Source organism: Heterocephalus glaber, unplaced genomic scaffold, assembly GCF_053883595.1.
Source record: "Heterocephalus glaber isolate CG9 unplaced genomic scaffold, H.glaber_assembly_v1.0 deba00001613, whole genome shotgun sequence".
Classification (NCBI taxonomy): Eukaryota; Metazoa; Chordata; class Mammalia; order Rodentia; family Bathyergidae; genus Heterocephalus; species Heterocephalus glaber.
In genome coordinates this window covers 688,971-761,059 of record NW_028258384.1, presented here as the reverse complement: position 1 = coordinate 761,059, position 72,089 = coordinate 688,971, and the positions used below count along the sequence as shown (strand labels likewise).

Sequence of the window (72,089 nt, the reverse complement as noted above, 5' to 3'; positions counted from 1 at the left end):
ATCTCTGTTATCTAGAATTGCTTTTACTATTCTAGGTCTCTTCTTGTTCCAAATGAATTTTTGGATTGTTTTCTCAAGGTCCGTGAAATATGCTGCTGGGATTTCAATTGGGATTGCATTGAATCTATACAGCAGTTTTGGAAGTATGGCCATTTTCACTAGGTTGACCCTTCTTACCCAGGAGCAAGGGATGTCTTTCCATCTTCTGATATCATCTTCAATCTCTCTTTTCAGAGTGCTATAGTTTTCAGAGAAGAAGTCTTTGATTTCTTTTCTTAGGTTGATTTCTAGGTATTTCAGTTTTTTGGATGCTATTGCGAAAATAATTGTTTGCCCTATTTCTCTCTCAGTGAGTCTGTCATTCATGTAGAGGAAAGCTATTGATTTTTGTGTGTTGACCTTGTATCCACCTACGTTCATGAATTTGGTCATTAAGTCTAGAAGACTTTTGGTAGCATTCATCAAGTCTTCTATATAGATTATCATGTCATCTGCAAATAATGACAATTTAACTTCTTTGTATCCTGTCTTTATTATTTTATTTCTTTCTCTTGCCTAATTGCTGTGGCTAATGTTTCCAAAGGTATTTTGAAAAGAAGTGGTGATAGTGGACATCCTTGTCTTGTTCCTGATTTTAGTGTAAAGGATTTCAGTTTTTGACCATTTAGTATGATATTGGCTGTTTTTCATAGATAGCTTTTATCAGATTGAGGTAGAGGTCGTGTATGGCAATTTTTTGTAGGGTTTTTATCATAAATGCTTGTTGGATTTTGCTATTCTGGGTCTCTTCTTGTTCCAAATGAATTTTTGGATTATTTTCTCCAGGTCCGTGAAGTATACTGCTGGGATTTCAATTGGGATTGCATTGAATTTATATAGCAGTTTTGGAAGTATGGCCATTTTCACTGTGTTGATCCTTCCTGCCCAGGAACAGGGGATTTCTTTCCGTTTTCTGATACCATCTTCAATCTCTCCTTTCAGAGTGCTATAGTTTTCTGAGAAGAGGTCTTTGATTTCTTTCCTTAGGTTGATTCCTAGGTATTTCAGTTTTTTGGATGCTATTGTGAAAGGAATTATTTGCCCTATTTCTCTCTCAGTGAGTCTGTCATTGGTGTAGAGGAAAGCTATTGATTTTTTGTGCTGACGTATCTAGCTACTTTACTGTATTTGGTGATTAAATCTAGAAGACTTTTGGTGGAGTTCTTGGGGTCTTCTATATAAACTATCATGTCATCTGCAAATAATGACAATTTAACTTCTTTGTATCCTATCTTTATTCTTTTATTTCTTTCTCTTGTCTAATTGCTGTGGCTAATGTTTCCAAAGGTATTTTGAAAAGAAGTGGTGATAGTGGACATCCTTGTCTTGTTCCTGATTTTAGTGTGAAGGATTTCAGTTTTTGACCATTTAGCATGATATTGGTTGTTGGTTTTCATAGGTGGCTTTTATCAGATTGAGGTAGAGACCATCTATTCCAATTTGTTGCTGGGTTCTTATCATAAATGCATGTTGGATTTTGTAAAATGCTTTTTCTGCATCTATTGAGATGACCATGTGGTTTTTTCCTTGGCTCTATTGATATAGTGTATTACATTGATTGATTTGCGTGTGTTGAACCATCCCTGCATCCCTGGGAGGAATTCTACTGGGTCAGGGTGTATGATCTTCTTGATGATCTTCTGCATTCTATTTGCCAGTATCTTATTAAGGATTTGTGCATCTATGTTTATTAGTGAGATTGACCTATAGTTCTCTTTTTGGTTGGGTCTTTATCTGCTTTGGGGATCAAGGTGATGCTTGCTTCCAGGAATGAATTTGGGAGTATTGCTTCCCTTTCAATTTCATTGAAGATTTTAAACAGTAGTGGCAGTAGTTCCTCTCTAAATGTCCTGTAGAATTCAGAAGTGAAACCATCAGGAGGTTTTAATTATGTTTTCAATTTCATTTATTGATATAGAGTTGTTTAGAATTTTTAGGTCTTCTTCATTCAACTTTGGTAATTCATACATATCTAGGAATCAGCCCATTTCTTTTGTGTTTTCCATCTTACTCGCATATAGGTTCTTGAATTAGGTATTGATGATCCTCTGGATTTCTGCTGGGTCTGTTGTAATTTCACCCTTTTCATTCCCAATTGCATGGATTTGGGCCTCTTTCCTTTTTCTGATTAGGTTGGCTAAGGGTTTGTCAATTTTGTTGATTCTTTCAAAGAACCACCTCTTGGCTTCATTGATTTTTTGTATCATTCTCTTAGTCTACATTGCATTGATTTCTGCCCTGATCTTTACAATTTCCTCCCTTGTAAGAGCTTTGAGTTTGTCTGCTCTTCTTTTTCTAGAAGCTTGAGGTTCAGCATCAGGTTGTTTAATTGGGCTCGCTCTGTTTTCATGAGTATTCCCTGCTATGAATTTCCCTCATAAGATTGCTTTTATTGTATTCCATAGATTCCAATATGTTGTATCATCATTGTCATTTAATTGAAGGAACTGTCTGATGTCTTCTTTAATTTCCTCTGTGACCCGTTGGTTATTCAGAAGTGTGTTGTTCAATTTCCACATGTTTACGAAATTTTTGTGGTTATTTTTGCTATTGATCTCCAATTTTATCACACTATGGTCTAATAATATACAGGGGATAACTTCAATTCCTTTGCACTTAAACATGTTCTATGAATGAGTTTGTGGTCTATTTTAGAGAATTATCCATGTGCAGCTGAAAAGAATGTGTATTCTGATTTTGTGGGGTGGAACACTCTATAAACATCTGTTAAGTACATTTGTTCAAGAGTTTGATTGAGTTCTAGTATTTCATTGGGGTTTTTTTTCTAGTTGATATATCTCTTTGTGACAGTGGGATATTCTGGTTCTCTACTATTATTGTAGTAGTGAATATATGACTTTTCATGTCTGTTAGTATTTGTTTTATATAGTTGGGCGCACTAGCATTTGGTGCATATATATTTATGATTGTCATCTCTTCCTGTTGGATTGTTCTCTTTACAAGGATGTAGTGCCCTTCTTTGTCTCTCATAATCAGTGTTAGTTTGAAATCCTCTTGATCTGCAAAGAGGATAGCTACTCCTGCTTTTTGCCCAGTTCCTGTCTCATGGAGTATTGTTTTCCACCCTTCAAAGTTCAGTCTATGAGTTTCTTTTTGAATTGTGTTTCTTGTATGCTGAATATTGTTGGACATGGCTTCTTGACCCATTCTGCCAGTCTGTTTCTTTTGATTGGTGAATTGAGACCATTAACGTTGATGGTTAGAACTGATATATATTGACTTATTATTGTCATGACTTTTTTTTTTGGATTCTCCCCCTTTTCATTTAATTTCTTGTTGTGCCCAATGGATTCATTCTGCTGGGCTTCCTGGGGTTGTGATCCTCTTTGTCTTTTCCTAGGATATTGTCTACAAATTTTTGGAGTGCTAGTTTGGTATTCATGAATTTCCTAAGGTGCTCTTTTTCATGAAAGTATCTTATTTCTCCATCAAATTTGAAAGATAGTTCCAGTACATCAATCTGGGTGGGAGGCTGTTTTTCTTTGGGGCCTGGAATTCATAACTCCAAGCTCTTCTTGCCTTAAGGGTTTGCATTGAGAAGTCTGCTGTGATTCTGATGGGCTTTCCTTTGTATGTGATTTGTTTCTTTTCTCTAACTGCTTGTAGAAATTTTTTCTTCTGTTGGGTTCCTGGAATCGTAACAATTATATGCCTTTGTGCCTTAACAATTATAGGCCTATATTATATGCCTTTTATCAAGGCTAGCTGGAGTCCTATATGCCTCACTTATCTGTATGTCAACCTCTTTTCCCCTACTTGGGACATTTTCTGCCAGCACTTCTGTGAACAGGTTTTTTTTTTTTGTCATCTGCACTCTCTTCTGTTTCTTCCTTGACTCTAATCACTCTGATGTTATTCTTCTTTGCATCATCTAGCAGCTGCTGGATTGATTTCTCATGGTCCCTTATAATTTTAAAGCAATTTTTCTTTTCCTGGTCACTAATTGCAATCTTATCTTCTATATTTGAAATTCTGTCCTCACATTGGCTCATTCTGCTGTGTAGACTTTCAGTGGAGTTTTTCATGTCCTGGAAATCTATTTGTGTCTGTTTTATGGATTCCATTTGTTTCCTATGCTGGGATTCCATCATGTTCCTGAGCTCCTCTCTAGGTTTATGAATCATGTCTTGCACTAGGGGCACAATTTCTCCTGTTATCTGAGAAATTATTTCTGATTTCATTTTTTCCAGATCCTCTTTTGTTGCCAGTTCAGGGCATCCAGGTATTTGAGTGTCAGAGTGTTCCATCTTGTTTCCCTTTGGGGTTGCTGTAGGTGATCTGGAAGTCTGATTTTGAGACTTGTTTACATGTCTTCTCATTTTGATGGTGGGGGGTGATATTAGAACCCACACGGCTTACCTCCTCTGCACTGGGAGTGGTTTTACGGTGGCTGAAAAGCCTTCTCTTCTGTGCTGGGAGTGGTGCTACAGTGGCCCACATCAAATTCTGGCAAGCACAAGGTCCTGAATTTGATTTCTGGTACTTGCCCCACGTGGCAGGAAGTTTCACCAAGAAAGACTCATTTAAACATTCTCATCTCTTCTGGCGCTACTCCTGCATGCTGAGAAGCACAATGCCACAAATGGCACAAGTGCTCTCAATGCACCCACCCTGCCTCTCTGCAGTGCTGTGAGTGGCCACAGACCCCATTGCTGTTCCTGGAGGGCAGTGTCTGCTCTGGCCACCGTCACCACCTCAGCTTCAGTCAGGCTCATTGCTGCTGCCACTGCCCACTAGCCCAAGCAGCACAGCTGCCCTGCTTCTGCCTATTACTACAAATATTAAGCTTTATTAACTTTTAGATATTTAGTTGGCACTATACTATTATTGTTGAATCCCTTTCTATTGTTAAAGGTGGTATAGTTGTACTTAGTATTTACTTTATGTAAATAATTGCTTTGTCTCTGGGTGACTATTATTATTTATTTTTCCTTAGATTTTTTATTGATACATTTTAGGTATACAATACATTTACATTTATCATTGGGTACTTGTACCTTTACATGATATATCTTGGTTCTTATTTTTTCCTGATTTCCTGTCTTCTCTTCGCCCCTCCACCCTTCCCTATTTACAAAGACTTCATTTCCATTTTTTCCTTTTCTCATAATTTTTCTTTCCCTTCCTTCCTTTCCCCTACCCTTCCCAATTCCCCTACCCTTTTTGACCATTTCCTCCTATTTAACATTATCAATTATGCATTTTAACATTATTTATGCTTTCAGTTTCTCACAACAGAGAAAATATTCAGTATTTACACTTGTGTGTGCTATTTATTTCACTTAAGTGTATATCCTTAATATGCATCCATTTAGCTATAAATGTCTCTAGTTTCTCATGCTTTATGACTGAGTAGTACTCCATTGTATTAAAAAACCCACATCTTCTTTATCCACTTTCCAGTTAATGGACATGTGGGCTGTTTCCAAGCTTTCACTATAACAAACTGTGCCACTATAAATATGGGTGTACATATATCACTGTGGTTTGATTCTTTTAGTTCTTTGGGGAAGATAACCAGCAGGGAAATAGCTGGGTCAAATGGGACTTCTAGTTATAGTTCTTTGAGGTATCTCCATACTGATTTCCACAGTGGTTGCATCAGTCTGCACACCCACCAACAATGGAGAAGGGTTCCTTTCTGCCTACAACACCGCCAACATTTGTTATTGGTTTCTTTCTTGATAGTAGCCATTCTTTGTGGGATGAGATGGATCTCTGTTGTTTTCATCTGCATCACTCCAATGACCAGTGATGTTGAACATTTTTTCATATGTTTATTTGCTGCTTTTTCTTCTTTGTCTGAGAAGAGTCTGTTCATTTCAGATGCCCATTTTTGAATTGGGTCTTTAAATTTGGGTGTTTGATTTCCTTAAGTTCTTTATATATTCTAGATAATAGTCCTTTGTCTGAGGTACAGCTGTTAAAATTTTTTTCCCACATTGTAGGTTGTCTCTTAGCTCTGTTGGTGGTTTCTCTTGCACTACAGAAGCTTTTTAATAAGATGAGATCCCAGTTCTTGATTTTTCCTGCTAGTTCCTGAGCTACTTAGGTTTTGTTTATAAAGTCTTTCCCTATGCCAATGTCTTCAAGAGTTCTACCTAACTTATCTTCCAGCAAGTTTAGTGTTTCTATCTTAATATTTAGATCTTTAATCCACTTTGATCTTAGTTTAGTGCATGGTGATAGATATGGGTCTAGTTTTAATCTTTGGCAGGTTGAAATCCAAATTTTCCAACACCATTTATTAAATAGGCTATCTTTCCTCCAGTGAGGATGATTGGCTCCTTTGTCAAAGATGAGGTGGCTGAGTATGTCTGGAGTTGTTTCTGCATCTTCTAATGTATTCCATTGATTCTTGTGTCTGTTTCTTTGCCAGTACCATATAGCTTTTATCACAGTGGCTTTGTAATATAGTTTCAAGTTGGGGATTTTGATACTCCCAGCCATGTCTCTGTTGCCTAGAATTGCTTTTGTCATTCTAGGTTTCTTCTGGTTCCAAATGAACTTTTGGATTGTTTTCTCTACTTCTGTGAAATATATTGGAATTTCATCAACATTGCATTAAATCTATATAGCAGTTTTGGAAGTATGGCCATTTTCACTATATTGGTTCTTACTATCCAGGAACAAGGGATGTCTTTCCACTTTTTATATCCTCTTTGATCTCTTTTTTTCAGAGTACTTTAGTTTGCAGTGTAGAGGTCTTTTACTTCCTTTGTTAGATTGATGCCTAGATATTTCATTTCATTGGATGCTATTGTGAAAGGAATTGTTTACCGAATTTCTCTCTCAGTGAGTCTGTTTTTTGTGTACAAGAAGGCTATTGATTTTTCAGTGTTGATCTTGTACCCAGTTACTCCACTGAATCTGTCAATTAAATCTAGAAGTCTTTGGGCAGAGTTTTTTGGGTCTTCTATGTAGAGTATCATATGCTCAGCAAATGGTGACAGTTTAATTTCTTCATTTCCTATCTTTATTCCTTTTATTTCTTTCTCTTGTCTAATTGCTGTGGCTAATATTTCCAATACTATATTGAACAGGAGTGGTGATAGTGGACATCCTTGTCTTTTTCCTGATTTTAGTGTGAGAGATTTCAGTTTTTGACCATTTTCTATGATGTTGGTTGTTGGTTTTTCATAGATAGACTTAATCAGATTGAGATAAAGATCTTCTATTCCAATTTTCTGTAGGGTTTTTATCATGAATGGGTGTTGGATTTTGTTGAATGCCTTTTCTGCATCTATTGAGATGATCGTATGTTTTTTGTCCTTGACTCTGTTAATATAGTGTATTACATTTATTGATTTAAGTATGTTGAGCCATCCTTGCATCCCTGGGATATATCCGAAGTGGTCAGGGTGTATGATCTTCTTGATGACCCTCTGTATTCTGTTTGCCAGTATCTTGTTGAGGATGTTTGCATCTATGTTCATTAGGGAGATTGGTCTGTAGTTCTCTTTTTTGGTTCGTTCTTTCCCTGGTTTTGGAATCAAAGTACCACTTGCTTCCAGGCATGAATTTGGATGTATTGCTTCCTGTTCAATTTCTTTGATGAGTTTAAAGAGTAATGGTGATACTTCTTCTTTAAATGGCTTGTAGAATTCAGCAGTGAACCCATCAGGACCTGGGCTTTTCTTTGTTGGTAAATTTTTTATTACATTTTGAATCACTCTTTGTAATTGGGGTGTTTAGAATTTCTACATCTTCTTCATTTCACTATGGCAATTCATATGTACCTAGGAATCTTTCCATTTCTTCTGTGTTTTCCATTTTATTAGAGTATAGTTCCTTGAAGTAGGTGTTGATGATCCTCTGGATTTCTGCTGGGTGTTTTGTGACTTCACCTTTTTCATTCTTAATTGCATGGATTTGAGCCTTTTCTTTCCTTTTTTTGATAAGATTGGCTAAGGGTTTATTGATTTTATTTATTCTTTCAAAAACCAACTCTTTGATTCATTGAGTTTTTTCTGTCATTCTCTTACTCTCCATTGCATTGATTTCTGCTCTGATCTTTATAATTTCCTCTCTTGTATGAGCTTTGGATTTATCATGCTCTTCTCTTTGTCAGTGCTTGAGGTTCAGCATTAGGTTATTTATTTGAGCTCTCTCTGTTTTCCTAATATGGGCATTTACTACTATGAATTTCCCTCATATAAATGCTTTCACTGTGTCCCACAGATTTCTGTATATTGAACTGGTATTATCATTTACTTGTAGAAACTGTCTAATTTCTTCTTTAATTACCTCTGTGACCCATTGGTTGTTCAGGAGAGTGTTATTCAATTTCCATATGTTTGTGGGGGTTTTTGCAGTTTCTTATGTTATTGATCTCCAATTTTATTGCACTGTGGTCTGGAAATATACAGGGTGTAACTTCAATGATTTTGTATTTGCTTATACATGCCCTATGAGCTCGCATGTGGTTAATTTTGGAGAATGACCCATGTGCAGCCTAAAAGAATGTATATTCTGATTTTGTGGGGTGGAAGACTCTCTAGCTATCTATTAAGTCCTTTTGTCCAAAAGCTTGGTTCAGTTGTAGAATTGAATTGTTGACTTTTTGTCTAGATGATCTGTCTGTTTGTGACACCGGGGTATTGAATTCCCCCACTACAATTCTATTAGTGCTTATTTGGGTTTTCACATCCAATAATATTTGTTTTGTATACTTGTGGGCATTTGTATTTGGTGCATATATAAGATTGTCATCTCTTCCTCTTGGATTGTTCCTTTCACAATGATGTAGTGACCATCTTTATCTCTCTTAATTAGTTTTGTTTTGAAATGTAGTTTGTCTGCAAATAATATTACTATCCCTGCTTTTTTTCCGGGTTCATATCATGTGGAAAACTGTATTCCATCTTTTTACTTTAAGTCTATGAATGTCTATTGAATTAGGTGTGTTTGTTGTATACAGCATATTGTTGGATTTTGCTTCTTAATCCATTCGGCTAGTCTATTTCTTTTGATTGGTGAATTGAGGCCATTAACATTGATGGTTACAATTGATAAATATTGACTCATCCTTGTCATGATGTTTTAGTATTGCTGGCTCTTTTATTTTTTTATTTTCCCTCTTTTCCTTTAGTGTCTTACCTTGCCTGATAGCTTTGCTCTGTTCAGCCTTAGGGAGTTGTGACCTTCATTGTCTTTTTCTAGGATATTTTTTAGTATTGTTTGGAGTGCTGGTTTGGTGTTCATGAAATTTCTCAGGTGTTGTTTGTCATGGAATTATCTAATTTCCCCATTGATTTTGAAAGATAATTTTGCAGGATACAACAGTCTAGCTTGGAAGTTATTTTCTTTTAGGGCTTAAAATACTTCACTCCAGGCTCTCCTTAACTTGACTGTTTGTGTTGAGACATCTGCTGTGATTCTGATGGGCTTTCCTTTGTAGGTGATTTGTTTCTGTTCTCTAACTGCTTGTAAAATTTTGTTCTTCTGTTGGGTTTCTGGGATCTTGACTATCATATATCTAGGTGTAGATTTTTTGATCATGGCTAGTTGGAGTTCTATATGCATCACTTATCTGCATGTCCAATTCTCTACCTCTGTCTGGGAAGTTTTCTACTTTTTCTTCTGTGGTTTCCATTTCTTTCTTATGCTGTATATTCATGGCTTCCAGCATGGTTCTGAGCTAATCTAGTTTTTTTATCTGCTTCTATTCTAGAGCCTCTAATCATGTCTTTTACTCTGCTCACTATCTCTGTAGTTATCTGGGAAATTATTTCTGTTTTGAATTTTTCTAGAGCCTCATTCATCTGTTTTTTTACTTCCTGTGCTATCAGTTCAGCTGTCCAGGTGGTTAATTATCATATTTTTCCACCTCATTTCCCCCAGAATTTGCCTTTTGTGCGGTGGAAGCCTGAGTTTGTGCCTTGCTTAAATGTCTTCTCATTTTTGTTTTGGTACTGTCCTTGGTTTAATTCCTCTATTGATACTTTATTGAAAATATCTTTGGTGCTTGTGTTTAGAACCCTTGTGGAATGATTGTTTCTCAGATGTGTCTTCCAGATATAGCTGGTCTTGAGGTTTTGAGTCTCTAATGACTCTGAGGCTATCTCATTTTCATTATACCAAGAAGGCAATCACAGCATCTTAGCCCAAATGATATAATCAGCAACAACAGCATCAAGCACATCTTAGAAAATGACAATTTGTGGTAGTTATTAGTCTATCACCTTTCACTGTGTGAATTATATCAAAAATGGAGGACCAGCCCAACATATGTTTATAGTGAATAAACTCTTCAATATAGCAAGTTTACCCTTTGGTTTGGGGAGTTAGAAGGACTTGGGGAGGGATGGATATATACATAGAAGGATCAGGAAAAGTTAGCAGTGAAGCTAGAAGACACAGGAAGATCACACAAACTCTAAGAAATTGTTGAAGACACGAGGAAAATGCAGAATGAAAGAACAAAGATGTGAACCGAACAACCTAATAATAGGGAGGCTAGATACTGTATTTACTTTTCTTTAAAACTAATGATAATTGAGAGAAGGAAAAAGAGAGGAAAGAAAAAATAAAGAATAAATCCGAATTAGGTTCAGAACAGGAACAAAAAGGGAGATGAAGAACAATGTGGGACAGTGAGAGAATAAGCAAGAGAAAGAAAAGAGAAAAGAAAGAAAAAAAGAAGAGAAAAATAAAAATTTGAAAAGAGTAGAAAAAAATAAAAATTAAAAATAAGAGAAAAATTTTTTTTGCAAATAACAAAAAATAAAATTGAATGGCCTCCTTCAGGGTGTGTCTTTGCTGTCACAATAGACAATGTGGGCAGCCGTATGCAGATATTAGTCAATGAGTCTCAGGAAGCCAGTAGCAGACCTGTGAGATTCAGGCAGATTTCTGGCTGCTAGTCCCAAGTTGAGCTCCCTCTCCTCCTGCAGGGTTGAACTCTGCAAGGTTCTACTGCAGGTTCCAGTTGCCCTTCCCCTGAAGATAGTCTAGGTTCTTATGGGAGGTTAGGATCCCTCCAACTTATGAAGTATGGTGGTCTGGTGTGCCTTTATTGCAGAGATTCTCTTCAGTTTTCCAGTGGGCTTCAGTTTTCATTGAGGAGCCTGAGAGTGGCCCTCTTTCTGTTGCTCACTTCTGCTCTATCTTGTGGAGCACAGGACAATGGCCTTTATGACCCCGTGTGCCTCTGTAGTTTGGAACCAAGTAGCAGCACAGCCAGGAGGCCAGAGGAGGGGGGTGGCCAGGCCATGCAGGCACTTTCATGACTAAGCTGGTGGCAGTGGGTGGAGCATGGGTTCAGAGCAGGGGCGCCATGTCGCTGGGGTCCTCACTATGCAGTGGCTGGTCACATTGTGCAGAGTACGGGGAAGGAGCAGGGGCTCCAACTCATGACGGGGTCCACACCATGCACCTACTGGTCACAGCAGTGATTTCTAAATCTTTAAAGCAACATATATATTGATGAACAGATGAATTGATAAAGAAAATGTATTTATGCACAATAGAGTATTACTCTACCATAAAGGCAGATAAACTTGAGGCATTCATAGGCTAATAGATGCAATTTGAGATCATAATGTTAAATAAGTCAGACAAACAAGCTTAAATACAGCATGGTCTCTCTTATATGAGAATATCTCTCTATGTAAACATGTATATTTAGACATATATATTTACAAATGAACAAAATAGAAGATAGATAAATAGGATGTAGGGAAAAGTTCAAGTAATTCCCCAAATTACCTATTCTGTTGTTTCAAATATTTTAATATATAGGCTAATTTGTCTCATTTATACTACTAGTTTCTCTTAGTTCATTGAAAATAATGTTTTGTGCTATTATTTGTTTGTTTCTTCTTTATGAGTCTTTTTGTGTGTGACTTGTTCTCTATGTAACATTATAGTCATTCTTTTAAGATTTTGAGGGGCCGGGTATTTAGCTCAGTGGTTCCAGCGCCTGCCGCACAAGGTCCCAAGTTCAATCCCTGGTACCAAAAAAAAAAGATTTTGATGCATATTGTATTAAGTATCATTATTCTCTAATTATTTTGTTATGAAATTTAGTTTTATTTAAAAAATAAAATATGTAACATAATGTATGTATATAAAAAACCTTACTTTCAAAACAAAACAAAACCAACCCAAGGGTACAAGGCATCAGAACTAGAAAAAAAACCCAATTGCATACCAACCTTAAACCCAGAGGAGAAATCCACAGTTATAGTGTAAATACTATGGCAATGTAGGTATTGACTTGCAGCTGATATGTAGCAAGTGTGATAGCTTTATCTCCACCAAAGGTAGAAAAACAATCAGTAGTTTTATAGAGTTAGCTATCTAAAGATTAATAAAGCTTAATTCTTCTACTATTAAAGATATAGGGAATTGGAAATGGAGGCATGCAGGTAGACAGATTTGAACTGTTATTCTGTAGAATATGTGGAGGAGAGGGAAGTGGGACAAAGGATACTATAGGCAATAGAAGGATGCTTATAAAATTAGTTTAAGGTAACAGAAAACACTGATGAGAAATGCAAAATAAAAGGAGAAAAGGGAGAAAAATATATGTAGTATTGAGTGAGAAAAGATTAAAGTGAGAAAAATTAAAAGGAAAAGGAAAGAAAGAAAGAAAGAGAAAGAAAGCAGGCCAAAGGAAAATTCTCCAAACCCTAATAAACTAGTGAAGAGGAAAGAGGATAATAATGACATAAAATGCAAAGAAAAATCACTAAATAAAAAAGAGAGAGGAATTTCTCTGTCATTTTGAATGCATGGTTTTCTCCAGGAACTATAATTTTGTGGTCTAGCAATTCCTGTTTTTTTCTGAGTCCCATCTGCTTTTCCAAGGCTATGGCAATGCCCAAGTCAAGATGTGGCCTTTCTTATGCAACTTTTGCTTTTAGAAATTCTTCCCTGTGAGCAGAATCCCTCTTTGTCCTTGCAGATCACAGCAATTGCTGGTGTGTTTTAAGGCTGCGTTTCTCCCTGGGGCCCCCTGGAGTCCAAAGTATTCACTATGTCCCTTGAGGTAAGATCTCCCTTTCCCATGAGTTGATGGTTGCTTTTAAATCTTTTTCATATAATTCTAACCTTTCTGTTATCTTATTGTGAAGTATCTTCATTGCCTTTTATGATTCAGTTTGAGATATTTCTGGTTCTTGAATTATTTTCAAATTAAATTTGGATAATCTTGTATTAGAATATGAACTTATAGATGTTATTTAAATCTTCTGTTTTAATTTGATTTTGCTAATACTGTTTCCTCAGGGAAGTAAAGTTGCTACCTTTTCCTGCCAGTTGGAAGTGAAGCCAGTTTCCAAATGGGTATCATTGACACTCAAATGGTGCTGGATGAAGTAGGAATTTTGACTGCACATGTTATTTTCACCGATCCTGCAGATAAGAGTGCTTTGTAACTGATGGGTGGAGAAGAAAAGTCCTGACTCTCTATTTGACCTTATTTTACACCATTTCTTTACAAATTCAAGAGTATGGAAAGCTAGGCTGCCAACTTTTTTTTGCTGGTGTGGATGGGGATAGGACTTCAGTTTTTCTTTGTTGTGTTTGTTTTTAATATACAAGTTAATGACTAAAAGTTATCAATTTAGCTATGCTGTCTTTTTTTTGGACTTTGGCTAGAAATCACAAGCATTAGGCTTAACTTTGCATATCTGCACCAATTAGTGTTTCTGATATTCTGGCTTCTTTAGTCTGTGGGATATATAAAAGAAAAAGAAATCCCATAGAACACACCATCATGTTATACCTTAGGTCTGAAGCTCCCAAAATCTTTGGCCTTCTTTCCATATTTCAGCCTTCTAATGATTGATTTGTATATAATATTCCAGGGCTTGTAACAAGAGGATTAAGGAAAACTATATTTTCATCATTTTTCCTAAATTGGTAGTCCTTGACTGAATTTTGAGACATTATATCCCATAAAATTATCTACTGTAAAGTGTATGAGTGGGCTGGGAATGTAGTTTAGTGACCGAGTGCATGCCTAGCCTGCACAAAGCCCTGGGTTCTATCCCCAGTAGTGGAAAAAAACTATAAAATAAAGTGTACAATTCAGTGGGTTTTTGTATCTTCATAAGATTGTGAAATCATCACACTATCTAATTCCAGAACATTTATCACCATCTTATTAGTAGCCACTCCCAATTCATCTCTCCATCTAGTCACTGGCAACAAATAGTCTACATTGTGTTTCTATGGATTTATGTACTCTAGACATTTCATAAATATAAAATAACAAAACTTGAGGTTTTTATGTTTGATTCTTCCTATGTATAATGTTTCCAACATAAAAATATATCACATTAATTGCCACTTTGTTCTTTTTTATGGTTGAATAATATTTGATTTATATATAATCCACATTTTATTTCTCATTCATCAGTTGATGTATACTTAGGTTGTTTCCAATTTTTCTTATTATTAGTATAAATAAAATCATGAATAATGCTGCTCTAAACCTTCTATACAAGTATTTTATGAATATGTATTTTAATTCTCCTAAGGATTGTACTCAGAAATAGATATGTTGGGTCAAATGGAAAAATCTATGTTCAACTCTTTGAAGAACAACCAAAATTTTCTTTTCATTAAACTTTTAATAGGTCACAAAATTCTGTGACAAATTTTTGGTCAAGTTGTTTTCATTAAAAAGTATTGATTAAAAAGAGTAGGGCCAATGCTGGTGGCATAAGGCGCAGAGGACCCAGAGCGGGAGCGGTGGAGCAGCAAGCCTGGCCCTCCCGCCAAATATGTCAAGGCCGGCCCTGGTGGCAAAGGATCCAGAGCAGGGACTGGAGCAGGTGCCAGAGCCCAAGCCAGGGCAGAAGCACACATGTGGCCTGGAGCAGGGGACGCCACGCTGTTGAGGCCGGCCATCATCACCCACGGGCCCCAGGCAGAGCACAGCTGGGTGCCGTGAGATTTGAGGTGGTGGAATCCATCCGCAGAATGTCTCCTCTCCCAGCGAGCAATGCCCAGGCCACCAAGATGCGCACCACCACCAGGCCCACGAAAGTACACATGACCCACTAGCTGGAGCCTGGGTGCCATGGGACCACGATGGTGTGCTAGGCAGTGGCAAGCTTGGCTTCCACACACTTGGGACCTGCAGGGACAGAGCCACCATGGAGAGGCCAGGGTATCACAAACTGATGGATTTTGACAAGAAAGGAGGGAAAGGGGAGCTGGAAGAGGGCCGGAGAATGTCCAAGACTGGCAGGGGCCACAGCAGCCATGGCATTCGGAGCTTGGAGACTAGATCGGGGGTCCGGATGGTGAGCCCCAACTTCCAAGTCAGCAAGAAGATAGGCCGCAGCAACTTTGGGGAGCTCTGGCTAGGAAAGAACCTCCATACAAATGAGTATGTGGCTATCAAGCTGGAGCCCATCAAGTCCCGGGCCCTGCAGCTGCACCTGGAGTACTGATACTACAATCAGCTCAGCACCACAGAGGGTGTCCCTCAGGTCTACTACTTCAGCCCTTGCAGGAAAGTACAATGCCATGGTGCTGGAGCTGTTGGGGCCCAGCCTGGAGGACCTGTTTGACCTGTGCAACCGAACCTTCACACTGAAGATGGTGCTCATGATCGCCATCCAGCTGATCACATGCATGGAGTACGTGCACACCAAGAGCCTCATCTATTGAGATGTGAAGCCAGAGAACTTCCTGGTGGGGCATCCGGGGACCAAGCAGCAGCATGCCATCCACATCATTGACTTCGGCCTGGCCAAGGAGTACATCGACCCTGAGACCAAGAAGCACATCCCATACTGTGAGCACAAGAGCCTCATGGGCACGGCAGGCTACATGAGCATCAACACACACCTGGGCAAGGAGCAGAGCTGCCACAATGACCTGGAGGCACTGGGCCACATTTTCATGTACTTCCATTGAGGCAGCCTGCCCTGGCAAGGGCTCAATGCTGACATGCTCAAGGAGCAGTACCAGAAGATTGGGGCACCAAGTGTGCCATGCTCATCGAGGTGCTGTGTGAGAGCTTCCCAGAGGAGATGGCCATGTACCTGTGTTATGTGCAGCACCTGGACTTCTTCAAGAAGCCAGACTATGATTACCTATGGAAGCTCTTCACTGACCTCTTCGACCGCAGCAGTTTTGTGTTCGAATATGAATATGACTGAGCCAGAAAAACCCTGCCCACACTCATCAGCACTGTGCTCTCCGACCTGCCCTCCCAGCCCCCACACCAGGACAAATTCCAGCCCCACAGCAAAAACCAGGCACTGAACTCCACCAATGGAGACCTGAATATGGATAACCCCACTGCAGGGCATTCCCGTGCCCCCAGCATGGCCCTGGCAGAGGTCGAGGTGGCTGAAGATACTAAGTGTTGCTGTTTTTTCGAGAGGAGGAAGAGAAAATCACTGCAGAGGCTCAAGTGACCCAGGCGCTCTTGGCATGTGACTGTCCTCAATGTTGCCCTTGGGCCAGCTTGTGCCTGAGGCCATGGGCCAACCACAGGCCAGACAGCAACTTGCTGCAGCCCAAGTCAGACTGTAGGGCCGCCCGGCCCAGATGTGGGTCCCTTCCTTCACATAAGACTTTGGCCAAAATTTCTGCACCTACATCTAGTCCTCCCCTCTGAGAGCATTAACAATTTAAACAAGAAACAAAGGAACCCAGAGTCCTGCTGCCCTCCCTGTCTGCTGAGTGAGTAGTGAGACAAGGCTGGGTGCTGCACCACCCATTAGCCTCATAAAGTCCAGTTTGTCTCACTTGAAAAAAAAAGAGGCTGGGTTTCCTGCGGTCTACCCCTGGTATTTTGTTTGACTCCAGCCTTATTTTACTTCTTACATTATTCTCCTATTGAGAGTGTCTTCAAAACTTACGGGCTCCCCATCTGTAGTCAATGCAAGCAAGGGGCTAGCAGAACTTTTATGCTATACCTACCTTGATTTCTGAAGCTTTTCCTTGGTACTGACTCTTGAAGAAAGAAGACATATTCCTCTCTGCCTTCATAAGTCTCTTCAACCTGCCTGGACTGGATCCCAGAGAGAAGCCAGTGTAGACCAGAGTGGCACAGCTGCAGGCAGGTCATGCCAGGGCCTCACCCTGATCCCAGACAATTTGGGCCACAGGCCCAAGCCAAAAGCCCACCTGGAAAAGAGCTACACAGGCACACAAGCAACAGCCAGAGGCCTGCCCCAATATGATCCATAAGTGCATGCAGACCCTAGCCAGAAGTCTGCTCACGCACCAGGAACTGGGTTGCATAGCCTGAAGCCAAAGGTCATCCCAGACAACAGCTATGTAGGGGGGCAGACCATAGCCAGAAGCACACCTAGATACCATCCCAAGTGTGCACAGGCCCCAGCCAGAATCCTACCCAGAAAACAGGTCAGCTAAGGGACCCAGAAGGCCACCATTCTGGACCCAGGTATTGCTGCAGTGGTGAGCAACAGAGGAAAGGCCACTTGGTGGCTTGGTGAGCATTAAAGACCACTGGGTGAGCAAAAAGTTGCAACAAAGGTACAGCAGGCTGCATCTGTTAAATAAGAAGACACTTAATCAAGTCTCAAAGGCAGACTTTCACATTACCTAAGGCAATGCCAAAGGGCAACAAGATGGAACAATCTGATACTCAACCACCTGTACTCCCTGAACTGGCAACGAAAGGGGACCTGTAAAAAATGAAATCAGAAATATTTTCTCAGATAACACCAGAGATTGTGCCCATAGTACAAGACATGATTGATAAATCTAAAGTGGACACAGATTAAAAAAAAAGAGAGAGAAGCTGAGGAACATGATGGAATGCCAACATAGGAAAAAAGTAGAATGCATAAAACAGATGCAAACAGATTTCCAGGAGATTAAAAACTCCACTGAAAGTTTACACAGCAGAATGCACCACTGTGAGGACAGAGTTTCAGATATAGAAGATAGGATTGCAATTATTGACCAGGAAAAGAGAAATTTCTTAAAAATAGTAAGGGATGATGAGAAATCAATTCAGCAGTTGCTAGATGATGCAAACAAGAATAACACAAGACTGATCAGAGTCAATGAAGAAACAGGAGAGAGTGCAGATGACATAAAAAACTATACACAGAAGTAATGGCAGAAAACTTCCAAAACAGGGTAAAAGAACTTGACATACAGATAAGTGAGGCATATAGGACTCCAAGTAGCTGTGATCAAAAGAAATCTACACATAGGCATATAATAGTTAAGATTCCACAAACCCAACAGAAGAATACAATTCTACAAGAAGTTAGAGAAAAGAAACAAATCACATACAAAGGAAAGCCCATCAGAATAACAGCAGACTTCTCAACACAAACCCTCAAGGCAAGAAGAGCCTCTAGTGTCATATTTCAAGCACTAAAGGAAAACAACTGTCAACCCAGATTGAGGTACCCTACAAAACTATCTTTCAAAATTGATGGAGAGGGCTCAATGGTTGCACCACCTGCCTCACAAGCACAGGTCCCGAGTTTGATCCCCAGTACCAGAAAGAAAAAAATGATGGAGAAATAAGATGCTTTCATGACAAAGAGCATCTGAGGAAGTTCATGAATAACAAACCAGCACTCCAAAAAGTTTAAACAATATCCTAGGAAAAGACAATGAGGATCACAAGCACAGGAATCCCAGCAGAATGAATACATTGGCACAACAAGAAATTAAGCAGAAAGAGGGGGAAACCAAAAAAAAGTCATTACAAGGATAAGTGAGTACATATCAGTTATAACCATCAATGTTAATGGTCTCAATTCACCAAGCAAAAGAAATAGACTGGTAGAATGGGTCAAGAAGCAAGATCCAATAATATGCCACATACAAGAAAACACTTAATTCAAAAAGAAATTCATAGACTGAAAGTTAAAGGGTGGAAAACAATACTCCATGCAATAAGAACCCAAAGAAAAGCAGGAGTAACTATCCTCTTTGAAGATCAAATGTATTTCAAACCAACACTGATTAAGAGAGGCAAAGAAGGACACTACATCCTAGTAAAGGGAAAAATCCAAGAGGAAGAGATGACAATCACAAATATATATGCAACAAATAATAGTGTACCCAACTATACAAAACAAGTATTAATGGACATGAAAAATCAAATAAGCACTAATACAATACTAGTGGGGGACTACAATAACACACTGTCACAAATAGATAGATCAAGTAGACAGAAAATAAACAACGAAACACTAGAACTCAAACTCTTGAAAAAATGAACTTAACAGATGTTTAGAGTGTTCCAACCCACAGAATCAGAATACGCATTTTTTTCAGCTGCACATGGGTTCTCCAAAATAGACCACATGTTCGCTCATAGAACATGTTTAAGTGAATGCAAAGGAATTGAAGTTATCCCTTGTATATTATCAGATCATAGTGAGATGAAATTGGAAATCAATAGCAAAAGAAACCACAAGAATTATATAAACACATGGAAATTGAACAACAAACTTCTGAATAACCAATGGATCACAGAGGAAATTAAAGAAGAAATCAGACAGTTTCTACAATTAAATGAAACTATTAATACAACATATCAGAATCTATGGGACACAATGAAAGCAGTCTTATGAGGGAAATACATAACAATGAATACTCATATTAGGAAAACAGAGCAAGCTCAAATAAACAACCTGATCCTGAACCTCAAGCTTCTAGAAAAAGAAGAACAGAACAAATCTAAACCTCATATAAGGGAGGAAATTATAAAGATCAGGGCAGAAATCAATGCAATGGGCACTAAGAGAATGATACAAAAAATCAATGAAGCCAAGGGTTGATTCTTCGAAAGAATCAACAAAATTGACAAACCCTTAGCCAACCTTAACAGAAAGAAAGAAAAGGCCCAAATCCATGCAATTAGGAATGAAAAGGGTGAAATTACAATGGATCCAGCAGATATCCAAAGGATCATCAATATCTACTTTGATAACCTATATGCCAATAAGATGGAGAACACAGAAAAAATGGATAGATTCCTAGACATGTATGAATTACCAAAGTTGAATGAAGAAGACCTAAAAATTCTAAACAACCCAATATCAATCAACAAAATTGAAAACATAATTAAAAAAATTATCAACTAAGAAAAGCCCAGGCCCTGATATCTTCACTGCTAAATTCTACAAGATATTGAGAGAACTCTTTGAACTTTTCAAAGAAATTGAACAGGAAATTCATTCCTGGAAGCAAGTATTACTTTGATTTCAAAACCAGGGAAAGACCCAACCAAAAAAGAGAACTACAGGCCAATTTCCCTAATGAAGATAGATGTTAATATCCTCAACAAGATGCTGGCAAACAGAATACAGAGGCTCATGAAGAAGGTCATACACCCTGACCAAGTGGGATTTATCCCAGGTATGCAAGAATGGTTCAACATATGTAAATCAATAATTGTAACACACTATATTAACAGAGTCAAGGACAAAAATCATATTTTTATCTCAATAGATGCAGAAAAAGCATTTGACAAAATCCAACACCCATTCATGATAAAAACGCTACAGAAAATTGGAAGAGGGTCTTTATCTCCACTTGATAAAGATTATCTATGAAAAACCAACAGCCAGCATCACACTAAATGGTCAAAAAAAGACATCTGCATTGAGAAATACAGCACTCTGAAAAAAAGGGATTGAAGGGGATATCAGAAAATGGAAAGACATCCCCTGTTACTGGGTAGGAAGAACCAATATAGTGAAAATGACCATACTTCCAAAACTACTATATAGATTCAACACAATCCTGATTGACATACCAATGGTATATTTCGCAGAACTAGAGAAAGCAATCCAAAGATTCATTTGGAACCAAAAGAGACCCAGAATAGCAAAAGCAATTCTAGGCAACAGAGACATGGCAGGGGGTATCACAATCCCCGACTTGAAACTACACTGCAAAGCCACTATAATAAAAACTGCATGGTACCGGCAAATAAACAGATCCAGTCATCAGTGGAATAGATTAGAAGATGCAGAAATAACTCCAAACATACTAAGCTATCTCATCTTTGACAAAGGAGTCAACCAACTTCACTGGAGGAAAGATAGCCTCTTTAATAAATGGTGTTGGAAAAACTGGATTTTGACTCGCCAAAGATTAAAAGTAGACCCTTATTTTCACCATGAACTAAACTAAAATGGAAGTGGATTAAAGATCTAAACATTAAAACAGAAACACTAAACTTGCTGGAAGATAAGTTCAGTAGAACTCCTGAACACAATGGCATAGGAAAAAAACTTTATGAACAAATCCTCAGTAGCATGGGAACTAGTATGAAGAATCAACAACTTGTATCTCTTCTTATTAAAAAGCTTCTGTACTGCAAGAGAAAGCACCAACAGAGCTAAGAGACAACCTACAATGTGGGAAAAATTTTTACCAGCTGTTCCTCCGACTATATAGAATATGTAAGAACTCAAAAGAATCGGACCTCCCAAATATAAAAACCCAATTCAAAAATGGGCATCTGAAATGAACAGACATTTCTCAGACAAAAAATAAAAGCAGCAAATAAACATATGAAAAAATGTTCAACATCACTGGTCATTTGAGAGATGCAAATGAAAACAATGTTGCTATTCCACCTCACTCCAGAAAGAATGGCTGCCATCATGAAATCAACCAGTAACAAATGTTGGCAGGCCTGTGGGGAAAGAGGAACCCTACTCCACTGCTGGTGTGAGTGTTTACTGGTGCAACCACTGTGGAAATCAATATGGAGATACCTCAAAGATCTAGGACTGGAAGTCCCATTTGACCCAGCTATCCTTCTGCTGGGTATCTTCCGAAAAGAATTAAAAGGATCATACCAGTGATATATGCTCACCCATGTATATAGTGACACAGTTTATAATAGCTAAAACTTGGAAACACCCCAACTGCCTATCAACTGGAGACTGGATAAAGAAGATGTGTTTTTTTGCAAAATGGAGTACTACCCAGCCATAAAGAATGAGAAACTAGAGACATTTATAGCTAAGTGGATGCATATTGCAGCAATACTCTTAAGTGAAATAAATAGGACACACATGTGTAAATGCCAAATAGTTTCTCTAGCATGAGAACCTGAAAGTGTAAATTAGGACTAAAAAGTATAATAGATATTGTGAAATAGGAAGAAAAGGGGCAAAGGGGAAGGCGAAATGGGAGGGGTAAGGGAAAATAAAGAAGGGAATGGAATTAATATGAGAAAAAGAAAAAAAGGAAACAAAGTCTTTGTAAATAGAGAGGGGTGGAGAGGTTGAAGGGTGGGCAGGGAAATGGGGAAAAAATAAGAACCACGATGTATTATGTAAAGGTGCAAATTTCCAATGATGAATATCATTATATTATTTACCTTACATGTACCAGTATAATTAATTAAAAACAGATAAACTATTCAATTTACAATTGGCAAATAATTATGAAAGACATTTTTCCAAAGGTAAAAATGCATATTAAAAAATATGACCAAAAATCATATGAGAATATGTTTAACATCATTATCAAATAAGGAAATGAAAAATCAAAACAACAAGACAACACTGCTCTCCTATAACAAGGATTACCTATAGGATGCCTATAATTTTTAAAAATGTAAAACAAGACAGACAACAACAATTTTTGAGGAAATAGGAAAACTGGAATATTAGTATATTACTGTGGAAACAAAATATAATGCATCCACTTTACTATAGTTTGGTTGGTGTTTTTACAATGGGTTTGCTGGTAGTGCATATGTATAATGAAAACCACCACCAAACAAAACCCAAAACTGAAAAAGACAGGACTCACATAAATATCATTGTCATTGAACACATCAGTTCAGGCAAGTCCATCTCTACTGACCATCTGATCTACAAATGTGATGGCATGGACAACAGAACCATTGAAAGTTCTGAAAAGAAAGCTGTTGAGATACAACTACATCTTGGATAAACTGAAAGTTGCAAATCAGTGTGGCATTACCACTGTTATTGTTTGTGTCTAGATGTCCCCTCAAAGCCTCATGTAGTCATAGGCTATTTTGGAGGTGGCTGAATCTAGGGTGTGTGATTGATTCATGGTGGGACTAGGCCTGAGGGCACTAGGATTAGGGTGAGTACTACCCACCCCAGGTAATCTGAATAAGATATAAAGGGGATGGAGATACCGTTAAGGTCTCTTGATTTTGCTACCTTGTGCACATTATGAACTGTTTTGTTTCTCCTCTGTGATGCCCTCTGCCATGTGCCATTCTGCCTTGGAGCCAGCTGATTATGGATTGAAACTTCTGCAAACTGTGAGCTAAATAAGCCCTTTCACCTTTAACTTGGGGTGTTGAGTATTTTTTCTCAGCAATGAGAGAAAGGTAACTAACATAACCATTGATATCTCCTTGTGAAAATTTGAGACCAGCAAGTATTATGTGACTATCACTGATGCTCCAGGACACAGAGACTTTATCCAAAACATGATTACAGGCTTACTGTGGTGTCCTGATTATTGCTCCTGGTGTTGGTGAATTTGAACCTGCTATCTCCAAGAATGGGCAGACCTTTGAGAAAGCCCTCGGCCTTACACACAGGGTGAGAAACAACTAATTGTTAATGTTAACAAAATGGATTCCACTGAGCTGCCCTACATCTAGAAAAGATACAAGAAAATCATTAAGGAAGTCAGGAACTACATTAAGAAAATTGGCTATAACCCTAACAGTAGCATTTGTGCAAACTTTTGGTTGGACTGGTGACATGTTCAAGCCAAATGCTAACAAGTGTTGGTTCAAAGGTTTTAAAGTCACTAATAAAGCTGGAAATGCTAGTAGAGCCACACGACATGAAGCTTTGGATTGCATGCTACTACCAACTTGCTGAACTGATAACCCTTTGCATCTGACTTTCCAGCATTGTTAATGTCGGTGTTAGCAACTGGAGACTGGTATTCTCAAAACTGGCATGGTGGTCACCTTTGATTCAGTCAATGTCAGAACTGAAGGTAAGTCTGTTGAAATGCCCCATGAAGCTTTGAGTAAAGTTGTTCTGGGGACAATGTGGGCTTCAGTGCCAATAACATGTCTCTCAAAGATGTTAATCATGGCAATGTTGGTGGTAACAGCAAAACTGATCTATCAATGCAAACATTGGTTTCACTCCTGAAGTCATTATCCAGAACCATTCAGGCCAAATTAGTGGTGGCTATGCCCTGGTACTAGACTGACACGCAGATCCCATTGCTTGCAGATGTACTAAGCTGATAGGAAAGATTGATCAGTGGTCTGGTAAGAAACCAGGAAATGTTCCTAAATTGTTAAAATCCACTGAGGCTGCTCTCATGATATGGTTCCAGGCAAACCCATGTGTGTTGAGAGTTTCTCTAATTATCTTCCTCTGGATCCTTTTCCTGTTCATGATATGAGAAAAATAGTTGCTATCAGAGCCACCAAAGCAGTAGACAACAAGGCTACTGGAGCTGTCAAGGTCATCAAATTTGCCAAAAAAGATCAGAAGATGAAATTAATACTATCCCTAATATCACCTCAGTCTTAATGGTAGAAGAGTGGTCTTAGAAATATTTTTCATAATTAGCCATTTAAATTTCATGGTAAAAGACTAGTTAATGATAACAGTACATCATAAAACCTTTACAAAGAAAGGAGAATGCTTTGTGGATCGTGTATATGTGTGTGTGTGACCAATTTAAGTTACTGGTCTTTTTAAAAATTAATTTCATTTCTACATTTTAGGTACACAATATAATGGCATTCATCATTGGAAATTTGTACCTTTACATAATATACCTTGGTTCATATTGTTCCCCATTCCTGTACCCTCCATTCAACCCCTCCACCCCTCCCTATTTACAAAGACTTTGTTTCCATTTTTTTCATTTTCTCATATTAATTCCATTCCCTGCTTTCCTTTCCCCTCCACATCCCCCTTCCCCTTCCCCTTCCCCTTTGCCCCTCTTCTTCCTACATCACACTATCTATTATACCTGTTGGCCCTTATTTACAGTTTCAGTTTTTCACACCAGAGAAATTATTCAGTATTTACTACTGTGTCCTACTTATTTCACTTAAGCATATAGCCTGGCCACGCCCATGGTGGTGACCCACTTAGCCCACCAGAGAGAGGGGTGTTGGGCTGCCAGGAGCCCCACTCCATCCAACCTGTACCACACCCACCAGTGACCAGCCAGAAGGTGAGGACGCTTGCCACTCACCATGCCCATGGCAGTGACCTGCATAGCTGCGTGGGCACCTGCAGCTCCCTGCCACCTCTGGCCTCCTGACTGTGCCACCACCTGGTTCCACACTACAAAGACACAGGGGACACCAGACCATCGTATTTGGTAAGTTGGAGGGATCATCACATCCGATTGGAACATGGACTATCTTCAGGGGAAGGGCAGCTAGAACCTGCAGTAGAACCTTGCAGAATTCCACCCTCCAGGAGGAGAGGGAGCTCAACTTGGGACTTGCAGCCAGAAATCTGCCTGAATCCCACAGGTCTGTGACTGGCTTGCTGAGACTCATTGACTTATATCTGCACACTGCTGCACATGTTGTCTATTGTGACAGCAGAGAAATACCCTGAAGGAAGTCTTTCATTTTCATTTTTGTTATTTTCAAAACTATTACTATTGTTTTATTATCTTATTTTAAATTTTTTCCTACTCTTTTAAAATTTTTATTTCTCTCTCTTTTTTTCTTTCTTTTCTCTTTCATTTCTCTCTCTCTCACACTCATTATCTTGCTGTCCCACATGGTTCTTCATCTCCATTTTTGTTCCTGTTCTGGCCCTAATTCAGATATCTTCTGTATTTTTCTTATCTTCTCTTTTTGCTTCTCTTGCCTGTGTCCTCTGGCCTAAATGCTAATCCTCCCCTATCCTTCTACCTGTCTATCCCTCCCTCCCCAACTCCTACTAACTCCCCATCCTGAAGGGTAAAGCTGCTATATTGAAGAGTTTATGCATTATAAACATATGTTTTCTTGGTCCTCGATTTTGATTTAATTCACACAGTTAAAGGTGATAGATTAATAACTACCACAAATTGTCATTTTCTAAGAGGTATTTGATGCTATTGTTTTGCTGATTCTATCACTTGGGCTAAGGTGTTGTGATTGATCTAATCAGTTTTTCTTCCTGGTATAATGAAAATGAGACAGCCACAGAGACAGTAGAGACTAAAAACCTAAAGACCAGCTATATCTGGAAGACACCTCTGAGAAGCAATCATTCCATAAGGGCTCTAATTACAGGCAACAAAGATACTTGCAATAAGCAATTTTTAAAGTATCAACCCAGGAATTAAACCAAGGGCAGTACCAAAAGCAAAAATGAGATGACATTTAAGGAAGGCACAAAGTCAGACTTTCAACCCACCAAGGGTAAATTCTGGGGGAAATGAGGTGGAAAAGTCTGCTAATCAACCACCTGGACACCCTGAACTGATAGCACAGGAAGTAACAAACCAGATGAATGAGGCTTTAGAAAAATTCAAAACAGAAATAATTTCCCAGGTAACTACAGAGTTAGTGAGTAGAGTGAAAGACATGATTACAGTCTCTAGAACAGAAACAGATAAAAAAAAAATAGATGAGCTCAGAAACATGCTGGAAGCCATGAATGCCCAGCATAAGAAAGAAATGGAAACCATGATCACCCAACATAAGAAAGAAATCTAATCCAAAAAACAGATTCAAACAGATATCCAGGAGATTAAAACTCCATTAAAAGTATGCACAGCAGATTAAGGGAATATGAAGACAGAATATCAGATATAAAAGACAGGATTGAGATTAATAACCATGACAACAGAGATTTCTTCAAAATAGTAAGAGATCATAAGAAATCAATCTATCAGCTGCTAGATGATGCAAAGAAGAATAACATAAGACATGAAAGAGCAGGAGAAAGTACAATTGACATTAAAAAAAACTCTTCATAGAAGTAATAGTAGAAAACTTCCCAGACAGAGGTACAAAATTGGACATACATATAAGTAAGGCATATAGAACTCCAACTATCCACGATAAAAAAACAACAACACCTAGACATATAATAGTCAAGATCCCAGAAACCCAAGAGAAGAAGAGAATCCTGCAAGCAGTTAGAGAAAAGAAACAAATCACCTAAAAAGGAAAGCTCATCAGAATCACAGCAGACTTCTCAACACAAACCCTTAAGTCAAGGAGAGATTCGAGTAAGCATTTCAAGCCCTAAAAGAAAATAACTTCCAACCTAGACTGTTGTATCCTGCAAAATTATCTTTCAAACTCAATGGGAAAATTAGATACTTCCACAAAAAACAACACCTGAGAAATTTCATGAACACCAAACCAGCACTCCAAACCATTATAAACAATATCCTAGAAAAAGAAAAGGAAGGTCACAACTCCATGAAGCTCAACACAGGGAAGCCATTGGGCAAGGTAAGAAACTAAAGGGAAAGGAGGAAAATAAAAACTAAAAGAGCCAACAACAGTAAAATATCATGACAAAGATGAGTCAGTATCTATCAATTATAAGCATCAATGTTAATGGCCTCAATTCACAAATCAAAAGAAATAGAATGGCAGAATGGACTAAGAAGCAAAATCCAACAATATGCTATATATAAGAAACACACCCAACTTACAAAGAAATTCATAGACTGAAAGTAAAAGGATGGAAAACAGTTCTCCACATGACAGGAACCCAGAAAAAATCAGGGCTAGCAATTTATTTGCAGACAAAGTAGATTTCAAACCAAAACTAATTAAGAGAGACAAAGATGGTCACTACATCCTTATGAAGGGAACATTCCAAGAGGAAGAGATGACAATCATAAATATATATGCACCAAGTATGAATGCACCCAACTATACAAAGCAAATATTAATGGACATGAAAAACTAAATAAGCACTAACACAATTGTAGGAGGGAACTCAATACCCCACTATCACAAAGAGACGGATCATCTAGACAAAAAATTAACAGCAAAATTCTAGAACTGAACCAAGCTATTGAACAAATGGACTTAATAGATCTTTACGAGTGTTCCATGCCACAAATTAAGAATACACATTCTTTTCATCTGCACATGGGTCATTCTCCAAAATAGACCACATGCTAGCTCATAAGACATGTCTAAGTAATGCAAAAGAATTGAAGTTACCCCCTGTATATTATCAGACCATAGTGTAATATAATTGGAGATCAAAAGCAGAAGAAACCACAAAACCCCCACAAACACATGCAAATTGAATAACACCCTCCTGAACAACCAACTGGTCACAGAGGAAATTAAAGAAATTAGTTTCTACAAGTAAATGAAAATGCCAATACAACATACAGGAATCTATGGGACACAATGAGAGCAGTTCTATGTGGGAAATTCATATCAGTGAATGCACATATTAGAAAAACAGAGAGGAGGTCTGTCCATGCCCTACCGAGGTCCTGAGTCGCACAGAACACGCCGAATCAGCCCACTGCAGACAGGCAGGTCTGTGCAAGCCCTACCAAGGTCCTGAGGGGCACAGAAGATGCCAAATCACCCCGCTGCAGACAGACAGGTCTGCCCATGCCCTACCGAGATCCCGAGTGGCACGGGACATGCCGAATCAACCCGCTGCAGACAGGCAGATCTGTGCATGTCCTATCGAGGTCCCAAGTCATGTGGAAGACGCGGAATCACCACGCTGCAGACAGGCAGCCACCTGTTTCCATACTATAAAGAGGCAGAGGACACCAGACCACCAGACCAAGGTACTGAGTCCCGCTGCTCCTGGCCCAGAGGAAGGGGCTTCTGAGCCGCCGTCCCACTGCTCCTGGTCCAGAGGAAGGGGCTTCCTGGGTACCATCCTTCCTGCTGCTCCCAAGCCAGAGGAAAGGGCTTTTGGGCCACCTTCTGTCCCGCTGCTCCTGGCCCAGAGGAAGGGGCTTCTGGGCCACCAACCCTCCCACTGCTCCTGGCCCAGAGGTAAGGGCTTCTGAGGTGCCATCCCACTGCTCCTGGTCCAGAGGAAGGTGCATCCTGGCCACCATCCCTCCCGCTGATCCCAGCCCAGAGGAAAGGGTTTTTGGGTCACCATCCCTACCACTGCTCCCGGCCCCTGTCCCACCTCTCCCAGCTCAGAGGACATAATCTGTGCAGGCACTAACAGCACCCCCCACAAGTCGAAATGAGAAAACACATAAATAAGTCTCAAAACCAGACTTCCAGATCACCTACAGCAACCCCAAAGGGAAATGAGATGGAACACTCTGATACTCAAGCACTTGGACCCACTGAACTGGCAACAAAAGGGGATCTGGAAAAAATGAAATCAGAAATAATTTCTCAGATAACAGGAGAAATTGTGCCCCTAGTGCAAGACATGATTCATAAATCTAGAGAGGTGCTGAGGAACATGATGGAATCCCAACATAAGAAACAAATGGAATCCATAAAACAGATGCAAATAGATTTCCAGGACATGAAAAACTCCATTGAAAGTCTACACAGCAGAATGAGCCAATGTGAGGACAGAATTTCAGATATAAAAGATAAGATTGCAATTAGTGACCAGGAAAAGAAAAATTGCTTCAAAATTATAAGGGAACATGAGAAATCAATCCAGCAGCTGCTAGATGATGCAAAGAAGAATAACATAAGACTGATGGAGCTCAATGAAGAAACAGGAAAGAGTGGAGATGACATGAAAAATATCTTCACAGAAATAATGGCAGAAAACTTCCCAAGCAGGGGAAAAGAGCTTGACATACAGATAAGTGAGGCATATTGGACTCCAAATAGCCTCGATCAAAAAAAATCTACACATAGGCATATAATTGTTAAGATTCCAGAAACACAACAGAAGAACAAAGTTCTCCAAGCAGTCAAAGAAACAAATCACATAGAAAGGAAAGTCCATCAGAATCACAGCAGACTTCTCTACACAAACTATCAAGGCAAGAAGAGCTTGGAGTGACATATTCCAAGCCCTAAAAGAAAACAGCCTCCAACCCAGATTGATGTACCCTGCAAAACTGTCTTTCAAAATGGATGGAGAAATAAGATACTTTCATGACAAAGAGCACCTTAGGAACTTCGTGAATACCAAACCAGCACTCCAAAGAATTTTACACAATATCCTAGGAACAGACATTGAGGAACACAACCCGAGGAAGCAAAGCAGAATGAACCCATCTGGCATGACAAGAAATTGAATGTAAAGGGGGAGAACCCAACAAAAAGAAAAAGTCATGGCAATGACAAGTCAATACGTTTTAGTTATAACCATCAATGTTAATGGTCTCAATTCACCAATCAAAAGAAATAGACTGGCAGAATGGGTCAAGAAGCAAAATCCAACAATATGCTGCATATAAGAAACACACTTAATTCCAAAGGAAACTCATAGACTGAAAGTTAAAGGGTGGAAAACAATCCTCCATGCAACAGGAACCTGAAAAAAAGCAGGAGTAGCTATTCTTTTGGCAGATCAAGTAGATTTCAAACCAACACTGATTAAGAGAGATGAAGAAGGACACTACATCCTTGTAAAGGGAAGAATCCAAGAGGAAGAGATGACATACATAAATATCTATGCACCAAACACTAGTGCACCCAACTATATAAAACAAGTACTAATGGACATGATAAGTCATATATGCACTAATACAATTGTAGTGGGGGACCTCAACACCCCACTGTCACAAATAGATAGATCAACTAGACTAAAAATAAGTAATGAAATACTAGAACTCAAATGAACTCTTGAATAAATGAACTTAACAGATGTTTACAGAGTCTTCCACCCCACAAAATCAGAATACACATTCTTCTCAGCTGCACATGGGTCATTCTCAAAAATAGACCACATACTCACACATAGAACATGTTTAAGTAAGTGCAAAGGAATTGCAGTTATCCCCTGTATATTATCAGACCATAGCACCATGAAATTGGACATCCATAGCAAAAGAAACTGGAAAAATTTCATAAACACGTGGAAATTGAACAACACACTTCTGAATAACCAATGGGTCACAGAGGAAATTAAAGAAGAAATCAGACAGTTCCTTCAATTAAATGACAATGACAATACAACATATCAGAATCTATGGGACACAATGAAAGCAGTCTTACGAGGGAAATTCATAGCAGTGAATATGCATATTAGGAAAACAGAATGAACCCAATTAAACAACCTGATGCTGAACCTCAAGCTTCTAGAAAAAGAAGAGGAGGACAACCCCAGAGCTCATACAAGGGAGGAAATTATGAAGATCAGAGGAGAAATCAATGCAATGGAGACTAAGAGAACGATACAAAAAATCAATGAAGCCAAGATTTGGTTCTTCAAAAGAGTCAACAAAATTGACAAACCCTTAGCCAACCTTATCAGATAAAGGAAAGAAAAGGCCCAAATCCATGCAATGAGGAATGAAAAGGGTGAAATCACAATGGACCCAGCAGAAATACAGAGGATCATCAATACCTACTTCCAGAACCTATACGCCAATAAGATGGACAACACAGAAGAAATGGACAGATTCCTAGATACATATGAATTACTAATGTTGAACGAAGAAGACCTAAAACTTCTGAACAACCCAATATCAACCAATGAAATTGAAAATGTAATTAAAAACTTATCAACTAAGAAAAGCCTGGGCCCTGATGGCTTCACTGCTGAATTCTACAAGACATTTAGAGAGGAACTGCTGCCACTACTGTTTAAACTCTTCAATGAAATTGAAAGGGAAGCAATACTCCCAAATTCATTCCTGGAAGCAAGCATCACCTTGATCCCCAAAGCAGAGAAAGACTCAACTGAAAAAGACAACTATAGGCCAACCTCAGTAATGAACATAGATGCAAAAATCCTTAATAAGATAATGGCAAACAGAATGCAGAAGATCATCAAGAAGATATACACCCTGATCAAGTGGGATTCATCCCAGGGATGCAGGGATGGTTCAATATATGGAAATCAAGCAGTGTAATACACTATATCAATAGAGCCAAGGACAAAAACCATATGATTATCTCCATAGATGCACAAAAAGCATTTGACAAAATCCAACATGCATTTATGATAAAAACCCTACAAAAAAATTGGAATAGATGGTCTCTACCTCAAACTGATAGAAGCCATCTATGAAAACCAACAGCCAATATCATACTAAATGGTCAAAAACTGAAATCCTTCACACTCAAATCAGAAACAAGACAAGGATGTCCACTTCACCACTCTTGTTCAATATAGTTCTGGAAACATTAGCCATGGAAATTAGACAAGAGAAAGAAATAAAAGGAATAAAGATAGGAAATGAAGAAGTCAAATTGTCATTATTTGCAGATGACATGATACTCTATATAGAAGACCCCAAGAACTCCACCAAAAGTCTTCTAGACTTAATAACCAAATTCAGTCAAGTAGCTGGTTACAAGGTCAACACACAAAAATCAATAGCTTTCCTCTCCACCAATGACAGACTCACTGAGAGAGAAATAGGGCAAATAATTCCTTTCACAATAGCATCTAAAAAACTGAAATACCTAGGAATCATCCTAACAAAAGAAATCAAAGACCTCTTCTCTGAAAACTATGGCACTCTGAAAAGAGAGATTGAACATGATATCAGAAAATGGACAGACATCCCCTGCTCCTGGGTAGGAAGGATTCATATAGTGAAAATGGCCATACTTCCAAAACTGCTATATAGATTTAATGCAATTCCAATTAAGATCCCAGAAGCATATTTCACAGACCTAGAGAAAACAATCCAAAAATTCATTTGGAACAAGAAGAGACCCAGAATATCAAAGGCAATTCTAGGTAACAGAGACATGGCAGGGGGTATCACAATCCCCAACCTGTAACTATACTACAAAGCTACTGTGATAAAAACAGCATGGTACTGGCAAAGAAACAGACTTGAGGACCAGTGGAACAGATTAGAAGATGCAGAAACAGCGCCAGACACACTCAGCCATCTCATCTTTGATAAAGGAGCCAAACACCCTCACTGGAGAAAAGATAGCCTCTTTAATAAATGGTGCTGGAAAAATTGGGCTTCAACTTGCCAAAGATTAAAACTAGACCTGTATCTCTCACCATGCACTAAACTAAAATCAAAATGGATTAAAGATCTAAATATTAAAATAGAAATTCTGAACCAGTTGGAACAGAGGTTAGGTAGAACCCTTGAAGACATCGGTGTAGGAAAAGATTTTATGAACAAAATCTCAGTTGCCCATGAACTAGCACAAACAATCAACAAGTGGGATCTCTTCTTATTAAAAAGCTTCTGCACAGCAAGAGAAAGCACCAGCAGTGTGAAGAGACAATCCACAATGTGGGAAAAAATCTTCACCTGGTCTTCCTCAGACAAAGGTCTACTATCTCGAATCTATAAAGAACTTAAAAAGATCAGACCTCCCAAATTTAAAGACCAAATCCAAAAATGGGCATCTGAAATGAACAGACATTTCTCAGACAAAGAAGTAGAAATAGCAAATAAATACATGAAAAAATGTTCAACATCCCTGGTCATTCGAGAGATGCAAATGAAAACAATGCTGAGATTCCACTTCACTCCAGAAAGAATGGGTGCTATCATGAAATAAACCAATAAAAAATGCTGGTGGGGCTGTGGGGAAAGAGGATCCCTGCTCCACTGCTGGTGGGAGTGTAGACTGGTGCAAGCACTGTGGAAATCAGTATGGAGATACCTCAAAGAACTAGGACTGGAAGTCCCATTTGACCCCACTATTCCACTGCTGGGGATCTTCCCCAAAGAATTAAAAGAATCATACCATAGTGATATATGTGTGCCCATGTTCATAGCAGCACAGTTTGTGATAGCTCAAACTTGGAAACAGCCCAAATGCCCATCAACTGGAGACTGGATAAAGAAAATGTGGGGTGTTTTTTTTTTATAAAATGGAGTACTACTCGGCCATAAAATATGAGAAATTAGGGACATTTATAGCTAAGTGGATGCACATTGAGGTGATACTCCTAAGTGAAATAAATAGAACACCCATGTATAAATACCAAATAGTTTCTCTGGTGTGAGAAACTGAAAGTGTAAATAAGGACTAAAATGTATAATAGGTAATGTGAAATAGGAAGAAAAGGGGCAAAGGGGAAGGAAGTGGGAGGGCTAGGGGAAAGGATAGAAGGGAATGGGATTAATATGAGAAAATGGAAAAATAGGAACAAAATCTTTGTAAACAAGACTGGAGGGGTTGAAGGGAGGGCTGGGCAAGGGTGAAAAATAAGAACCAAGAGAGACTATGTAAAGGTGCAAATTTCCAATGATGAATGTCATTATATTGTATACCTAAAATGTACCAATGATTAGAATGAATAATCGATAATGTAAAATAGGAAGAAAAGGTCTAAAGGGTTAGGGGTAGTGGGAGGGGCAGGGGAAAGGAAAGAAGGGAAAGGAAAAATCATGAGAAATGGAAAAAATGGAAATAAAGTCTTTGTAAATAGGGAAGGGTGGAGGGCGTGAAGGGAGGGCTAGGAATGGGGAAAAAATAAGAACCAAGATACATTATGTAAAGGTACAATTCCCAATGAGAAATGTAATTGTGTTGTATACCAACAATGTACCAATAAAAGAATTTAATTAAAAAAAAGAAATACAGAGAGAACTCAAATTAACAACCTAATGCAGAACCTCAGCTTCTAGAAAAAGAAGAGCATAACAAGCCCACAGCTCATGCAAGAGAGGAAATTATAATGATCAGAGCAGAAATCAATGTAATGGAGAGTAAGAGAATGATACAAAAATCAATGAATCAAAGAGTTGGTTTTAAGAAACAATAAATAAAATCAATAAACCTTCAGCCAACCTTATTTAAAAAGGGAAGGAAAAGGCTCAAATCCATGCAATTAAGAATGAAAAAGGTGAAGTCACAGCAGATCCAACAGAAATCCAGAGTATCATCAATACCTACTTTGAGGACCTGTACTTTAATAAAATGGAAAACACAAAAGAGACGGACAGATTCCTAGATACATACAAATTGCCAAAGGTAAATGAAGAAGATATAGAAATTCTAAACACCCCAATTACAATGAGTGAAATTGAAAATGTAATACAAAATTTACCAACAAAGAAAAGCCCAGGTCCTGATGGCTTCACTGCTGAATTCTACAAGACATTTAAAGAAGAACTATCGCCATTACTCTTTAAACTCATCAAGGATATTGAAAGGGAAGCAAGGCTTCCAAATTCATTCCTGGAAGCAACTGTTACTTTGATTCCAAAACCAGGGAAAGAACCAACCCAAATAGAGAACTACAGGCCAATCTCCCTAATGAACATAGATGCAAAAATTCTCAACAAGATACTGGCAAACAGAATACAGAGGGTCATCAAGAGGATCATACACCCTGACCAAGTCAGATTTATCCCAGGGATGCAAGGATGGTTCAACATACGTAAATCAATAAATGTAATATGCTATATTAACAGAGTCAAGGACAAAAACCATATGGTCATCTCAATAGATGCAGAAAAGGCATTCAACAAAATCCAACACCCATTCATGACAAAAACCCTACAGAAAATTGGAATAGAAGGTCTTTATCTCAACCTGATTAAGGCTATCTGTGAAAAACCAACAGCCAACATCATACTAAATGGTCAAAAACTGAAAACTTCCATGCTATAATCAGGAACAAGACAAGGATGCCCACTATCACCACTCCTGTTCAATATAGTTCTGGAAACATTAGCCACAGCAATTAGACAAGAGAAAGAAATAAAAGGAATAAAGATAGGAAAGCAAGAATTTAAACTGTCATTATTTGCTGATGATATGATACTTTACATAGAAGACTCAAAAAACTCTACCAAAAGACTTCTGGACTTAATTGACAGATTCAGTAGAGTAGCTGGATATAAGGTCAACACCCAAAAAACAATAGCCTTCTTATACACAAATAGCAGAATCATTGAGAGAGAAATTAGGGAAACAATTCCTTTTACAATATCATCCAAGAAAATGAAATATTTAGGAATCAATCTAACAAAGGAAGCAAAAGACCTCTATGCTGAAAACTACAGCACCGTGAAAAAGGAGATTGAGGAGGATATAAGCAAATGGAAAGACATCCCCTGTTCCTGCGTAGGAAAAACCAATATAGTGAAATTAGCCATACTTTCAAAACTACTATACAGATTCAATGAAATCCTGATTGACATCCCAATGGTATATTTCACAGAACTAGAGCAAACAATCCAAAAATTCATTTAGAACCAGAAGAGACCTAGAATAGCAAAAGCAATTCTAGGCAACAGAGACGTGGCAGGGAGTATCACAATCCCCGACTTAAAACTATATTACAAGGTCACTGTGATAAAAACTGCATGGTACTGGCAAAGAAACAGACCTGAGGATCAGTGGAATAGATTAGAAGATCCAGAAACAACTCCAGACATACTCAGCCACCTCATCTTTGACAAAGGAGCCAAACACCATCATTGGAGGAAAGATAGTGTATTTAATAAATGGTGCTGGAAAAACTGGATTTCAATCTGCCAAAGATTAAAACTAGACCCATACCTATCACCATGGACTAAACTAAGATTGAAGTGGATTAAAGATCTAAATATTAAAACAAACACTAAACTTGCTGGAGGATAGGTTATGTAGAACTCTTGAAGCCAGTGGCATAGGAAAAGAGTTCCTGAACAAAACCACAGTAGCACGGGAACTAGCAGAAAGAATCAACAACTGGGATTTCATCTTATTTAAAAGCTTCTGCACTGCAAGAGAAACCACCAACAGAGCTAAGAGAAAACCTACAAAGTGGGAAAAAATTTTTGGCAGCTGTACCTCAGACAAAGGACTACTATCTAGAATATATAAAGAACTGAAAAAAATCAGACCCCCCAAATTCAAAGACCCAATTCAAAAATGGGCATCTGAAATGAAAAGACATTTCTCAGACAAAGAAGTAAAAGCAACAAATAAATATATGAAAAAATGTTCAACATCACTGGTCATTCGGGAGATGCAGATAAAAACAACACTGAGATTCCACCTCATCCCAGAAAGAATGGCTGCTATCAAGAAATCAACCAATAACTAATGCTGGCGGGGTGTGGAGAGAAAGGAACCCTTCTCCATTGCTTGTGGGAGTGTAGACTGGTGCAACCACTGTGGAAATCAGCATGGAGATACCTCAAAGAACTAGGACTAGAGGTTCCATTTGACCCAGCTATTCCCCTGCTGGGTATCTTCCCAAAAGAATTAAAAGAATCACACCACAGTGATATATGTACACCCATGTTCATAGCGGCACCGTTCCTAATAGCTAAAACTTGGAAATAGCCCAAATTTCCATCAACTGGAAACTGGATAAAGAAGATGTAGGGTTTTTAAAATATAAAATGGAGTACTACTCAGCCATAAAGAATGAGAAACAAGTGTCATTTATAGCTAAATGAATGCATATCGAGGCCATGCTCTTAAGTGAAATAAATAGTACACACATGTGTAAACACCAAATAGTTTCTCTAGTGTGAGAAACTGAAAGTGTAAATAAGGGTTAAAATGATTAAAATGAATAATTGATAATTTGAAATAGGAAGAAAGGTCCAAAGGGGTAGTGGTGGTGGGAGGGGAAGGGGAAAGGAAAGAAGGGAAAGGAAAAATTATGAGAAAATGAAAAAAATGGAAATGACGTCTATGTAAATAGGGAACTGTGGAGGGGGTGAAGGGAGCACAGGTAATGGGGAAAAAATAAGAACTAACGTACATCATGTACAGTTTCAAGCACCCAATGTTAAATGTGAACATATTGTATACCTAAATTGTACCAAAAAATTAATTTAAGCAAAAAAAATAAAAATATTTAGCTATCATGAATTGTGCTGCTATAAATAAAAGTTCTCATGTATCCTTGTAATAAGATTACTTTAAATCTTTTGTGAAGATACCTAGAAGAAGGATAGCTGGGTCAAATAGAATTTCTGTTTTTAGATTTTTGAGGAATCTTCATATTGATTTTTTTTTTTTGTAATACTGGGGATCGGACTCAGGACCTTGTGCTTTCTAGGCAGGTGCAGAGCCACTGAGCTACATCCCCAGCCCACCATACTGATTTTTCATAGTGGATGTACTAGTTTATTTCCATCAATATTTCCATGTAAGCATTTGTTGCTCTTAGATTTTTTTGATGACAGCCATTTTTTTCTGGGGCAAGATGATATCTCAATGTAGTTTAAATTTTATTTCTCTAAATTTCCATGATGTTCAACATTTTTCATGCATTCATTTGTCTTTTGTACTTCTAAAAAGTGGCCATTCATTTTAGCTGCCCATTTTTGAATTGGAGTTTTTCATTTTGTGAGGTCTAATTTTTTTGAGTTTTTTGTTAATGCTAGATATTCCTCTGTCAGAACAATATTTGGCAAAATTATTTTCACATTCTGTAAGTTATCTCTTCACTCTGTTAATTGTTTCCTTTTCTGTGGAGAAGCTTTTTAATTTGATATGATCTAATTTTTGATTCTCAGTTTATTTCTTAAGTCATTGTGGTTCTGTTCAGAATGTCCTTGCCAAAAGCATTCCAACAGCACTCAAGGAAAGGCTTATTGTCTTCTGGACAAATGTGTGCATTTTTAAAATATAGGCTTCAGTTTACAGAAAAGCACAAGTGTCTGTTTTCCAGTCACTTGGGGAAAAACTTGGTTCTTCTTTATCCCGCCAAATTTCTAGGCTTTGTAAGGATTGGTTATAAAACTGAGCAAAATGTTATTGGACTTTGTTCCCTCCTAGGCCAGCTCCCCAAGCCCTACCTCTTACATTTAGAAGTTTCAGTTAGAAAGTATATCAAATCATGTAAGAATGGCATGCAGCATAAGAAAAGCAAAGACTTAAGGGGAAATTCCATGGCTAAATACACACAAAGTATATGATTAATATGTACTATAATTTACTTATTTGAACTTTGGTTTCCAACTGTAATCCAGTGAAAAACGAGGAAGCCTCAGGCCATGCTAGGTAGATTTTAAGATACTAGGCAATAACCAACTTCTGCAAATTTATCATCTGCTAGTTACTATAGGTGCTTGAAGGGATTTTAGAGATGTACTTAAGGGCCAAATTAGAATTTAATGCAGAAGGGTAATCCTTCCCTAATCAGGAGAGTCCTTCATTGGACTAGATTCTTGATAAGAGAAGAATGAGGGGAATTCACTGTGCAGGAGGGCTTGAAAATGGAGGGGTCACATGGCAAACAATGTTGAGTGCCACCAGGAGCTGGGAGTATCATCCATAAAACTAGCAAGGACATAAAGATCTCAATGTTGCAACTATAAGAAGCTGAAAAAAAAGGTGAATTCTGCCAACATCTTCAGAGAAAGACCTTGAGTTCTAGTTACCAATACAGCTCAATAAAACTCTGAACATACCTGGACTTTTAACCTTAATAACTGTGAGCAAATAAATGGGTGATGTTTGAAGCTATTATGTGATAATTGGGCAGCAACAAGAAACCAACACAGGCTCAACTGTGGATCAGATAAGCACAGAACATTTTGTGCACTAAAGTAAGTGCACACAAACTGTCATGTATACTACTTATAAGATATAATCTTTTTTAACGTTTGTTTTTGTATTTTTCATTTTATGATTTTATGTGACAGAGTTAAATTTAATAAAATCTGAAAAATCAATATGATTTCATGAAAAATCAATTAAAAACCTAGGAACAAAGGGAAACTTTCTCCACATAGTAATGACCATTTATGCAAAACTCATAGGTAATATATGAATGGTGAAAGACTAGGTTTATCTTCTAAAGTAAGGAACATGACAAGGATGCTCCTCACATTTGCCACTTGTTATGGTTTAGTTCCATACTCTCCCCCCCCCCCCAAAAAAACCTCTCATGCACACAGAGGAAGGGATTTTGGAAGGTGATTGGATCATGGGGGTGCTACTCATCAGTGGATTGATGAATCCATATCTGAATGTGATTTTAGGACATGGGGCCTGACTAGAGGTGGATCATGAGGGATGTGACATGGAAGGGCAAATCTCCCTTCCTGGCTCTTCTCTTTCTGTTTTCTTGCCAACATAAGTGGAACAGCTTTTCTTCACCCAGTCCCTTCCACCTTGCCATCTCTACCTTATAGCCAGCCATCTATGGACTGAAACTTCTGAAACTGTGAGCCAAAATAAGCCTGTCTTCCTTAAAGTTGCACGTGTTGGGAACTGTGTCTCAGCAACAGGAAAGTGACCAAGACCTGTGGCTGTGACCATGGTGGTGACAGCATTGGCCTGATGGTAGAGGCAGGGAGCTCTGAACAGGGCCTCTGGTGCAGAAGTGCTGAGCTGAATGTGCATCAAGGACTACCATGCTAGTTGGCCTCCATGCCCTCCATGCAGGTGTGGGCTCCATGAGGCAGAGCCAAGACTGGGCTTGGGCTGTGGGCAGGCATGGTAAGAGACCTTGGAGCACACACCCCCACACATGTAGAGACCGCTACGTGAGTATGAAAGCCTTGAAGAGGAGATCTTAGTGTTGTCCTCCTCTACCTCTGATGGAAAATTTGATGCTGCAATTGGATGTTGGATATTTAGAGGACATTATAAGGGATGATGAGTACCTGTATTACAGAGAAATGTCATGGACAAGTTGTACCGGGAGTTCGAAGATACAGAGGAGAATAAACTTACCTACACATCCATTTTTAATGAAGATATTTCTAAGGAGCAGCTGCTGGAAGACATCCCAGGATTCAACATGGCAGCTTTCATGATGAAATTAGAACACCATAAAGATGAAGTGTTGGTGACATCCTCAACATGCTGCTCATATTTACAGATTTTCTGGCTTTTAAAGAAATGATTTTGGACTGCAGAGCAAAAAAGGAAGGCCAAGGACTGGATTTATACAGTGGCTTAGTGGTGACATCATTGTGCAAATCATCTACTATGACAGCTTTTCAGAGCAATCTATGGTACTAGGTAATGGATGGGATCATTTTGGATGTCACCAGCTCATTAGGCTCAGAAAGAATCCAGCTGATGATAACAGAAGAGCACATCTTGGAAAGGCTGAATGTTCTGCAGTCCTTCATTCACATTAAGTATTGATGGGTCAAAAACATGACCTGACTCTTCCAGCCCTGTTTCTCCTGAAATTCCTACCTGTATTCAGTAACTCTAGTGCTCCGCTAGTGTGGACACCTTGCTCAGGTGTTTCTGAGTCAATCTCCTCTGGAACCAGCCCATGACAAACCCCCCACCCCAAGGCCCTGTGCACACTGATATGGCTGTCAACAGTGTAGAGGACCCTACTGTCACCAACCCTCTGTTCCTGCAGGGTTTGATTGAGTCCTTTTGTGTATTCATAACTCTTTTTTTGTTTTTTGCACAGGTCAGATTTTCAGTCCTTTAGCCTCAGTGGGGTTTTGCTAGGGAGTATTAAAGCAATCTTGCTATCACAGCAGACTAAAACTACCATGCTGTCATTAAGTTTGTTCCTACATGCTTGCTTAAAATTTTTTCTGTATAACACACTTTGTTAGGTTTCTTTTGGAGTAGGTAGAGACTCTGCAATTTCTTCTTCCTGTTCAAATCTCTCCTGCCAACATGGTTCTCTCTTGTTCAGTTCAGCATGAGTGGGGCAGTGGTCACTCTACTGGCCACCTGTTGGCTCTGATGTAGCACAATTTTGGTAGGCCACTACTGACCTAAAAACACAGGTCATATCTCTACAGAGAAGAAAACAATACTCAATTCCTAATGTCTGATTTTTATTTTACTTTTTACCATGCAAATAAGAGTTTGTATTCCTCTTCACTTCACTTGGCTATTCCAGTTTTAAAGGATAAGCTATAAGCTATGTGCTTTTCTGTACTAATATGTTGCTTACTTTTGTACCATGGTTAAAGTTTGAGGTGTTTTGCAAGAACAAAAACAAAATCAAACAAAAAAGAAAGTGACTAAAATGCCACTTTTCTTAAAATTAACATTAAACTCTCTAGAGCAACTATACAAAAATGAGAAATAAAAGTATCCAATTGGAAAGAAATAAATTATCTATGTTTGTAAATGACATTATTTTTGCGGTCAGGATTACTATATTCAGAAAGTGATACTTAACCTAAATCCTCAAAGAATGGGACTTATCCATCCTGATATCTAGAGAAACACTATTCTACACAATAAGAAAAGTCAGGAGGAATGCAAAGAAATTTCATTATGTTATATAGAAAAGTCATAAAGATTGCTTTAGTCCCATAAGTTATACAATAGGGCTAAAAATAAATTTAAAGTTTCAAGGCATCAAATTGATACACAAAACTCACTTCCATGTCTATACATTAACAATGATAAATCAGAAAAGAAAATTAAAAATATATTATTTACATTAGCATAAAAAGTATAAAATATGAATAAAACAAAAACAAGAACTAAATTCAAAGAAGAAAGATGTGAATAGTAAAAATTGCAAAATGCTGTTGAATGAAATTCAAGACATAAATAAATGTAAATGCAACCCGTATCCACAGATTGGAAGACAATATTGTTAAAATATCAATACAAGGTAAAGTGAACTATAGAGTCAATGCAATCCCTACCAAAATCCTAATTAACATTTTGAAAAAATAGAAAAACCTATACTAAAATTCATATGGAATCTTAAAGTACAACAAATAGCACAGGAGGAATCACATTTGTTTGTTTAAAAACCTACAACACCACAGTAACTGGGGGTGTGATACTGGCATAAGGACAAACAAAAAAATTAAAAAATTTTTGCTGCAAGTGAAAACATCAGGAAAATGAAAAATAGATTCACAAAATGATGGAAAATATTTGCACTCATATGTCTGATAAGTGAGTTGTATCCAGAATATATAAAAATATTTACAACTCAATAATAAAAGATAAACATCTTACTTAAAAAGTAGACAAAGTATATAAATAGATATTTCTCTAAAGAAGACAGAAATGTCAAGTAAGTTTATGAAAAGATGCTCAAGATCATTAGAGACTAGGGTAATGCAAATCAAAACTACAATATTATAACAACTAACATTTTAACATATGTATAATTAAAAATACAGGTAATGAAAACCACAAGGAAATACCAACTCGCATTCACTAGGATGGTTATATCTCAAAAGACAGAAAATAGTAAGCATTAATGAAGACATGAAAAAATCTTAACTTTCATACACTGATGGTAGGAAGATAAAATGGTATAGCACTGTGAAAAAAAGTCTGATAGCTCCTCAAATAGTTTTTAAACTTACATTTACCATTTGGTCTAGAAATTCTACACAAGAAAAATAAAGCACATTTCTGCAAAAAAACTAGTATGCAAAATTCATAATAACATTATGAGTAACAGCCCAAATGCAGAAAAATCCCAAAAACTCATCAACTGAGTAATGGATGAAAAATATGACATATTCTGAATGGATGAACAAAAGGTAGCATATTCATACAATTGAAAAATATAATAAAACCTTGGTTTACAAGCATAACTCATTCCAAAAATATGCTTGTAATCCAAAGCACTTGTATATCAAAGCAAATTTTCCCATAACAAATAGTGGAAACTCAGATGACTCATTCCAGAATCCAAAACTATTCATATAAACATGATTACAATACTGTGATATAATACAAAATAATAAAGAAAACACAAAATATGAAGAAAAATAAATTAACCTGCACTTACCTTTGAAAACTTTCATGGCTGGTATGAAGGGAACAAGAGAGAGGAGGGTTGTCTAGGATGACATTCATTATCACTAATGGAATCACTGCTAAACTGGCTCAAAGGAAATTTTTTCTTTTCATGCAACTTTAATGAGAAACCTATCCAATGACACTTGCTTTTGCCTCCCTCAGAGGATTTCACGGACATGTGATATTGCATTGTCACTAAACAGATTTGTCAATCCCACTGCTTTTCTACAAAATTTTGCACCATTTCCCACATTTTACACATGTCCCTAATCTCATTTGAAGTAAGAAATTTCTCTGCCTTTTTCTCCTCTTCCTCTGCAGATGAGATCTCCTCCATGACCTCTTGATGTTGGGAAATGATCACTTGCAATCCTACAGGAGGAGGGAGAGGGAGAGAGGGAGAGAGGGAGAGAGGAAGAGAGAGAGAGAAAGAGATAGATAGAGAGAAAGAGACAAAGACACAGAAACAGAGACAGAAAGGAATCATTGGCTCAGTTGCAATCATATGACATTTGGCATCAGGTTCTATTTATACTGCAAGACATCACTCATTTATCAACTTAAAATTTATTAGAAATGTTTGCTTCTCTTGCAGAATACTCACAGAACAAATTCTTCTCAATCCAAGGTTTCCTTATATATTGCATTACAGAATCAATACAGTCAAAATGACTATACTGCCAAAATTGATGCATAGATTTAATGCAATACCAATCAAAACATCAACAGCATTCCTCACAGATCAAGAGAAAACAATCCAAAAATTCACATGGAACCAGAAAAGACCTGTCACAGTTCACAACCATGGTGTGATGCAAACGATGAGAGATTACTCAGAGTCCAGTCCAATTTCAGCTCTGAAAGGTCAGAGGGACTGCCTTTTGCCTGTGATGCCACAGTATGAGAGTCTCAGGAAAAAACAGCCCTGAACTGAAGCTTTTATGACTTTTTATTGATAGAACCTGGAATCAAGGATAAAGGACAAAAGGACACCTGTGCAGAAATTCATATAGGGGACAGGAAAAGGATAGGGGAAGGTCAGGGTGGTTTGTTACATAACTAACCTTAGGGCTAATCTAAATTCATCAGAGTATGAGGAGGACAAGGGCCAGAGCATACATTCCTTAAGGCAATATGTTTTGATTCTACTTGGACTTGTGGCCTGTGGGCTATCTTTTAATCTTTCACCATGCATTCTGGGAGGTTTTGGGCTTATGGCCCCCAAATGTTGCTTATCTCTGCATATCCGTCTCATACATACCTCTCACCAACGACCCCACAGGACCCAGAATAGCAAAAGCAGGTCTGGGTAACAATAGTAAAGCAGGAGGCATCACAACCCCAAATTTGAAGTTAAAGCTATAGTGATAAAAACAGCATGGCACTGACACAAAAATATCTATTAAGTCCATTTGTTCAATAGCTTGGTTCAGTTCTAGAACTTTATTGTTGATTTTTTGTCTAGATGATCTGTCTCTTTGTGATAGTGGGGTATTGAGGTCCCCCATTATAATTGTGTTAGTGCTTATTTGGTTTTTTATGTCCATTAATATTTGTTTTGTATAGTTGGGGGCATTCGTATTTGGTGCATATATATTTAGGATTGTCATCTCTTCCTCTTGGATTGTTCCCTTCACAAGGATGTAATGACCATCTTTGTCTCTCTTAATTAGTTTTGGTTTGAAATCTAGTTTGTCTCCAAATAAGATGGCTACCCCTGCTTTTTTCTGGGTTCCTGTTGCATGAAGAATGGTTTTCCATCCTTCTACTTTAAGTCTATGAATTTCTTTTTGAGTTAGGTGTTTTTGTTGTATACAGCATATTGTTGGATTTTGCTCCTTAATTCATTCTGCCAGTCTATTTCTTTTGATTGGTGAATTGAGGGCATTTACGTTGATGGTTATAATTGATAGATATTGACTCATCCTTGTCATGACGTTTTACTTTTGTTGGCTCTTTTATTTATTTTTCCCTCTTTCCCTTTAGTTTCTTACCTTGCCTGGTGGCTTCCCTCTTTTGGGCCTCATGGAGTTGTGACCTTCCTTATCTTTTTCTAGGATATTGTTTAGAGTTGCTTGTAGTGCTGGTGTAGCGTTCATGAAATTTCTCAGATGTTGTTTTTCATGGAAGTATCTAATTTCCCCATTGATTTTGAAAGATAATTTTGCAGGATACAACAGTCTAGGTTGGAAGTTATTTTCTTTTAAGGCTTGAAATACTTCATTCCAGGCTCTCCTTGAGTTGAAGGTTTGTGTTGAGAAATCTGCTGTGATTCTGATGGGCTTTCCCTTGCAGGTGATTTGTTTCTGTTCCCTAACTGCCTGTAGAATTTTGTTCTTCCGTTGGGTTTCTGGGATCTTGACTATTATATGTCTAGGTGTAGATTTTTCTTGATCATGGCTAGTTGGGGTTCTATGTGCCTCATTTATCTGTTTGTCCTATTCTGTACCTCTGTCTGGGAAGTTTTCTGCTATTACTTCTGTGAACAGTTTTTTTTATGTCAATTGTACTTTCTTCTGGTTTTTCCTGGACTCCTATCAGTCTTATGTTATTCTTCTTTCCATCATCTAGCAGCTGACGGATTGATTTCTCATGGTCCCTTACTATTTTTAACAAATCTCTGTTTTCATGGTCCTTAACCATGATCCTGTCTTCTATATCTGTTATTCTATCTTCAGATTCCCTTAATCTGCTGTGCATACTTTCAATGGATTTTTTAATCTCCTGAACATCTGTTTGAATCTGTTTCATGGATCCTATTTCTTTCTTACGTTGGGTGATCATTTTTTCCATTTCTTTCTTATGCTGGGCATTCATGGCTTCCAGCATGTTTCTGAGCTCATCTATTTTTTTATCTGTTTCTATTCTAGAGCCTCTAATCATGTCTTTCACTCTGCTCAACATCTCTGTAGTTATCTGGGAGATTATTTCTGATTTGAATTTTTCTAGAGCCTCATTCATCTGTTTTGTTACCTCCTGTGCTATCAGTTCAGGGTATCCAGGTGGTTGGTTATGGGACTTTTCCATCTCATTTCCCCCAGGATTTAGCCTTGCTAGGGTGGAAGTCTGAGTTTGTGCCTTGCTTCAATGTCTTCTCATTTTTGTTTTTGGTACTGTTCTTGGTTTAACTCCTGCATTGATACTTCAAAATTGCTTATTGTAAGTATCTTTGTTGCTTGTAAGTAGAACCCTTATGGAATGATTGCTTCTCAGAGGCGTCTTCCAGATATAGCCAGTCTTTAGGTTTTGAGACTCTAATGACTCTGAGGCTATCTCATTTTCATCATACCAGGAAGGACCACTGACTAGATCAATAACAACACCTTATCCCAAGTGATACAATCAGCAACACAATAGCATCAAGTACATCTTAGAAAATGTCAATTTGTGGTAGTTATTAATCTATCACCTTTAACTGTGTGAATTAAATCGAAATCGAGGACCAACCCAACATATGTTTATAGTGAATAAACTCTTCAATATAGCAGCTTTACAATTCAGGATGGGGAGTTAGAAGGAGTTAGGGAGGGAGGGATAGATAGGTAGAGGGATAGGGGAAGGTTAGCAGTGAAGCCAGAGGACAGGGGTGAGAGAAGGAAAAAGAGAATAAAAGAAAAATAAAGAAGAAATCCAAATTCAGGCCAGAACAGGAACAAAACAGGAGATGAAGAACAATGTGAGACAGCAATAGTGTGAGAGAGAAAGGGAAAAGAAAGAAGAAAAGAATGAAGAGAAAAACAAACATTTGCAAAGAGTAGGAAAAAAATTTAAAAATAAGAGAGAGAAAAAATAATACTAATTTTTGGAAATAAAAAATAAGAATAAAAATGAAGAGTCTCCTTCAGAGTATGTCTCTGCTGTCACAATAGGCAATGTGGGCAGCAGTGTGCAGATATAAGTCAATGAGTCTCAGCAAGGCAGTTGCAGAACCATGAGATTCAGGCAGATTTCTGGCTGCAAGTCCTAAGTTGAGCTCCCTGTCCTCCTGTAGGGTTGAACTCTGCAAGGTGGTACTGCATGTTCCAGCTGCCCTGCCCCTGACGATAGTCCAGGTTCTGATAGGAGGTGATGATCCCTCCAACTTACCCAGTATGGGGGTCTGGTGATCTGGTGTCCCCTGTGTCTTTGTAGTGTGGAACCAGGTGGTGGTACAGCCAACAGGCCAGAGGAGCAGGGGTGGGGGGGGTGCCTGGGCTAGGTGGATCGCGGCGGTGGGCGCGGGCTGGATGGGGCGGGGCTCCCTGCAACCCCGGACCTCTCAGGCTTCTGGAGGATGTCTAGGATCTATCCTTTTCCTGATCTAATACTACTAATTTCCCTTTGCTCCTATATAGGACAATTTACATCAGCCTTACTGCGTTCTTCACATCTTCCATGGCTTTATTTTTCATAATGTATTTCTTTTCTCTTTACTCACTTTTTTTTTTCTTTTTTCTACACACCTGAACCTTTTACACTTAAGAATCTTACTATGGCTGAATACTGCTCTGTAGTGAAAGGAAGTAAAATTACTCTATTAAGTGGTTATTTACTGTGTATAATTTCCTGATATGTCTTACATTTTGTTATATAACTATAAATCTTATACCAATAGCTAAAACTGGCAAAGTAGTAGCCATTACAGTTTGACACTATTGTTGTTACTGATTATACTAATTTAGCCAAGATGACATAGTTGTGATCAATAGATCTAGCTTATATGCCTATACCTACATTGTCTGGGGTCATAATCTATACTACAGTACAGTACCAAAGAACTGGTTGCTAGACCAAACAGGCTGCAATCTTTCATCCCCAATAAACAAAACAGGTAGGATCCTGGGACAGATTCAGAGGACAAAAGCCAGCTATGCCTAGAATACATCTCTGGAAAGTAGTTATTACCTAAAGATGTCTTAATACTAGTAATAAAGCTTCCTACCATAAGCAATTTACAAGCATCAGTGCATAAGATAAAGAGAAAAATTGAAAATGAGGAAACATGGAATCCAGATGCATTGCAAAAGCCCCAACTCCCCCAAAGCCAATCCAGGGGTCATTGAGGTGGAATAAATCAAGAGGCACCCAGTTGAATTTTTTGAAATGGTAGTAGTGGAAGCAGATGAGTAAGAATCTTGACAAATTCAAAGCAGAAATACTTACACAGAGAATTAAAGAGATGATGAAATAATGAAGGAAATGGTTAGTGAATCTAGATTAGATATAGATAAAAATAGAGGAGCTTAGAAAAGACATGGAAACCATGAATGCCCAACACAGAAAAGAACTAGAATCCATAAAAAAGAATCAAACAGAAATCCAGGAGATTAAAAATTATATTGAAAGTATACACAGCAGTCAACCAATGTGATGATAGAATATCAGATCTAGAAGCCAAGGTTATGGTTGGTGATCATCAAGTGAAAGATTTCTTAAAAATAGCAAGGGATCACAAAAAAAAATCCAACACATGCTAGATGATGCAAAGAACATATGTGATTAAATAATAAAATAATCATATAATAGCAAAAGAGCATTAAAAACCTGTTCCCAGAATAGCAGGAAACTTTCCAAAAATGGAAAAAGAAATTGACATACAGATAAGGAATATAAAATTCCAAATAGCCACAATCAGAAAAAACTATATTTCATATAATAGTCAAGATTTCAGAAATTAAACACAAAACCAGAATATTTAAAGCTTGTAGAAGATAGGAACAAATCTCCTATAAAGGAAAACCCAACAGAATCACAGTAGACTTCTCAACACAAAGCCTTAAGTCAAGGAGAGTTTGGAATGAAGTATTTCAAGCTCTAAAGGAAAAAAACCCCTCCAATCCAGATTGATGTACCTCATAGAATTATATTTCAAATTTGATGGAAAAATAAGATACTCCCATGATAAAAAACACCTAAAGAAATTCATGACAACCAAACCAGCACTCCAAAATTTTCTGAAAGTTAGTCTATAAAAAGATTCCAGGAATCCCAATTAAAGGAATCAATCAGACAAGGCAAGCAATTAAATACAAGAGAAAGAAAGAGAACTGACCACAAGAAAAAAAATATAATGACAAGAATAAATCAATACCTATCAGTTATAGCCATCAGTGTGAACGGTCTCACCAATTAAAAGAAATAGATTGGCATAATGGATCAAGAAACAAGATCCAGGGACTAGAGATTTAGCTCAGTGGTGCCACCGCCTGCCTCTGAAGTGCAAGGTCCCAAGTTCAATCCCCAGTACAAAAAAAAAACAAACAACAAAACCTAAGAAACAAGATCCAAAAATATGCTGCATACAAGAAACATGTTTAACTCAAAAAGAGTTTCATAGACTAAAAGTCAAAGGATGGAAAAAAATATTCTATAAAACAGGAAACTGGAAAAAATAGGAGTAGCTATTCTAATTGCAGACAAGGTGGAATTCAAGTGAGGATTAATCAGAAGAGACAAAGAAGGCCCTGTTTGTTAATGTGTATGAACCAGCCTATGAGCTTGAACCTGACCAACAGGTGATGAAGGTGAAAAATAAAGAGACATAGAATCAGGTTAAAATATGGAGGGCCAGGGGTTCTTGTCTCTCTTTGACACAGAGCCCCAAGTGAGTGGCACACCTTGGCTTTATTCACTCAGACATGGGCACAAGCAATTAGAGTTACACAAGATTCTTCTGTCTCCCTTCCTCCAAGTACCCGGTACTTGTTCAGGTAAACAACAGCATTTTAGGTGTTTTTACTTTTCCCTGCAAGCGTGTCAGCACACTTGCATGCCCTCTTCTTAGTGCTTACCGAGGAGGCCAATTAGGCCTCAATCTTCCCATCTGGTCTCCCACATTTACCACTTTTTGTTTTACAATAAAAGCAGTGTGAGTATCAATTACTGCTGTTTATCCCTAGGTGAAGCACATAGGTGGAAATAATGATTATACCTCCACGCACCATTGTAATGTACCTGTACTGGCTCTTTTCAAGGGTCTAGCCCCATCTGACTGCTTATACTATGACTAACTTAACTGTCCTCCCACTCTGTAGAGGTACTCCTTAACTGCTAAGAGAGGGTAATTCATGCAGACTGCTCTAACTACTTCCTGCTGAAGAGGGGCATCATTGTGATTGGCAGCCAGATATACCCTCCAGAGGATCTATTCAAAGGGCCCGGAATAGATGCCAGGTGTTCTCATCACAGGTAGGTGCTGACGATGAGCAAGTCTTTCTACCTCCTGAGTAATTTTCTTCAGTTGTCGTCTGAGGGAAGGCTTTCACTGTTGAGAGCAGAGTCGAGTTTATTCATGGATGCATCATGGTGAGGACTTCTCCATGGTCATATTCTTTTAGAGGGTACCCACACTGTATGTCCATTTCCTGCAACAACACAAGCAAATCCTGCTGCCCCATGCCATCAGAGTAACCAGTCCCTCCCATTTTCCCATCTCCAGGGACCACGAGAACACTTGTGACTTCTCCCTTTTCCTTTTGGAAGTCATTCTACATAATTTTTTGGGAAAATCATTTTATAATTAAAGCATGACTATAGCTGTCTAAGGCCCAATGTCAACTTGACTGCGGGCCAGCTATGGCACGGGGAAACGTAACTTCGTTTTGCCTCTGGTCACAAGTTGAGACCTCAGTGGTCCCGTGATACTGTGACGTTCAGGGCAAGAGTACATCAGTTGAAGACAGCCTGATTCTTTGAGAACCGAGTACTTATGAGAGAAAGGTTTCAGCTAGGGGAAGGACAAATTGTTTATTAGCCTGTTATCTTATCCTACCTACTATGGTAAGAATGCTCTCCTTACCGCCCTCATCAACATAAGATTACCACTGTCCTCTGAATGCTAAGTCACTTGATACTCCCTCCAATTGTTGTGTGTACCCAATAAATAATGGCTAGCTCAGGAATGTCTTTGTCTTTGCCCACCCTGAGGCACTGACCTCCCAGTCCTACATATACTATGAAATTACACGTCTCTATTGTCTTTCTTTCTTTCTTTTGCCCTTGCTGTCACCCATTCTAGGCAGATCAGAGGATTGATAACACTGTGGTATTTTCCTATGCTTTTGTACTTTTGACCAATGTAATTCCACGGGGGTGCTATTTATATTTCCAACAAGATTCAAAAAATTAAGTGTAAATGTTGCAAAACCAAGGAGAACTTGTGGCTTATTATGACCTATTATTCCACCATTTTGTTTTTCTAATTTTGTTTCAATGTTAAAGGTGCACACTCAATAATAGCTTATCCTTGTGGATTATAAGGAATTCCAGTGGAATGATTAACATCCCATTGGAGCAAAAATCTTTGAAAGCTCCCACTTATATAGGCAGAGCCATCATCTGTTTGTATTTTCTTAGGAACTCAAATCTTTGCAAATGCCATGAGACGATGTTCCTGTATATGCTTCACAGTTTCAACTGCATGGCAAGTAACATGCATAAAATGAAAATAAGTATCTATACTAACATACATACTGTACATACTGAAGTCTGTTGAATTGGGATATATGTGTTAAATGCATTTGCCATAGCTTGTTTGCCTGGAGGCCTCAGGGATTATAGCCTTCTGACGGAACTGATGTAGGTAAATTTTGGAATGTTAGACAAGATTATACAATGTGGAGGGCCTGTGATATGGAAAGTTTAAAGCTAGAGGTAAGGGCTCACTTTGATGGAAATAAGAGTGAGAAAGCCTCGTCTGTTGAAAAAATTGAAACAATGAGTCTATTGGTGTGATGATTTCCTTCTACCACTGGTCCAGAAGACTAGAGTGTGAGCACACATGACCCGTAAAAAAGGAGGCAGTCCTGGTCTGAATGGTTGCCTGCAATCACAAAAACAAATGAAACAGGGGAATCTAAAGTCCTTTATATAGGCTGTCTCTAAATGATTAGTAACATTAACTACATAGGCAGAATCACATACAATGCTAACAGGTTCTGCCAAAATATATTCTAATATGGTTATCACAGCAACAAATTCTGATCTTTGAGTAGAAAGTCCAGGGTTAACAATTTTCTGTTGATTTTACATAGTGTAGTAAGCAGCAAAACCTCAAGAGGATCTACCCGTAAAATAAGCTGAAGCATTCATATGGAGTTGTCTGAGTATTTTTAGGTAAAATAAATGAATAATGACAATACAGCTATACAAACTTATCCAAAGGATAGTGATTATCAACTAATCATATATAATCTGCAAAGGCTATCTGCCAAACTAAGGAAGTTTATAGTAAATGAGTATGTTGTATGAAGTAACAGGAAGCACAGTACAGTCAGGATCAAATCCTAAGAGCTGTATGTTGTGATGGCAGGTCTGCTGAATTAGCCTAGCCATTTGATCAGTATATGTCTGAAGATTTTTTTATAAGCTTGTTAGGAAGATAAAGCCTTTCAATAGGTTGACATTTATTGTTCACTATTTGACCAAAGAGTCCAGTAGGAGAGTGAGGAGTAGGCAGTATAATCAGTGTAAAAGGGAGTCAGACCAATTAAAACACCTGTCTATCTGCCAAAGCAGCCTCTATTAACTGGAGCTCTTTAAGGGCTTCAGGTATGATGGTACAAGGAGAATTCAAGTCTGTAGCTCCTTGTAATGTTTTATATAGATTGCTTAACTGACATGTAGGTATTCCTAATTTTGGGCAAATCCAATTAATGTCTCCCAATAATCTTTGGAAATCATTAAGTGTTCATAATGAGGCTCTTCTTAATGTTAATTTCTGAACTCAAACTGCTCTTTCCATTACCAGAGTTCCAAAGTAACTATAGGGAGAGATAGTTTGAATTTTCTCTGGAGCTGTACATAACCCATGTTGGACCAAAATCCATTTAGTTTCTGTTTCCAGCAACATTTGTTCCCTAATCTCCAGATGTCCTGCAACTCAATTCTGTCAATCTTGCTCAGCTGCTAACTCTTGAAAATTAACAGGAAAAGTAAAGTATTAGCCTGCAGAGGCAGGACTTAGCTAAATGCTTAATGTCTAAAGGAGCCAAGTGCAAAGCTCCTAGTACAGACTCCAAAAAGCCTATTGCAAAAGGTTCTTGAACTCCATCGTTCATGACATTATATTTTAATTCTTTGAGCAACTTACACTCCAAAGAATTGTGCTCATGAACATTTTGTTGTGGATTATTAGGGCCAGGATGAATATTAATTGGAAATGCAAGTGTTCCAAAGGGCTCTCCATTAAGCACACCCTGTCTAATCAATCTCTGATAAGGAGACACTACTGTCCTGACCACACATGGAGGAAGAGGAGAAGGAAGAGAAGGGGACCACAACTCTTAACCCTCATCTTCATCTTCTCTCAAGGGTGCACTAGGTGTAGGATGTTCCCCCTCAGTTAAAGGACAATGAACTGCATGGACGAAGCTTCATGTGGAGAAAGTTTTAGGGCATATAGCAGAGCCTTGGGTACAAGGATACTCCAAACCGTCTCTTACTCAATCCCAACACTCTACATCAAATGTAAATTCTAAGGAAACCAAGGATTATGTTTGATAACATCTTGCAACACCTGAGAAATTAAGTGGGTACTAAATTGAGTGCCAGCCTGGCACAACAGAATTTTCAAGAAAGGAATATAATGCTGTGCTTCAGTCAATGAATTCTGCCCCATTACCCTCACTGACTACTGCATGTACTCACATTTCTTTTTTCTTTTGCTTTTCCTTTTGTTCTTTTCTTTTGCTGGCTGGTACCTCTCCTCTGCAGAAGTCCCTGTTGCTGATTCACTACACTTTTCCCTGAGGTAGACTCCCTTGACCAGGTCCTTGTTTGGATGCTATCTGCAGGAACCAGCCTGTGAGCTCAAAACCTGAACAAGGGGTGATGAGGATGAAAAATAAAGCAGAATCAGGTTAAAATATAGAGGGCTAGGGGCTCTTGTCTCCCTTTGACACAGAGCCCCAAGTGACTGGCACACCTTGACTTTATTCACTCAGACACAGGCACAAGCAATTAGAGTTACACAGGATTCATCTGTCTTCCTCCCTCTGTGGTACTTGTCCAGGTAAACAACAGAATTTCAGGTGTTTTTATGTTTCCCTGCAAGTGTGTCAGTATGCTTGTAAGCCCTCTTTCTTCTTAGTGCTCACTGAGGAGACCAATTAGGCCTCAATCTTCCTATCTCATTTCCCACATTAAAGGAACAATCCAAGAGGAACAGATAACAATCATAATTATATATGCATGAAATATTGCCATACCCAACTACATAAAACAAATACTTATATGTGCAAAAAATGAAGTAAGACTAATACAATTGTAATGGGGGACCTCAATACATCATTGTCACAAAAAGAGAGATCAACACAAACAAAAATCAACAAAAGGGGCCAGGGATTTAGCTCAGTGGTTATGATGCCTGCGTCACAAGTGCAATGTCCCAAGTTCAATCCCGGTACCAAAAAATATATATATATATATCAGAGTTGAACCAAACCTTTGAGTGAATGAACTTAGATATCTACAGAGTTTTCCACCCTACAGCAACAGAATGCAAATTCATCTCAGCAGCACATTGAATTTTCTACAAAATAGAACACATACTAGCTCACAGAACATGCTTATGTAAATGCAAAGGAATTGAAATTATTCCATGCATATTATCAGATCATAATAGAATGATTTTGGAAATTAAAGGCAAAAGAAATAAAAAAACTACGTAAATATACAGAAATTAAATAATATCCTCTTGAATAACCAATAGATCACAGGTGAAATTAAAGAAGAATTTAGACTGTTTCTACAATTACATAATAATGTCAATAAAAAATACTGGAAACTGTGGAAAAAAATGAAAGCAGTCCTAGGAGGAAAGTTTATAGTGGTGAATTCCCACATTAAAAACTTAGAGCAAGTGCAAATAAATAACCTAATTCTTAACCTTAAGTTTCTACAGAAAAAGGGCAAGTTAAACCCAAATCTTGTATGAAGAAGAAATTTTTAACAATCTCTCCTAATTACTTTTGTCATTGCTGAAACAAAATATCCAACACCCACAAGTTAAAGGAGGAAATGGTTATTTACCTCAGAGTTTGTAAAGTTTTCAGTCCATAATCAGCTGGCTCCAAAGTGGGGTGTCATGGCAGACAAGCATTGCAGAGGAGAAACAGTTCATGGAGGGCAGAAGGTAGCAAAGCAAGCAAGGGGCAATGCAAGCCTCTTTCTGTCCCTCATATTGTATCCAGTCTACCAGGACTAGGACAATGCCAACTAATCAGTGGACTGATTTAGTAATTACCCACCCTCCATGCTAATACCCTTAATCCTAGCATTGTACAATGAATCAAGCACACACTCTAGATTCAGCCACCTCTGAAAAAGGCCAGGCTATGACTGAATAAGGCTTTGGCGGACATCTAAATACAAGCCATAACATTCCTCCCTGGCCCCCTACACTCATGCAAATCCATTTATGCAAAAGTCATTTAGTTCTTATCTAAGAGTTGTCAAAGTCCTAACAGGTTCAGCATTTCTGGAGAGTGCAATTCCAAAGTCTCTGAGATTTGAGGCAAACTCTTAGTTGTGCTCACCTGTACAAATGAAAAGGAAGTTAGATGCCCTACCGAGGTTGCTAGTCGCACAGAACATGCCGAATCGGCCTGCGCCCCGGCAACAATCCACTGGACCCCCACCCCGCTCCTCTGGACAGCCACCTGGTTCCACACTACAAAGACGCAGAGGACACCAGACCACCAGACCACAGTACTGAGTCCTGCCGCTCCCGGCACAGAGGTAGGGGCTTCTGAGCCGCTGTCCCACTGCTCCAGGTCCAGAGGAAGGGGCTTCCTGGCCACCATCCCTCCCGCTGCTCCCAGCCCAGAGGAAAGAGCTTTTGGGCCACCATCCCTACCACGGCTTCCGGCCCCTGTCCCACCTCTCCCAGCTCAGAGGACATAATCCGTGTAGGCGCCAACAGGCCCCCCACGTTAAAATGAGAAAACACATAAATAAGTCTCAAAACCAGACTTCCAGATCAGCTACAGCAACCCCAAAGGGAAATGAGATGGAACACTCTGATACTCAACCACCTGGACCCACTGAACTGGCAACAAAAGGAGATCTGGAAAAAATGAAATCAGAAATAATTTCTCAGATAACAGGAGAAATTGTTCCCCTAGTGCAAGACATGATTAATAAATCTAGAGAGGAGCTGAGGAACATGATGGAATCCCAACATAAGAAACAAATGGAATCCATAAAACAGATGCAAATAGATTTCCAGGACATGAAAAACTCCATTGAAAGTCTACACAGCAGAATGAGTCAATGTGAGGACAGAATTTCAGATATAGAAGATAAGATTGCAATTAATGACCAGGAAAAGAAAAATTGCTTCAAAATTATAAGGGAACATGAGAAATCAATCCAGCAGCTGCTAGATGATGCAAAGAAGAATAACATAAGACTGATTGGAGTCAACGAAGAAACAGGAGAGAGCGCAGATGACAAAAAAACACTCTTCACAGAAATAATGGCAGAAAATTTCCCAAGCAGGGGAAAAGAGCTTGACATACAGATAAATGAGGCATATCGGACTCCAAAGAACCTTGATCAAAAAAAATCTACACATAGGCATATAATTGTTAAGATTCCAGAAACTCAACAGAAGAACAAAGTTCTACAAGCAGTTAGAGAAGAGAAACAAATCACATACAAAAGAAAGCCCATCAGAATCAAAGCAGACTTCTCCACACAAACCATCAAGGCAAGAAGAGCTTGGAGTGACATATTCCAAGCCCTAAAAGAAAACAGCCTCCAACCCAGATTGGTGTACCCTGCAAAACTATCTTTCAAAATGGATGGAGAAATAAGATACTTTCAAGACAAAGAGCACCTTAGGAACTTCGTGAATACCAAACCAGCACTCCAAAGAATTTTACACAATATCCTAGGAACAAACATTGAGGAACACAACCCGAGGAAGCAAAGCAGAATGAACCCATCTGGCATGACAAGAAATTAAATGTAAAGGGGGAGAACCCAACAAAAAGAAAAAGTCATGGCAATGACAAGTCAATATGTTTCAGTTATAACCATCAACGTTAATGGTCTCAATTCACCAATCAAAAGAAATAGACTGGCAGAATGGGTCAAGAAGCAAAATCCAACAATATGCTGCATACAAGAAACACACTTAATTCCAAAGGAAACTCATAGACTGAAAGTTAAAGGGTGGAAAACAATACTACATGCGACAGGAACCCGAAAAAAAGCAGGAGTAGCTATTCTCTTGGCAGATCAAGTAGATTTCAAACCAACACTGATTAAGAGAGATGAAGAAGGACACTACATCCTTGTAAAGGGAAGAATCCAAGAGGAAGAGATGACAATCATAAATATCTATGCACCAAACACTAGTGCACCCAACTATATAAAACAAATACTAACAGACATGAAAAGTCATCTATGCACTAATACAATTGTAGTGGGGGACCTCAACACCCCACTGTCACAAGTAGATAAATCAACTAGACAAAAAATAAGTAATGAAATACTAGAACTCAATCAAACTCTTGAACAAATGAACCTAACAGATGTTTACAGAGTCTTCCACCACACAAAATCAGAATACACATTCTTCTCAGCTGCACATGGGTCATTCTCAAAAATAGAACACATACTCACTCATAGAACATGTTTAAGTAAGTGCAAAGGAATTGAAGTTATCCCATGTATGTTATCAGACCATAGTGTGATGAAATTGGAGGTCCATAGCAAAAGAAACTGGAAAAATTTCATAAACACGTGGAAATTGAACAACACACTTCTGAATAACCAATGGGTCACAGAGGAAATTAAAGAAGAAATCAGACAGTTCCTTCAATTGAATGACAATGACAATACAACATATTGAAATCTATGGGACACAATGAAAGCAGTCTTAAGAGGGAAATTCATAGCAGTGAATACGTATATTAGGAAAACAGAATGAACCCAATTAAACAACCTGATGCTGAACCTCAAGCTTCTAGAACAAGAAGAGCAGGACAACCCCAGAGCTCATACAAGGGAGGAAATTATAAAGATCAGAGGAGAAATCAATTCAATGGAGACTAAGAGAATGATACAAAAAATCAATGAAGCCAAGATTTGGTTCTTCAAAAGAATCAACAAAATTGACAAACCCTTAGCCAACCTTATCAGATAAAGGAAAGAAAAGGCCCAAATGCATGCAATTAGGAATGAAAAGGGTGAAATTACAACAGACCCAGCAGAAATCCAGATGATCATCAATACCTACTTCCAGAATCTATATGCCAATAAGATGGACAACACAGAAGAAATGGACAGATTCCTAGATACATATGAATTACCAAAGTTGAATGAAGAAGACCTGAAAATTCTGAACAACCCAATATCAACCAATGAACTTGAAAACGTAATTAAAAACTTATCAACTAAGGAAAGCCTGGGCCCTGATGGCTTCACTGCTGAATTCTACAAGACATTTAGAGAGGAACTGCTGCCACTACTGTTTAAACTCTTCAATGAAATTGAAAGGGAAGCAATACTCCCAAATTCATTCCTGGAAACAAGCATCACCTTGATCCCCAAAGCAGAGAAAGACCCAACCGAAAAGGAGAACTATAGGCCAGTCTCACTAATGAACATAGATGCAAAAATCCTTAATAAGATACTGGGAAACAGAATGGAGAAGATCATCAAGAAGATCATACACCCTGATCAGGTGGCATTCATCCAAGGGATGCAAGGATAGTTCAATATACGCAAATCAATCAAAGTAATACACTATATCAATAGAGCCAAGGACAAAAACCATATGATTATCTCCATAGATGCAGAAAAAGCATTTGACAAAATCCAACATGCATTTATGATAAAAACCCTACAAAAAAATTGGAATAGATGGTCTCTACCTCAAACTGATAGAAGCCATCTATGAAAAAGCAACAACCAATATCATACTAAATGGTCAAAAACTGAAATCCTTCACACTAAAATCAGGATCAAGACAAGAAGATTCACTATCACCACTTTTGTTCAATATAGTTCTGGAAACATTAGCCATGGAAATTAGACAAGAGAAAGAAATAAAAGGAATAAAGATAGGAAATGAAGAATTCAAATTGTCATTATTTGCAGATGACATGATACTCTATATAGAAGATGCCAAGAACTCCACCAAAAGTCTTCTAGACTTAATAACCAAATTCAGTCAAGTAGCTGGTTACAAGGTCAACACACAAAAATCAATAGCTTTCCTCTACACGAATGACAGACTCACTGAGAGAGAAATAGGGCAAATAATTCCTTTCACAATAGCATCCAAAAAACTGAAATACCTAGGAATCAACCTAACAAAAGAAATCAAAGACCTCTTCTCTGAAAACTATGACACTCTGAAAAGAGAGATTGAAGATGATATCAGAAAATGGACAGACATCCCCTGCTCCTGGGTAGGAAGGATTAATATAGTGAAAATGGCCATACTTCCAAAACTGCTATATAGATTTAATGCAATTCCAATTGAGATCCCAGCAGCATACTTCATAGACCTTGAGAAAACAATCCAAAAATTCATTTGGAACAAGAAGAGTCCCAGAATATCAAAGGCAATTCTAGGTAACAGAGACATGGCAGGGGGTATCACAATCCCCAACCTGCAACTATACTACAAAGTTACTGTGATAAAAACAGCATGGTACTTGCAAAGAAACAGACCTGAAGGCCAGTGGAACAGGTTAGAAGATGCAGAAACAATGCCAGACACACTCAGCCATCTCATCTTCGATAAAGGAGCCAAACACCCTCACTGGAGGAAAGATAGCCTCTTTAATAAATGGTGCTGGAAAAATTGGGCTTCAACTTGCCAAAGATTAGAACTAGACCTATATCTCTCACCATGCACTAAACTAAAATCAAAATGGATTAAAGATCTAAATATTAAAATAGAAATTCTGAACCAGTTGGAACAGAGGTTAGGTAGAACCCTTGAAGACATCGGTGTAGGAAAAGATTTTATGAACAAAATCTCAGTTGCCCATGAACTAGCACAAACAATCAACAAGTGGGATCTCTTCTTATTAAAAAGCTTCTGCACAGCAAGAGAAAGCACCAGCAGTGTGAAGAGACAATCCACAATGTGGGAAACAATCTTCACCTGCTCTTCCTCAGGCAAAGGTCTACTATCTTGAATCTATAAAGAACTTAAAAAGATCAGACCTCCCAAATTTAAAGACCAAATCCAAAAATGGGCATCTGAAATGAACAGACATTTCTCAGACAAAGAAGTAGAAATAGCAAATAAATACATGAAAAAATGTTCAACATCCCTGGTCATTCGAGAGATGCAAATGAAAACAATGCTGAGATTCCACTTCACTCCAGAAAGAATGGCTGCTATCATGAAATCAACCAATAAAAAATGCTGGTGGGGCTGTGGGGAAAGAGGAACCCTGCTCCACTGCTGGTGGGAGTGTAGACTGGTGCAAGCACTGTGGAAATCAGTATGGAGATACCTCAAAGAACTAGGACTGGAAGTCCCATTTGACCCCACTATTCCACTGCTGGGGATCTTCCCCAAAGAATTAAAAGAATCATACCACAGTGATATATGTGTGCCCATGTTCATAGCAGCACAGTTTGTGATAGCTCAAACTTGGAAACAGCCCAAATGCCCATCAACTGGAGACTGGATAAAGAAAATGTGGGTTTTTTTTTTTTTATAAAATGGAGTACTACTCAGCCATAAAATATGAGAAATTAGAGACATTTATAGCTAAGTGGATGCACATTGAGGCGATATTCCTAAGTGAAATAAATAGGACACCCATGTATAAATACCAAATAGTTTCTCTGGTGTGAGAAACTGAAAGTGTAAATAAGGACGAGAATGTATAATAGGTAATGTGAAGTAGGAAGAAAAGGGGAAAAGGGGAAGGAAGTGGGAGGGCTAAGGGAAAGGACAGAAGGGAATGAGATTAATATGAGAAAATGGAAAAATAGGAACAAAATCTTTGTAAATAGGGAGGAATGGAGGGGTTGAAGGGAGGGCTGGGCAAGGGTGAAAAATAAGAACCAAGAGAGACTATGTAAAGGTGCACATTTCCAATGATGAATGTCCTTATATTGTATGCCTAAAATGTACCAATGATTATAATGAATAATCGATAATGCAAAATAGGAAGAAAAGGTCCAAAGGAGTAGGGGTAGTGGGAGGGGCGGGGGAAAGGAAAGAAGGGAAGGAAAAATGATGAGAAATGGAAAAAATGGAAATAAAGTCTTTGTAAATAGCGAAGGGTTGAGGGGGTGAAGGGAGGGCTAGGAATGGGGAAAAAATAAGAACCAAGATGCATTATGTAAAGGTACAATTCCCAATGAGAAATGAAATTGTGTTGTATACCTAAAATGTACCAATAAAAGAAATTAACAAAAAAAAAAAGGAAAAGAAAGTTAAACACTTCCAACATTCAATGACATAAATAGACATTACCATTACAAAAGATGCAAATAAGGGGATACATAGAAATGGGACCAAAGCAAGTCCAAAATCCAGCAGCGAAATCATTAAGTCCTGTAGTTCCATGTCCAGGATCCAAAGCAATCTGTGGCAAGATGTGAAGTGCAAAGGATTTGGGTGAATCTGCCCCTACACCACTTCTGGTGGTTGTAGCTCCCACAGATTCTCTCCTGGTCTGGCTCTGCTCCCTCCTTGCCATTTTCCTCAGATGATCCATGTTTCTGGCTTCTCCAAACTTCTGGGATCTCCACTGCACCTTTGGCTCCATACTCACAGCTTCACACACTGCTCTCTCAGGGGCAGTGTCTGACCTCCCGGGCCTTCTTCTGAAATCTGGGTGGAAGCCTTCCTGACTCCACAACTCTTGCATTCTGCATGCAAATAAAACCAGCACCACATAAATGATACCAAGGTCTGCCACCAGCTGGAGCAGTAGCCAGGCTTCCTTCTCTCTAGAGTGTAGTGCTCAAGTGGCTATGAACCAATTTCTGAGGAACAACTTCCCTAGGCTTCCACCATTCTGGAACATGGTGCTCTGGGACTCTTCTCAAAGCAGTCTTTCACTTTTACCACTCTGAGGCAGCAAAGGCTGGAGTTCTGCTGCTTCTTGTGATGTCCTCAGGCCATCTTTTCTGTTGTCTTCTTCTGAAATACTTGGCTTTTTCTTTGTAGTCTTTTCAGCAATCAATTTCTTCTCTCTTCCATCTTTGCAGGTCCCACATTTATGGAGCTTTGTTTGAGGCCAAACTTGAAACATTTTAAATCATTATTCTGAGATCTTTACTCTTGATTTTCAACACAAATTTGGCTAAAAGCCCCCAACAGTAACCATACCACTGCTCCAACATTAGACTGTCTTGAAATTTCTTCTGCAAAATTAATTAGTCCACCACCTTGAATCTCAGTCTCAGGCAAAGTCTCTGGACATGAGCAAAATGCAGACAAGTTTTCTGCCAAGCCACAACACACATCATCTGGAGCCCAACAACCAGTGCAGTCCTTCTTCCCAGCAGAATCTTCTTGAGGCTGGTCTTTATTGGCATCATTTCTTTCAGCATTCTGGTCTTCTGAATTCTGACCAGAATCTCCCATCAAGTACAGTCTAAGGTGTTCCAGCTCTACTTTTTCAGCTGGCACTTCTGAACTTTTCCTACCTCTTCCCCTTCCTACAATATAGCTCCAAAGGCTCCTAAATCACATGGTCAGGTACAGTCACAGCAACAATTCCATTTCTCTAGTACCAAGTTCTATCTTAGTTATTTTCTCTTTACTGAGACAAAATACCCAACACCCACAAGTTAAAGGATGAAAGATTTATTTACCTCACAGTTTGTAGAAGTTTAAGTCCATAATTGGCTGACTTCAAGGCAGGGTGGCGTGGCAGACAGGCATCACAAAGGAGAAACAGCTATGGTAAGCAGAAGGTAACAAAGCAAGCAAGGGGCAAGGCAAGCCTCTTTCTGTCCCTTATATTGTATCCAGGCTACCAGGACTAGGGAAGTGCCAACTAATCAGTGGACTTATTTTGTAATTACCCACACTCAATGCTAAGATCCTTCATCCTAGCATTGCACAATGAATCAATCACACACTGTAGATTCAGCCATCTCCAAAAAAGCCCCAACTACAAGTGCATGAGGCTTTGGGGGGATATCTAAATATAAACCTTAACAAGATCCGAGCAGAAATTAATGGAATTGAGATGAAGAAAACAAGCCAAAGAAGCAGTGAATCAGTGAGTTAATTGTTTGCAAGATTAAATAAAATAGATAAACCCTTAGCCAACATTATCAAAACAAGGAAATGACCCAAATCCATGCAACTAGTAATGAAAAGGGTGAAATCACAATGGATCCTGCAGAAATCCATAAGATTATCAGTTCCTACTTTGAAAACCTGTACTCTAATAAGATGGAAAATTCAGGTGAAATGAATAGATATCTAGACACATGAATTACCACATATGAATCAAGAAGATATAAAAATTCTAAATAATCTAATATCAGTCACAAAAGCTGAAGAAGTAATAAAAAAATACCAATAAAGAAAATCCCAGGTCTTGACAGATTCAGCACTGAATTCTACAAGAAATTTAGACAAGATCTAATGCCACTACTCCTCACACTTTAATGAAATTGAAAGGGAAGCAATACTTTCAAAGTCATTCCTGGAAGCAAGCATTACCCTGATATCAAAACCAGAAAATGATCCAACCAACAAAGAGAACAGGCCAATCTCCTTAATGAACATAGATGCAAAAATCCTCAATATAATACTGGTAAACAGAATGCAACAAATCATTGAAAATATTATATACATAATGACCAACTAGGATTCCTCCTGGGGATACAAGGTTGGTTCAAGGAAGACAAATCAATAAATATAGCTCTCTGCTTCCTGCTATCATGCTTCTCTGCCATGCTGCCCTGCCTTGGAGCCACCTATGAACTCAAACCTATACAAACTGGGAAGACACACAAGACCTGCCAATTACTAGCCAACTTCCATAGGAATGAGAGTGGAACAGATTCAAGAAATGTTGAAGAAAAGCAGTGTCAGGAAAATTGGATTTTGAGCCCTGCCAGAGCAGAGACTTCTCCTTAATACTAGCCAAGACACCTAAAAAAGCTTGTCTTTATGAGTCAGGATTATGTTGAGAAGAATGCCTACTTCAACAAAATGTAAAACCAAGCCCTGCCAAGATCCTCTGGGGAGATAGTTTGAAGAATGAGTCCAACATCAAGTTACAGAGATCTAAGAAACATCACAGCCTTTTCATGGTTCTCCCTTTCAAAGCACAACACCAAATTCAAAGTGATCAGCCAATAACTTGTCAGCTTTTTTTCCAATTCAGGATCAATCTGCAGAAAAGAAAGAGGAATCCGTAGGTTACTTAAGTTTATTGCATTCAATTTTCTATTTTAAAAGTTATAGAACAGATGGCTGGGATAGTATGGCCAATTTAAAACACATGGCAAATGTTATGGCTTCTATCTAGATGTCCTCCCAAAACCTCATGTGCTCATAGGTGGGATTTTTGGGAGGAACTGGATCATGGGTGTGTGATACTGGATTAATTCACTGAGTGGTAAAGTGTAGTTCTAGGTGTGGATGATGAACTTACTGAAGAGGGAAGACCCACCCTGGGTATAGGTGGCACCAACCAATAACCTTGTAGCCTGGATGGAATAAAAAGGGAAAGAAGAAATGCTTGTGCCTCCTGCCTGCCACACCATGAACTGTTTCTCCTCTGTTATGCCCCTCTTCCATGCTGCCCTGCCTTGGAATCAGACAACTATGGACTGAAACTTCTACAAACTGTGAGCTAAAATAAACCTTTTCTCCTTTCACTTGTGGGTGTTGGATATTTTGTCCCAGCAATGAAAAAGTACCTAAGAAAAATTTTGATATCATGAGTGGGATCACTGCTGTGAAGCTACCTGGCTATATAGTTCAGGAGCCTTTAGAACTGCCTTGTGTGAGAAGTCTGGAAAGTTTTAGAGATGCTGGCTAGAAAAGCAGCCCTACAATGCTGTAAGTTCCCAAGACTGATGGTAGATTCTGGTCATACCTCTGAAGACCAGATGTTGACAATAATGCAGATAGAAAAGACCAGGCTCAAGAAGTTTCAGTTGGGAAGAAGGAATTTCCTGGCAGCTGCACTCCAGGATGTCATGCTTTGGCAGAAAATTTGTCTACATTTTCCGCATGTCCAGAGACACTATAGGAGACTGAGATTAAGGGCAATGGACTAATGAATCTGGTGGAAGAAATTTCAAGGCAGTCTAATGTTGAGGCTACTATTGGGGGCTTTTACCAGCTGTACCTTGAGATTAAAGAGTGAACAGCTCAGCAGAATGATTTAAAAATTTTGCGTTTGGTGAAAAAGGAAGTTCCAGTAAAGTTATGGCCTGTAAAGATGAAGCAGAGGAGAACTTGGTTGCTGAAAAGATTATCACTAAAAGGCAAAGTACTTCAGAACAGGCCATTAGAAAAGATGGCCTGAGATATCATAAAAACCAACAGTACTCTACCCTTTGCAGCCTCAAAATTGGAAAGGTGAAAGACTGCACAGACAAGAGAGCCCCAGGCTACCTGTTTTGGAATGGTGGTGGCCTGAGTAATTCATTCCTTGGGATTGGGTTTATAGCACTCAGCAACCCAGGCACTTGGCCCCTACAGCCAAGAGAGGAGGGAGACTGGTTATTGCTCCAGCTAGCAGCAGAACTGAGCTTCATCCCAGGTACATGCAGAATACAAGAGTATTCAGGAAAGCTTCTACACAGATTTCAGAAGAAGGCCTGGGAGGCCAGGCAATGTGCCCTTGAGATGCCAGTGTGTGAAACTTTGAGTGAGAAGCCAAAGTACAGTAGAGAGAGACCTCAGAAGGTTGGAGAAACCAGGAATATGGATTATCTGAGAAAAAATGCAAGAACTGAGCAAAGCTGGCTGAACAGAGAGACCATGAGGGCTATGACCACCAACAGTGCTGTAGGAGTGGAGCCACACAACCCTTTGGAGTTCACATCTTACCATAGATTGCCCTAGGTGCTAGACAAGGAAGGCCAAGACTTAATGTTTGCCCCGCTTTGGTCCCATTCCTTTCTGTTCCCTTATTTCTCCCTTTTGGAATGAGAATGTTTATCTTGTGCCATTGTATGTTGGAAACGTTTAACTTTCTTTTCATTTTTGTTGGGCCTGATAGCTAAGAGTTTTCCTTAAATCGGAGAGGAGAATTTGGACTTCAACTTTTCAGCAATGCTGAAACTCTCAGGACACTGGCAACTCTTAGAGATGGACTAAATGCATTTTGCATAAAGGGATCCACATGAGTCTTTTGGGGGACCAAGGGTCAAATGTTATGGCTTAGGGCTGGGGATTTAGCTGAGTGGTGCCACGCCTGCCTTGTAAGCACAAGATCCCCAGTTTGATCCCTGGTACCAAAAAAAAAAAGTTATGGCTTATACATAGATACCCCCTCAAAGCCTCATGCACCCATAGGTGGGGCTTATGGGCGTGAATGGATCATGGGTGCAATACTGGATGAGTCCACAGATTGGGTAAGCATAGCTAGGATTTTAAGATCATGATACACAGTGTATTTACCATTTTTACTCTGTAATTATTTTTGTTATAAAAAATTATTTTTTCCATAGAACTTTTTATATTTTCTTTATGAGTATCTACTTGTATTATATTAAAATAAAATTTAAAACTAAATATACAGTTCAATAGTAAAGAAATATAGTAACAAATTCAAAAGATGGCTTTAATAATAGATTGGACATACCAAAAGACAGGTTTAATAACTAGGAGATAAAAATAATAGAAAATATACAAATTAAAACACAGAAAGAAAAAGAATGGGAGAAAATAGAAAAATAAAAAAGTAAAGTTTTAAACTTAATTAAAAATAATTATATCTGAATGAAGTCCCACAGAAGAAGAAGACAAAAAACTGGGAAAAAGCAATGCTTTATAGGACATCAACAATTTTTTTAACGTTTTCTGTTGTTTCTTTTTTTTAATGTAGAAATTGGTTTTATTATAGGGATGGCAGTGTTGGTTCAGCATTGGAAGATCCACCCCCAAAAGTTATCATTTTAACAGAGGAAAGGAAAAAGCCATATGATCCTCTCACTAGTTGGAGAAAAAGTATCAGACTAAATTCTACAGCTGTTCATGGTAAAAGCTATCAGGAGACTAGAAGTAGAACAGAACCTTCTCAACAGATTAAAGACATGTACTCCATACTTCCAATTAAAGGCCTTATATGAATGGAGAAGATACAATGCTTTCTCCTTAAGGTGGGGAACAAGGGCAGATATGCTTACTCTTCATCTGTCCATTAAACTTTGAAACCTAGGCCCAAATCAAAATAGTCTGGCAATAAAATGACACAATTAGGATAGGATTAGCAAGGTAGAAGTAAAATGTTTATATGTAGATGAAATGATCATCTACAGAGAAAATACTAAGAAATCTCTAGGAGCCCCTAGAACTTGTACTTCAATTTAGCAGGATTAGAAAACACAAGGTATATATAAAAATTCAGGTCTATGTATACTTGCTATAAATGAAGAATTGGATATTGAAATTTTAAAGTTATGTAGGAGTACAAAGGATCTAGAAAAGTAAAAAAGAAAAAAAACAGTGTTGGAAGAGGTTTAGTACCTAATTTTAAGACTTCCTCTAAAGCTACAGTAATCATGGCAGTGTTGGTGTAAGGAAAGACATATAGATCATGAGAATAAAACAGAAAATCTAGAAATAGAACCACACATATATGGTCCACTGAGTTTTGAAAGATTATTTAACATTAACATTTTATAGAACATAAACTCAATTCAAGAGCCGAGGAAAAGAGAGTATTTTCAGCAAATGGAGCTAGAACACCTGGTATCCGTATATAAAAAATTAACCTCAACCCTTTATTTGCATAAATAAAAATAACTTGAAAGGATCTATGAACCTAAATATGAAAGGCTAAAAGTATAAAACTTTAAGAAGAAATTATAAGGGGAAATGTTTATGAATTTAAGGTAGGCAAGAACTACCTCGAATACAAAAAACATGGTATATAAAAGAAAAAAATTGACAAATGAGATTCCATCAAAATTTAGAACTTTAAATGACATCATTAAAATGAAAAGTAGTCCTTAAAGAGACCATATTTACAATGCATATAACCTATGACCAGAATATATAAAGAACTCTTACAGCTCATTAAGACAACCCAATTAATAAGTAGACACAAGAAGATGATAAATAGCCAGTACAGCACAAGGAAAGGTGTGCAACTCTAGAATCAGAAAAACACTAATCAGTACAATAACAAGATTGAATTATACATTCATTAGGGAGAGGAAGTTGAAAGTTTTAAAAGCCTTGTCATGACTTTTTCTTTTTGTTGGATTCTCCCCTTTTGCATTTAATTTGTCACACCCAATGGATTCATTCTGCTGGGCTTCCTGGGATTGTGATCCTCATTGTCTTTTCCTAAGATATTTTCTAAAATCTTTTGGAGTTCTGGTTTGGTATTGATGAAGTTCCTAAGGTGCTCTTTATAATGAAAGTATCTTATTTCTCCATCCATTTTGAAAGATAGTTTTGCAGGGCACGTCAATCTGGGTTGGAGGCTGTTTTCCTTTAGGGCTTGAAATATATCACTCCAAGCTCTTCTTGCCTTGAGTGTTTGCATTGAGAAGTCTGCTGTGATTCTAATGGGATTTCCTTTGTATGTGATTTGTTTCTTTTCTCTAACTGCTTGTAGAATTTTATTCTTCTGTTGGGTTTCTGGAATCCTAACTATTATATGCTTATGTGTAGATTTTTTTTATCAAGGCTAGCTGGAGTCCTATATGCCTCACTTATCTGTATGTCAAGTTCTTTTCCCCTCCTTGGGAAGTTTTCTGCCATCACTTCTGTGAACAGTTTTTTTATGACATCTGCACTCTCTCTGGTTTATTCATTGACTCCAATCAGTCTTATGTTATTCTTCTTTGCATTGTCTAGCAGCTGCTAGATTGATTTCTCGTGTTCCCTTATAATTTTAGAGCAATTTCTCTTTTCTACGTCACTAATTGCAATCTTATCTTCTATATCTGAAATTCTGTCCTCACATTGTTCATTCTGCTGTGTAGACTTTTGATGGAGTTTTTAATCTCCTGGAAATCTGTTTGCATCTGTTTTGTGGATTCCATTTGTTTCCTGTGCTGGGATTCCATTAAGTTCCTTAGATCCTCTATTTTTTTATCTGTGTCCTCTCTAGATTTATTAATCATGTCTTGCAGTATGAGCACAATCTCTGTTGTTATCTCAGAAATTATTTCTGATTTCATTTTTCCCAGATCCTCTTTCATTGCCAGCTCAGGGAGTCCAGGTGGTTGAGTATCAGAGTGTTCCATCTCGTTTTCCTTTGGGATTGCTGTAGGTGATCTGGAAGTCTGTTTTTGAGGCTTGTTTATGTGTCTTCTCATTTCCATGGTGGGGGGGGGGTCCTTCTGGCACCCGCACGGCTCACCTTCTCTGCCCTAGGAGTGTGGAATGGTGGTGGGGGAGCCTCCTTCCAGGTGCTGGGACTGGCTTACCTTCTCTTCCGTAGGAGCGTGGAATGGCCACAGTGAATCCTCCTCCTGGGTGCTGAGACTGGCTCACCTTCTCTTCTCTAGGAGCATGGAATGGCCGTGGGGGAGCCTCCTCCCGGGTTCTGGGACTGGCTCACCTTCTCTTCCCTAGGAGTGTGGAATGATGGCAGGGGAGCCTCCTTCTGGGTGCTGGGACTGGCCCACCTTCTCTTCCCTAAGAGTGTGGAATTGCGGCAGTGGAGCCACCTCCCAGGTTCTGGGACTGGCTCACCTTCTCTGCCCTAGGAGCATGGAATGGCAGCAGGGGAGCCTTCTCCCAGGCGCTAGGACTGGCTCACCTTCTCTTCCCTAGGAGCATGGAATGATGGTGGGGGAGCCTCCTCCTGGGTGCTGGGACTGGCTCACCTTCTCTTCCTGAGGAGCGTGGAATGGCAGCAGCAGGGGAGCCTCCTCCCCAGTTCTGGGATGTTTTCTGTTGTTTCATTGAAAATCTTCAAAGACAATGTGGAAAGAAGACAATGTGGAAAGAAGACAATGTGAAACTCCATTTCTTACAAATTGGAGTACCTAAAGAGTTATAGTAAATATTTCTTGTTGCCATGATTTAAGCATTTAATATACAAGCATAATTCTTGGTAAGACTTAACCAAATCAGCTACATAAGGTAGAGAGTCCATAGATTTGGTATCAGACTTTCTTCTTTTATTCACCCACTGGGAAATTTTTAAAATGTATCTCTGCATTTGAAAAATGTAATTTTATTCATTTTTTTAGTGCACAAGTTAACAGCATCTACTGTTATAGATTAAATATTGGTGTTTGGGGAGGGGAGATGAATAAACTTATGGTTTGGAAAAAAAGAAATGTAATACACCACATTAACATAACCAAAGACAAAAACTACATGATCTCAATAGCCACAGGAAAAGCATTTGAAAAAAAACAAAACCAGCATCCATTCATGATAAAAACCCTACAGAAAATTGGAATAGAAGGTCTTTATCTCAACCTGATAAAAGCCATCTATGACAAACCAACACCAACATCATACTAAGTGGTCAAATAGGGAAAGCTTTCACTCTAAAATCAGGAAGAAGACAAAGATTTGAACTATCACCACTCTTGTTCAATATAGTTCTGGAAACATTAGGGCAATTAGACAAGAGAAAGAAATAAAAGTAATATGAATAGGAAAAGAATAAGTTAAAATAACATTATTTGCTTGATGACATGATACTAAACATAGAAGACCCCTAAAAATTCAAAGACTCCTAGAAGTAATAACCAAATTTAGTAACATAGCAAAATACAAAGTCAACACTCAAAAATCAATACCATTCCCTTACACAAATAAACCCACTGAGAGAGTAATTAGAGAAACCACATCTTTCAAAATAGCATCAAGAAAAATGAAATACTTAGGAATCAACCTAATGGGGGAAGTGAAAGACTTTTCCATTGAAAAGTACAGTACTCTGAAAAAGAAGATTGAGGAGGCTATCAGAAAATGGAAAGATAACCCCTACTGTTGAATAGACAGAACCAATACAGAGAACTTCCAATATGGTCATACTTCCGAAACTGTTATACAGATTTAATGCAATCCCAATCAAAGTACCAACAGCATTCCTCATAGCCCTACAGAAAACAATCCTAAAATTCATATGGTGCCAGAAGAGACCAAGAACAGCAAAAACAATTCTGAGCAACAAAGGCAAGGCAGGGGGCATCTCAGTTCCCAATTTGAAGTCATACTACAAAGCTACAGTGCTAAAAACAGCATGTTACTGACAAAAATAAAACAATTTGAGGATGAATAGAA

The 72,089-nt window shown here is 38.4% G+C and overlaps 2 pseudogenes; both read left to right on the top strand.

The window, feature by feature from the left end:
• Nucleotides 1-15,178: 15,178 nt before the first annotated feature.
• On the top strand, nucleotides 15,179-16,445 carry LOC101715445 (casein kinase I pseudogene; annotated as a pseudogene).
• A 23,933-nt stretch (nucleotides 16,446-40,378) lies between these two features.
• Nucleotides 40,379-40,975, top strand: LOC101715797 (ADP-ribosylation factor-like protein 2-binding protein pseudogene; annotated as a pseudogene).
• Nucleotides 40,976-72,089: the final 31,114 nt, after the last annotated feature.